The sequence below is a fragment of the Heterodontus francisci genome, unplaced genomic scaffold, assembly GCF_036365525.1.
Source record: "Heterodontus francisci isolate sHetFra1 unplaced genomic scaffold, sHetFra1.hap1 HAP1_SCAFFOLD_58, whole genome shotgun sequence".
NCBI lineage: Eukaryota > Metazoa > Chordata > Chondrichthyes > Heterodontiformes > Heterodontidae > Heterodontus > Heterodontus francisci.
In genome coordinates, this window is record NW_027142006.1 from 10,018,921 (window position 1) to 10,091,009 (window position 72,089).

General features: G+C 45.7%; 3 protein-coding genes and 1 pseudogene across 3 annotated transcripts; 3 read left to right on the top strand and 1 right to left on the bottom strand.

The window, feature by feature from the left end:
- The first annotated feature begins 24,240 nt into the window (after positions 1 to 24,240).
- On the top strand, positions 24,241 to 24,375 carry LOC137365912 (U2 spliceosomal RNA; annotated as a pseudogene).
- Positions 24,376 to 37,829: 13,454 nt separating this feature from the next.
- Positions 37,830 to 38,207, top strand: LOC137365883 (histone H2B 1/2-like). The gene has a single exon (XM_068028127.1). It carries the CDS (start codon positions 37,830 to 37,832, stop codon positions 38,205 to 38,207), a length of 378 nt encoding a protein of 125 aa, XP_067884228.1.
- An 861-nt stretch (positions 38,208 to 39,068) lies between these two features.
- LOC137365893 (histone H2A-like) lies at positions 39,069 to 39,458 on the top strand. The gene has a single exon (XM_068028137.1). It carries the CDS (start codon positions 39,069 to 39,071, stop codon positions 39,456 to 39,458), a length of 390 nt encoding a protein of 129 aa, XP_067884238.1.
- Positions 39,459 to 63,154: 23,696 nt separating this feature from the next.
- Positions 63,155 to 63,529, bottom strand: LOC137365902 (histone H2B-like). The gene has a single exon (XM_068028146.1). It carries the CDS (start codon positions 63,527 to 63,529, stop codon positions 63,155 to 63,157), a length of 375 nt encoding a protein of 124 aa, XP_067884247.1.
- Positions 63,530 to 72,089: the final 8,560 nt, after the last annotated feature.

Sequence of the window (72,089 nt, forward strand, 5' to 3'; positions counted from 1 at the left end):
CCACTGAGTCTGTGCTGACCATCAACTACCCATTTATACTAATCCTATATTCCTACCACATCCCCACACCTATACTAGGGGCAATTTATAATGGCCAATTTACCTATCAACCTGCAAGTCTTTGGCTGTGGGAGGAAACCGGAGCACCCGGTAGAAACCCACGCGGTCACAGGGAGAACTTGCAAACTCCGTACAGGCAGTACCCAGAATCGAACCGGGGTCGCTGCAGCTGTAAGGCTGCAGTGCTAACCACTGCACCACTGTGCCGCTATAATATATTGATATAAGCATTCTACATTATTATGAGAAGAACCAGTTATTAAAGGTCCCATTTCTTACAGAATGGAACTTTGCATAAGAAGTCGGATGAGGCCACTCGGCCCTTCGAAATAGCTCTGCCATTCGATAAGATCAGGGCTGATTTCCTACCTCAACTCCATCTCACTACACAAGCACAGATCCCTTGATCACCTAAGTGTCCAAAAACCTATTAATCTCTCTCTTGAATATACGCAATGATTGAGCATCCACAGCTCTCTGGGGAAGAGAATTCCAAAGATTAACAACCATTAGAGTGAAAAAAAAACTCTTCTCAGTCCTGAATGACTGAGCCCTTCACACTGAGACTATGAGCCTTTGTTCTAGGTTTGCCAGCCAGAGGAAACAGCCTCCCAGTATCTATTGTGTCAAACCACTTAAGATTTTTATTTGTCAGTACGATTACTTGTCATTCTTCTACATTCTGGGGAATTCTAGCATAGTCTACTCGAGCTTTTCTCATCCATGGATGACGTTGCCGTCTTCTGCTCAGTACGCAAACACCAAGTGTCATTATGTGCTGTGGTTCTTTCTGTACCCGATGGTGAGAAGGATGGACCTGGTCACATTGCCGCGGAACGCTCCATCCAGTTGGACCGTGCCGTACCACCTATCCTTCGTGGGAAGGTTTCTGCGGAAAACACCTTTGACCACCAATTCATCAGACAGTGGTTTGCACGGAATGTCCTCAAGGCCCTACGGGAAAAGTAGATGGTGGATCCGGTCGGATGGTTCCCCGAGCAGACTGCCAAAGTCATTTGGCAGAATGCCTCATCACCAGAACTTTTAAACAAGCACCAAGATGCAGTTCCGAAGAAGGGTCACTGACCCGAAACGTTAACTCTGCTTCTCTTTCCACAGATGCTGCCAGACCTGCTGAGTGAATCCAGCATTTCTTGTTTTTATTGTGACCAAGATGTAGCTTGGCTGGTGGTGAGAAGAGCCCTCCCCGTCAGATCCTTCCTGCACGCCTGAAGTCTCACCCCCTCCGCACAATGCCCTCGAGGTGGCTGTGGTGGGGAAGAGACGGTTGCCCATCTCTTTCTGGAAGGTGTGGAAAGAGATGCAGTGGTTTTTGTCGAGGTTCATCCCAAGCAGCTCTGTAGCACAGGAATCTGTGCTCTACGGGCTGTTCCCAGCGACACACACCGAGATAAACATCAACTGCTGCTGGAGGATTATCAATTCGGTGAAAGACGCCCTTTGGTCTGCCCGAAACTTGCTGGTCTTCCAGCACAAAGTGTTGTCCATGACTGAATGTTGCAGACTGGCACATTCCATGGTCCAGGACTACGTGCTGAGGGACGCACTAAAGCTTGGGGCAGCCACAGCAAAGGCTCAATGGGGAAAGACCACTGTGTAAGTTCCCCACATCAAGCTGAACGGAGGGGCTGGATCCATGGAAAACCCCTCGAACTTTATCGGGAAAATTTTGTGTGCTGTAAAATGTAAAAATGGATCTGGCATGACAAATGAAATGGAAGGGTTGTGAGGCAACTCACTCCTTTATTGAAGGAAACTGACCTCCTTTGCACTGTTTGTATTTTTTGACTTGATGCTGTTTGAAAATGTTTGGTAATGTATTTTTTTTTACAGATTTTCATGAATAAAGTATATTTTGGAAATAAAAAAAAGTCTGGAAGAGGAAAGAGCGGTGGGAAAGCTCGGTCCAAGGCCAAGTCTTGCTCCTCCTGGGCTGGACTGCTGTTCCCGGTGGGCCGTGTTCACAGGCTCCTGAGAAAGGGCAACTATGCTGAGCATGTGGGTGCCGGAGCCCCAGTCTATCTGGCTGCTGTGCTCGAGTATCTGACCGCTGATATCCTCGAGCTGGGCGGTAATGTGGCCCGGGACAACAAGAAGACCCGCATCATCCCCAGACACCTGCAGCTGGCGGTCCGCAATGATGAGGAGCTCAACAAGCAGCTGGGAGGAGTGACCATCGCTCAGGGCAGGGTGCTGCCTAATATTCAGGCCGTGCAGCTGCCCACGAAAACCAGCACTCAGAGCTCCCAGAAAAAGTAAAGCAGCCAAAATGTCATCCAATAACCCAAAGGCTCTTTTCAGAGCCACCCACAGTCTCTGTGAAAGGGCTGGTTACTGTCAGGAGGGAGTCAGTGATGGAGTTATTGTAACAGTGGATTGACCTGTTTCACATCTGGGGTGGCGCAGTGGTTAGCACCGCAGCCTCTCAGCTCCAGTGACCCGGGTTTCAATTCTGGGTACTGCCTGTGTGGAGTTTGCAAGTTCTCCCTGTGTCTGCGTGGGTTTCCTCCCACGTGCCAAAGACTTGCAGGTTGATAGGTAAATTGGCCATTATAAATTGTCCCTAGTATCGGTAGGTGGTAGGGAAATATAGGGACAGGTGGGGATGTGGTAGGAATATGGAATTAGTGTAGGATTAGTATAAATGGGTGGTTGATGGTCGGCACAGGCTCGGTGGGCCGAAGGGCCTGTTTCAGTGCTGTATCTCTAAACTAAAACTAAAGATGTGTTTTCCGTTCCCTCTCTGGATTGCGCTCTGTTTCTCTGCTCACACATTCCCCTGCACCCACCCACCCCCAGTTCAATGAAGAACTGAGCTACAGGGTGTCAATCAACAATTTCATAAATGCCGCCACCTTCAATTTCATAAATTCGGAGATCCTCCTGGTGCATTAATAATAAGTGGTTTGGCGCTGATGAATTAATTTAATAATGACAGTATCTGGGTCAATTCTGGTCTGTTTTTCATTTAGACAGTTTGAATTCTGTTTTTTTTTTCCTCCGGTGATCTGAGCGCCGCTTCTCAATGAGAATCTGCTCATGGAACAGAGTGAGTGCAGAGTTATAGAAGGAACTTGAAACAATCACTATCGCTAGAAAAAATGTATGAGGAAAACTAATGGGACTAAAGGCTGTCAGATCCCCTGGACCTGATGGCCTGCATCCTAGAGTTTAAAAGAAATGGCTACAGTGGATGCATTGGTTGTAATTTTAAATTCCCGAGATTCTGAAACAGTCCCAGTGGATATTAAACCGCAAATGTGAAACCCCTATTCAAAAAGCAGGTAATGATAGGCCTGCTAGCCTAATGTCTGTCATTGGGAAAATGCTGAAATCCATGATTAAGTAAGTGGTAGCAGAACATTCAGAAAATTAATGTACAATCATGCAGAGTCAACATGGATTTATGAAAAAGAAATCATATTTGACAAAATTATTTTTGAGGATGTAACAAGCAGGGTATATGAAGGGGAACCAGTAGATGTAGTGATCTGCTCTGATGATGCTACCTTCCATGACAGCACTTCTGATATGTCTTCCTTTTTCCTCAACAGAGGATTCCCCCCACCGTGGTTGACAGGGCCCTCAACCGTGTCGGGCCCATTTCCCGCACCTCTACCCTCACCCCTTCCCCTTCCTCCCAGAACCGTGACAGGGTTCCCCCTGCCCTCACTTTCCACCCCATCAGCCTCCATATCCAAAGGATCATCCTCCGCCATTTCCGCCACCTCCAGCATGATGCCACTACCAAACGCATCTTCCCCTCCCTTCCCCTGTCAGCATTCTGAAGGGATCTTTCCCTCCACCACACCCTGGTCCACTCCTCCATTACCCCCACCACCTCGTCCACATCCCATGGCACCTTCCCCTGCAATCGCAGGAGCTGTAATACCTGCCCATTTACCTCCTCTCTCCTCACTATCCCAGGCCCCAAACACACCTTTCAGGTTAAGCAGCAACTTATTTGTACTTCTTTCAATGTAGTATACTGTATTTGCTGCTCACAATGTGGTCTCTTCTACATTGGGGAGACCAAACGCAGACAGGGTGACCGCTTTGCGGAACACCACCGCTCAATCCGCAAGCAGGACCCTGAGCTTCCGGTTGCTTGCCATTTCAACACTCCCCCCTGCTCTCATGCTCACATCTCTGTCCTGGGATTGCTGCAGTGTTCCAGTGAACATCAACGAAACTCGAGGAACAGCATCTCATTTACCAATTAGGCACACTACAGCCTGCCGGACTGAACATTGAGTTCAATAATTTCAGAGCATGACAGCCCCCCATTTTACTTTCATTTTTAGTTATTTTTTCTTTTTACATTTTTTTGTATGTTTATTTTATTTCATCTTAGTCTGTTCAATTGGCTTACCCACTGTTTATTTTCAGGTTTGTACTTGCTGCTATTCAATTTTCAGTCCGTTAACACCCAATCTGTACTAATGCTTTGTCTTTCAACACATCATTAACATATTGTTTGCCTTTGCTCCATGACCTTCTGGTCAGTTATTCTCTGTGACCTTGTCCTATCTACACCTTCTCCTTTCTTATCTCTTGCCCCACCCCCGCTTTACTTGCTTATAACCTTTGACATTTCTAATATTTGCCAGTTCCGAAGAAGCGTCACTGACCCGAAACGTTAACTCTGCTTCTCTTTCCACAGATGCTGCCAGACCTGCTGAGTATTTCCAGCATTTCCTGTTTTTATATCAGTAGATGTTGTTTATTTGGAGTTTAAAAGGCGTTCGATAAAGTGCCATGTAAAAGGTACACAAGATAAGAGTTCATGGTGTTCAGGTGTAATATATTAGCATGGATAGAGGATTGACTAACTAACAAGAAACAGGGAATTGGGTTCAATGGGTCATTTTTCAGTTTGGCAAACTAACTAATGGTGTGCCACAGGGATCGGTGTTGGGGCCTCAACTACCTACAAGCTATAATTACTGGCTTAGATGAAGGGATCGAGTGTATTGTAACCAAATTTGCTGGTGATACAAAGATAGGTGGGAAAGCAAGTTGTGAGGAGGACACAAAGAGTTTGCAAAGGGATAAAGACAGGTTAAGTGTGTGGACAAAAATTTGGCAATGAAGTATAATGTAGGAAAATGTGAGGTTATCCACTTTGGTATGATGTAAAGAAAAGCAGAATATTATTTAAATTGAGAGAGACTGCAGAATGCTGTGGTACAGAGAATCAGGGGGTCCTTGTATATGAATCACAAAATGTTAGCATGAAAGTACAGCAAGTAATTAGGAAGGAAAATGGAATGTTGGCCTTTATTCCAATGGGGAAATGTGCAAGTTGTTGGTTCGACCACACCTTGAGTGTTGCATGCAGTTTTGGTCTCCTTATTTATGGAGAGATATATTTGCATTGGAGGTAGCTCAGGCAATTACCACTAGGTTGATTTCTGGGATGAAGGTGTTGTGTTATGTGGAAAGGTTGACCTGGTTGTGGTGCACTCATTGGAGTTTAGAAGAATGAGAGTCAATCTTATTGAAATATATAAGATTCTGAGGGGGCTTGACAGGGTATTTACTGAAATGATGTTTCCCCTCATGAGGGAATCAAGAACTCGGGGGAACAGTTTCAAAATAAGGGGTCTCATTTTCGATGTAGGTGAGGAGGAATATCTTCTCTCAAAGGGCTGCTATTCTTTGGAATTCTCCACCCATTGAATATATTTAAGGCTGAGTTAGACTGACTTTTGATATACAAGGGAGTGAAGGGTTATAGGGGTAGGCAGGACAGTGGAGTTGAGGCCATGATTCGATCTGCCATGATCTGATTGAATGGTGGAGCAGGCTCAATTGGTGGAATGGCCTAATCCTGCTCCTAGTTATTATGTTCTTATGTTATAATGCCAGATGGAAATAAAATCCTGACTTATGCATACATCCCTGCTGCAGCAGGTATTCCCATTCATGGAGCAGTGCAGATGTTGGGTTGTTCCTGGATGTCACTAATTTGTTGTAAAACTACCAAAGAAAACCTGATTAGCAGAAGCTGAGTGCTGCAGTGGAATCAGACACTGACGCTCTTTGTATTACTGATCATCCTTTGTGGTTGGTCATAATGATTATTAATTGAAATATTACATTCGTGTTATGCCGAAAACCACACCTGCCAAAAACGAGACATATTAATTTGTCATATGGAACATTATTTTTTGAACTGTTATGGACTTGAAATACCTTGTTTAAAAAGACCACAACAATGGCTGAAAATATGGCTGCACATTTGCATTCTAAAAGACTAAACAAGACAGTGGGAGTGCTCCCTGATTCAATTAGCCAGATGGGGTTGTCAATAGAGATGATCAAGAGACATTGAATGTGTAAGATACTGCATTACGCTCCCCCCTCCCCACGCAACCCTCCCCCCACGCACCACCACACTCCACTCTCCCAGCAGACAATCAAACAATGCAGGAGAGGCAGAAGTTGTTTCCAATTCACCCCAACTCAGTACTGCTGAAAGGTAGGTCCATCAATCTTAGTTCAAAATCACATGCACTATCAGATTGAAAGGCACCGGATCAATCTCACAAAAGTGCAGCCGAAGCTACAAATTAAATATGCGGCAGAGCAGCTGATGGAAAGGTACAGAATGAATCCTAAGAATGTAGACCAGAGTGCAGACTGAGAGACAGATTGCAATGTAGTACAAACATCTCATACAGTATCAAAAGGAAAGTTACAGTATTATGCCAATTAGTGCAGACTGCACTACACATTACATACCCATCCAATAATCTCTGTAAGAGCTGTAATGAAAGATAGAGTATCAATTCAATGATTCTGATTAGACTGAGCACACCATTTGTGAGTTTGAAATATATGTCATCATTCACAAATGTGTTCAGAGTTACAGACTAAATACTAGTCCAAAACAAACAGAGATGAGGAGAAATTTCTTTACTCAGAGGGTTGTTAAACATTAGGAATTCTCCACCCCAGAGAACTGTGGAAGCTCAGTCATTGAGTATGTTTAAAGCAGAGATTGACAGATTTGTAAATACAAATGACATAAGGGGATATGAGGATAGTGTGGGAAAAAGGCATTGAAGTGGATGATCAGTCCTGATCCTATTGAATGGCAGAGCATGCTGGGTGTCCTGCTCCTATGTTCCATAAACTCTCACACCACAACTCAATAAAACACACAGTTAAAATGAGGCAAATTGTGATACATTATGGCGTTAAACTAATAGTTCTCAATACCATCCCTGAGATACATATTAAGTACCGATACAGAGGAATCCTGCACCAGAGTCTCATAGATACAGAATGTGCCACACTTGTAGACAATACCAGTAGCTGAGAGATACAAAATTAATTCCACTTTAACTGACTGTCCCAGAAACAACACATAAAAAGTGAATTGCAACACACATTAATTACCAGAGACTGCCAAATGCAGAATGAGCACTGGATGTGCACATGCAGACTGTACCAGAAATTGACTAATACTGAATGGGACCCACACTCATACGTTGTACCAGAGACTAACAGCTAAAGAATATATCCAACATTCACTTCCAGTACCAGAAAATAATATATGCATAACAGATATCACTCACATACACGAGCAGAGATTGACAGACAACAGAATGAATCCCACAATCTCATTCAGTACCAGATACTAACAGGTACAGAATTACTCCCATACACACTGTACTAGGCACTGAAAGACATAGGAGGAATTGTACATTCACATACAATAGCAGACACTGACAGATACTGTAGGAGTCACATGCTCACAGTGAGTACCAGATACTGTTGAAAAGAGAATTAATCCCACACTTGCATTCATTGCAAGAGTCTGACAGATACATAAATGATATCAATACTCACATCGGAGACTGACATGCAGAACTTGAACCACACCCATACATAGTACCAAAACCTGAAAGGTATTAAATCAATAAAACAATCAGTATCTTACACATTCAATAAAACAGTGTCAAAGACTGACAGAGGTCACTTGCATAGAATAGCAGAGATTTTCATGGACAGAATGCATCTTATTTCACATTCAGTCTGGATATTGACCAATACACAATGAATCCTACGATCATACTCAATACCAAGTTCAGACAGACACCATATATATCCCCCACTTATTCACAGTATCATAGATTGACAGACACAGAGTGAGTCACAAAATCAATGAATTTCAGAGACCAGCAGATAGAGAATTCATCTCACTCTCACAGAAAGAACCAGAGACTGACAAATATAGAATGAGACCCAAGCTCACATAAAGTGACAGACACTTAATTAAAACCACACACATACATAATACCTTAGACTTACACATAGAGAATGAATCAAACAATCACATTCTGACTGTAAGACTGGTGCATACAGAATGAATCTCACACTTAAATTTAGTTCCAGACACTGACAGATACAGAATGATATCCACATTCACCCACAGTAGCAGATAAATACAGAAGCTGCCACACATTCACATACAATACTCATGATTGACATACAGAATGAATCACACAATCACATTTAGTTCCATAGACTGACACTCAAATAATCTCACACTCAGATACAGGACAACAGAGATAGATTTAGAATTAAATTTGCTGTCATATAATGTACCAGAAAGTGTGACAAAATTAATCTCATACAGTACAAAAGATTGATGGAATTTGTCCCACACTCAATGCAATAGGTTTTAAGTAAGTGAAGTGGGGATGGCGGAGGGGTGGGGAGGATAGGTGGAGGTGGGGAAGAGAACAAAAGGGAAGGTGTGTGTTCAGGCAGGAGACAGTTGCCCACCTCCTCCTGGAATGTGTCTTTGCAAAGCAGGTGTGGAAAGAGATGCAGTGGATTTTGTTGAGATTCATCCCAAGCAGCTCTGTAACGCAAGAGTCTGTGCTCTACGGGCTGTTCCCAGAGACGCGCACCGAGACAAACATCAACTGCTGCTGGAAGACTATCAATTTGGTGAAAGACGCCCTTTGGTCTGCACAAAACTTGCTGGTCTTCCAGCGCAAAGAGTTGTCCACCACCGAATGTTGCAGACTGGCACATTCCAAGGTCCAGTACGACGTGCTGAGGAACGCACTAAAGCTTGGGGCAGCCGCAGCAAAGGCTCAATGGGGAAAGACCAATGTGTAAGGTCCCCCCAACAAGATGAACGGAGGGGCTGGATCCATGGAAAACCCCTTGAACTGAATCTGGAAAATTTTTGTTTGCGAAAAAATGTAAAATGAAATGGAAGGGTGGTGAGGCAACTCACTCCAGTATTGAAGGAAACTGATCTCCTTTGCATTGTTTCTATTTTTGTAATGTATTTTTTACAGATTTTTATGAATAAAATATATTTTGGAATTTTAAAAAAAGTGTTAGGGCAGGAGAGAATTACTGACAAGCAGGTCATGCGGCAAAGACAAAGGGAGAGTGCTAATGGTGCAGTGAAGGACAAAACATTAGTGTACAGACAGTGTTAATGACAGAATAATGAACAGCTCGCTCCAAAAGCACAAACTTGAAAAACCAAGATTAAGGCAGGAACATGGTAACAAAAAATTATCAATCAAAATAAAATAAAATAATAAAAAAGATCCAGCCATGCTCTGAAATTATTTTACTCAATGTTCAGTCCGGAAGGCTGTTGAGTGTCTAATCAGAAAATGAGGTTCTGTTCCTGGAGCTTGCTTTACTGGAACACTGCAGCAGGCCGAGGACAGAAATGTGGGCATGAGAACAGTGTGGTGAAGTGAAGTGGCAAGCAACCGGAAGCTTGGGTTCATGCTTGCAGATTGTCCGGAGATGTTCCGCAAAGCAGTCACCCAATCTACGTTTGGTCTCCCCAATGTAGAGGTGCCGCATTGTGAGCAGCGAATACAGAAGACTAAATTGAAAGAAGTACAAGTAAATCGCTGCTTCACCTGGAAGGAGTGCTTGGGGCCTTGGATGGTGAGGAGAGAGGAGGTAAAAGGGCAGGATCTATGCCTCCTGCGATTATATGTGAAGAGGCCATGGGAAGGGGAATGCTGACAGGGCAGTGGAGGGGAAGATGTGTTTCGTAATGGCATCATGCTGGAGGTGGCAGAAATAGTGGAGGATGATCCTTTGGATGTGCAGGCAGGTCGGGTGGAATTTGGTTGCAGTTCTGGGAGGGAGGGGATGGGATGAGGGCAGAAGTGCAGGAAATAGGTCAGACACGGTTGAGGGCCCTGTCAACCACAGTGTGGGGGAATCCTCGGTTGAGGAAAAAGGAAGACATATCAGAACTGCTGTTGTCGAAGGTTGCATCATCAGAAATGATGTGTCAGAGATGGAGAAACTGGGAGAATGGAATGGAGTCCTTACAGGAAGCAGGGTGTGAGAAAGTGTAGTCAAGGTAACTGTGGGAGTCAAAGAACAAGAACAAAGAACAAAGATAATTACAGCACAGGAACAGGCCCTTCGGCCCTCCAAGCCTGCGCCGATCCAGATCCTCTCTCTAAACATGTCGCCTATTTTCTAAGGTTCTGTATCTCTTTTCTTCCTGCCCATTCATGTATCTGTCTAGATACATCTTAAAAGACTCCATCGTGCCCGCATCTACCACCTCCGCTGGCAATGCGTTCCAGGTGCCCACCACCCTCTGCGTAAAGAACTTTCCACGCATATCCCCCCTAAACTTTTCCCCTTTCACTTTGAACTCGTGTCCTCTAGTAATTGAAACCCCCACTCTGGGAAAAAGCCTCTTGCTATCCACCCTGTCTATACCTCTCATGATTTTGTACACCTCAATCAGGTCCCCCCTCAACCTCCGTCTTTCTAATGAAAATAATCCTAATCTGCTCAACCTCTCGTCATAGCTAGCGCCCTCCATACCAGGCAACATCCTGGTGAACCTCCTCTGCACCCTCTCCAAAGCATCCACATCCTTTTGATAATGTGGCGACCAGAAGTGTACGCAGTATTCCAAATGTGGCCGAACCAAAGTCCTATACAACTGTAACATGACCTGCCAACTCTTGTACTCAATGCCCCGTCCGATGAAGGAAAGCATGCCGTATGCCTTCTTGACCACTCTATTTACCTGCGTTGCCACCTTCAGGGAACAGTGGACCTGAACACCCAAATCTCTCTGGACATCAATTTTCCCCAGGAATTTTCCATTTACTGTATAGTTCACTCTTGAATTGGATCTTCCACAATGCATCACCTCGCATTTGCCCTGATTGAACTCCATCTGCCATTTCTCTGCCCAACTCTCCAATCTATCTATATTCTGCTGTATTCTCTGACAGTCCACTTCACTATCTGCTACTCCACCAATCTTAGTGTCGTCTGCAAATTTGCTAATCAGTCCACCTATACTTTCCTCCAAATCATTAATGTATATCACAAACAACAGTGGTCCCAGCACGGATCCCTGCGGAACACCACTGGTCACACGTCTCCATTTTGAGAAACTCCCTTCTACTGCTACTCTCTGTCTCCTGTTGCCCAGCCAGTTCTTTATCCATCTAGCTAGTACACCTTGGACCCCAAGCGCCTTCACTTTCTCCATCAGCCTGCCATGGGGAACCTTATCAAACGCCTTACTGAAGTCCATGTATATGACATCGACAGCCCTTCCCTCATCAATCAACTTTGTCACTTCCTCAAAGAATTCTATTAAGTTGGTAAGACATGACCTTCCCTGCACAAAACCATGTTGCCTATCACTGATGAGCCCATTTTCTTCCCAATGGGAATAGATCCTATCCCTCAGTATCTTCTCCAGCAGCTTCCCTACCACTGACGTCAGGCTCACCGGTCTATAATTACCTGGATTATCCCTGCTACCCTTCTTAAACAAGGGGACAACATTAGCAATTTTCCAGTCCTCCGGGACCTCACCCGTGTTTAAGGATGCTGCAAAGATATCTGTTAAGGCCCCAGCTATTTCCTCTCTCGCTTCCCTCAGTAACCTGGGATAGATCCCATCCGGACCTGGGGACTTGTCCACCTAATGCCCTTTAGAATACCCAACACTTCCTCCCTCCTTATGCCGACTTGACCTAGAGTAATCAAACATCTGTTCCTAACCTCAACATCCGTCATGTCCCTCTCCTCGGTGAATACCGATGCAAAGTACTCGTTTAGAATCTCACCCATTTTCTCTGACTCCACGCATAACATTCCTCCTTTGTCCTTTAGTGGGCCAATCCTTTCTCTTGTTACCCTCTTTCTCCTTATATATGAATAAAAGGCTTTGGGATTTTCCTTAACCCTGTTTGCTAAAGATATTTCATGACCCCTTTTAGCCCTCTTAATTCCTCGTTTCAGATTGGTCCTACATTCCCGATATTCTTTCAAAGCTTCGTCTTTCATCAGCCGCCGAGACCTTATGTATGCTTCCTTTTTCCTCTTAGCTAGTCTCACAATTTCACCTGTCATCCATGGTTCCCTAATCTTGCCATTTCTATCCCTCATTTTCACAGGAACATGTCTCTCCTGCACGCTAATCAACCTCTCTTTAAAAGCCTCCCACATATCACATGTGGATTTACCTTCAAACAGCTGCTCCCAATCTACATTTCCCAGCTCCTGCCGAATTTTGGTGTAGTTGGCCTTCCCCCAATTTAGCACTCTCCCTTTTGGACCACTCTCGTCTTTGTCCATGAGTATTTTAAAGCTTACGGAATTGTGATCACTATTCCCAAAGTAGTCCCCTACTGAAACTTCAACAACCTGGCCGGGCTCATTCCCCAACACCAGGTCCAGTATAGCCCCTTCCCGAGTTGGACTATTTACATACTGCTCTAGAAAACCCTCCTGGATGCTCCTTACAAATTCTGCTCCATCTGGACCTCTAACACTAAGCGAATCTCAGTCAATGTTGGGAAAATTAAAATCTCCTATCACCACCACCCTGTTGCTCCTACATCTTTCCATAATCTGTTTACATATTTGTACCTCTATTTCACGCTCGCTGTTGGGAGGCCTGTAGTACAGCCCCAACATTGTTACCGCACCCTTCCTATTTCTGAGTTCTGTCCATATTGCCTCACTGCTCGAGTCCTCCATAGTGCCCTCCTTCAGCACAGCTGTGATATCCTCTTTGACCAGTAATGCAACTCCTCCACCCCTTTTACCTCCCTCTCTATCCCGCCTGAAGCATCGATATCCTGGGATATTTAGTTGCCAATCGTGCCCTTCCCTCAACCAAGTCTCAGTAATAGCAATAACATCATACTCCCAGGTACTAATCCAAGCCCTAAGTTCATCTGCCTTACCTACTACACTTCTTGCATTAAAACAAATGCACCTCAGACCACCAGTCCCTTTATATTCATCATCTGCTCCCTGCATGCTCTTCCCCTTAGTCACACTGACTTCATTATCTAGTTCCTTACAGGCTTTTGTTACTACCTCCTTACTGTCAACTGACCTCAATTGGTTCCCATCCCCCTGCCACATTAGTTTAAACCCTCCCCAACAGCGTTAGCAAAAGCACCTCCAAGGACATTGATTCCAGTCCGGCCCAGGTGTAGACCGTCCAATTTGTAATAGTCCCACCTCCCCCAGAACCGGTCCCAATGTCCCAAAAATCTGAACCCCTCCTTCCTGCACCATCTCTCAAGCCACGCATTCATCCTGACTATTCTTTCATTTTTACTCTGACTATCACGTGGCACTGGTAGTGATCCTGAGATTACTACCTTTGAGGTCCTACTTTTTAACTTGGCTCCGAACTCCCTAAACTCTGCATGTAGGACCTCATCCCGTTTTTTACCTATATCATTAGTGCCTATGTGCACAATGACAACTGGCTGTTCACCCTCCCCCTTTAGAATGTTCTGCAGCCGATCTGAGACGTCCCTGACCCGTGCACCTGGGAGGCAACATACCATTCGGGAGCCTCGTTTTCGACCACAGAACCGCCTATCTACTCCCCTTACAATCGAATCCCCTACGACTATAGCCCTTCCACTCTTTTTCCCGCCCTTCGGAACAGCAGAGCCAGCCACGGTACCATGGACCTGGCTACTGCTGCCTTCCCCTGGTGAGCCATCTCTCTCAACAGTATCCAAAACGGTATACTTGTTTTGGAGGGAGATGACCGCAGGGGACTCCTGCGCTGCCTTCCTGCTCTTTCTCTGCCTTTTGGTCACCCATTCCCTTTCTCCCTCAGCAATCCTAATCTGCGGTGTGACCAATTCACTAAACGTGCTATCCACGACCTCCTCAGCATCGCGCATGCTCCAAAGTGAGTCCATCCGCAGCTCGAGAGCCGTCATGCGGTCTAACAAGAGCTGCAGCTGGACACACTTACTGCACGTGAAGGAGTCAGGGTCATCAGCCATGTCCCTGAGCTCCCACATTGAGCAAGAGGAGCATGATACGGGTCTGAGATCTCCTGCCATTTTTAATCTTAAGTTTAAACTTAGTCGGTGGGCTTAGAAAGAATATTAGCGGACAGCCTTAAATTCAGAGATGGAGACAGAGAAGTCACAAAGGGAAGGGAAGTGTCGGAGATAGATCATGTGAAGGTGAGGGAAGGGTGGAAATTGGAAGCAAAGTTGATGAAGTTTTCCAGTTCCGGGCGGGAGCAGGAAATGACACTGACACAGTCATCATTCTACCGGAAAAAGAGCTGGGGTGTGGGGCCCTGAGTAGGACTGGAAAAAGGAATGTTTGACATACACCACAAAAAGACAGGCATAACTGGGACCCATGTGGGTAACCATGGCAACACCTTTTATGTTATTCTCTGAGGAACACACCTCCTGATTCACCAAACCGTGTCCACCATCTACAAGGCACAAGTGAGGTGTGTAATGGAATACTCTCCACTTGCCTAGCTGAGTTCAGCTCTAACTTCACTCTGGAAGCTCGACCCCATCCAGGACAAAGTAGCTCACTTGATCAACACCCCGTCCACCACCTTAAATATTCACTCCTTCCACCACTGGTGCACAGTGGCAGCAGTGTTTACAATCCTCGACAGCACCTTCCAAACACGTGAACTCTACCACCATTTTTAAAAATTCATTCATGGGATGTGGGTGTTGCTGGCTAGGCCAGCATTTATTGCCCATCCCTAATTGCCCTGGAGAAGGTGGTGGTGAGCTGCCTTCTTGAACCGCTGCTGTGCATGTGAGGTAGGTACACTCACAGTGCCGTTAGGAAGGGAGTTCCAGGGCTTTGACCCAGTGACAGTGAAGGAACGACGATATAGTTCCACATCAGGATAGTGTGTGACTTGGAGGGGAACTTGCTGGTGGTGGTGTTCCCATGCATTTGCTGCCCTTGTACTTCTAGTTGGTATAGGTTGTGGATTTGGAAAGTGCTGTCTAAGGATCCTCGGTGCGTTGCTGCAGTGCATCTTGTAGATGGTGCACACTGCTGCCACTGTGCGCGTTGGTGGAGGGAGTGAATGTTTGTGGATGGGGTGCCAATCAAGTGGGCTGCTTTGTCCTGCATGGTATCAAGATTCTTGCATGTTCTTGGAGCTGCATCCATCCAGGCAAGTGGAGAGTGTTCCATCACGTTCCTGACTTGTGCCTTGTAGATGGTCGACAGGCTTTGGGGAGTCAGGAGGAGACTTACTCGTTGCAGGATTACTAGCCTGTGACCTGCTCTTGTAGCCACAGTATTTTGTGGCTACTCCAGTTCAATTTCTGGTCAATGGCAGCCCCTAGGATGTTGATAGTGGGGGATTCGGCAATGGTAATGCCATTGAATGTCAAGGGAGATGCTTAGATTCTCTCTTGTTGAAAGTGGTCATTGGATAAGTCCTGGATACTGTCGAGCACTTGTTGCATTTCTACACAGACTGCTTCAGTATCTGAGGAGTCACGAATGGTGCTGAACACTGTGCAATTATCAGCCAAAATCCCCACTTCTGACCTTATGATTGAAGAAGGTTATTGATGAAGCAGCTGAAGATGGTTGGGCCTAGGACACTACCCTGAGGAACTCCTGCAGTGATCTCCTGGAGCTCAGATGATTGACGTCCAACAACCACAACCATCTTCCTTTTTGCTAGGTATGTCTCTAACCAGCGGAGAGATATCCCCCTGATTCCTTAGAAGGACAAGAGCAGCAGACACATGGGAATACTACAATCAGCAACCTCCCCTCCAATCCAAATCCTGACTTGGAACTAGTTTGCCGTGCCTTCCCTGGGGCATATCAAAATCCTGGAACTCCCTCCCTAATAGCACTGTGTGTGTACCTATAACATATGGACTGCAGTGGTTCAAGTAGGCAGCTCACCAAAACCAGGGCAATTAGGGATGGGCAATAAATGATGGTCTTGCCAGCGATGCTTACATCCCATGAAAAAAAATAACAAAAATAAAATGGAGTTAAAATCTCTATGAAAGAAATCTTTATAAAATTCTGCAATCAGTCCATGTGACCAGGGGATCCCCACCCCCTTCATTCCAGTTTTTACTTGCATTGATTCCACTTCATTGTCACACACGATTCTCTCATCCTCCTTTCAACCTTCTTCAATAAAACCACTCACTTTCCATCAAGAATTTGCAAATGGATTCAGTTATGATGCTGGAACATTCCTCACACAGAAATTATTCAACTCAGTAAAAACATTCTTACAGCTGATAACTTTGCTACCAATTGAAGGACTGTCTAATGTGGTTATCAAGTCAGAGTGAAAAGTTTATTAAACTTGGTTCCATTCAATCCAGCTGTCATAAACTTTGAACCTTTATTCATTTTATAAACAGTATTTGAAGGGTCTCAGTAACAATGTTCAGTGTTGATGAGATTGGGGTCTGGGTGAGAAGCTGCTGAGTGTGACAGGGTCAGGACTGAATGCAGGAAGTTCTCTAACAGTCTCTCTCTCTCTTTCTCCCTCTCTATTGCTGAAGGGATTGAGTTGATTGACAACTGGCGGCTGCTGGTATTTGAATAAATGAAGTTCCTTCCAACCATTTTTTGATTGACAGCTACACAGAACTTTTTTGTCCCAGGACACAAAAATGAACAGAAGTGGATCAGTGTAGGATGATTCTCGGTCTGTATAAAAGGGGTGTGATTTCAGCTGCCATGGTCCAGTGGTTAAAGTTTTCAACATTGAAATCCACTGGACTTATCCGAGTTTGGTTTGAGTCCTGCTCACAGAGGATCTATTCAGTGATTTTAATTATTTTTAATCTTTAATCCTCTATTTCCACAAAACGCAGGCACTGAAATAACTCATACTCCTCACCATTGCTATCCATTATACAGGTAGTGGCTGCATGGTCCAATGGAGACACACTCGGAGGGCTCTGGGAGAGGTTTCTTCTCGGGTTTTAGGACTCTTTTGGTCTACCAACAGCAACCGGATGTCTGCAGAGGAACTCGGAGTGCCAGGCCGCTCAGAGGACAGACTTCCTAGGATCAATTTTAATCAGGGGACAAAATATCAGTGGAACAGAACATCAAAGTTCCGAGGATTGAGGCTGAAATTCCCGATGTTTTGGAAGAAACCTGCAGATGTGGGACGTTAATATTTGCTCGGTGCAGATTCACTTTAGTCCGTTATTGTGTCCTGCGACAAACAAATGGCTGGCAGCTATCAATCCAAAAAATAAAAATCAGAAGATTCTGGCAATTTCCACCCTTACAGCTCTCAGCAGTCTTGGTTCCATCCCATCCAGTCCTAATGACTTATCAACATGAAGTACAGCCAGCCGTTCCAGTATCTCCTATTTATTAGAACGCGCTGACTGAGCTGTGTCTTCATCACTTCTGGGCAATCAGACAGTTCACCCTTCATTCTGCTCTGATTCACTTTCCCAAAGCGGATCTCCAGATTCTCAAATATGGGGACAAGGATTTCTTATTTGCTTCCTTTCAGTTTTTATCATTCTCAACTGATAATATAATCCAAAACTCGGACAAATCCTCCACCTTGCATCGTGTCCCAGGCTCAGTAGAAAGCAGCACATAGTGACATGAACACACTGACAGATACAATCCGTCACACTCTGATTCAGTGAGAGTAATGTCAAGAGTGGTTTCCAGATCAAATGCAATGATGAACAAATTTCTCTCAAAGGAGGTGTGGTTGACTGAGGTACCTTTATAGTATTTGCAGTGAATTTCTGTGCAAGAAGGGACAATCGTCAAACATCCATTCCGAAATCCTTCGCTCAGCAAAGACAGATAGAGTCCTGTTTTAAATAAAAACAGAAAGTGCTGGAAATATTCAGCAGGTCTGGTAGCATCTGTGCAGAGAGGAGCAGAGTTAACATTTCAGCAGTTCTGATAAAATGTCACAGACCTGAAAGGTTAACTCTGCGTCTCTGTCCACAGATGCCACCAGACTCGCTGAGTATTTCCAGTACTTTCTGTTTTCATTTCAGATTTCCAGCATCTGCAGTATTTTGCTTTTGTTACTGTCCTGTCTTATTGTGCTGCTCAATAAAGTAGTTGGAAAACCAAGTTACAGTAAGGCTTTAAGGGGATTTGAATCCAGGATTGATCTGTCCATTAAAGAGGTGCTTCGACCAACTAAATCAAAGGGTCAAAATACAGTGTTTGAGTTTTTTGAGCTACAGATTAGTGCAGATCTTTCTAGCTGTGCTGAACATTGATTTCCATCTCCGGGTTCTTTCTGAGTCTGTGAGTTTGCAGTTCTTTGCGAGTGAGTGGGAGACATGAAGATATGTTTAGACGATTTCTCGTAAGTCATTTGCATCTCCATATTTTTCTGAAATTTGTACAAACACATTAAATGAGGGAATCACATAAGTCACGGCGTGAAATTTCTCCACAAAACACTGAAAGGTGACAGTGTTTATTGTGAGGGGTTTCCACTTATTCAGACACATATCTAGTAAAAGTGATCAGGACGTGATTCACATATGTAGTGTATTTGTATATTATGCTAATAATGTAATGACGTGATGATGTAATGGCGTGAATAAACACTTATTTGAACTGGCCATATTCTGTGTCCATTTCCTCTGCTGGACCCACCTGAAAATATTAGAGAAAATGGCAACTAGGGGAAGATAAAGTCTGTAAATATAGGCAGAAAACAGCAGCTGGGACTGCAGTAAACAAGATCAGCCTGGTGACTTAGTTGCTCGGATAGTGGAGAATTAAGCTGGGTTGTGGGCAGCCTGAGCCTCAGACTGTCTCCTAAGTTGAATAGGATACCGCAGGGTCTTAGTGCTCATTGAGGAAATTTGGCTGTACCCATGTGATACAGCTGAAAGCTGGCAACGAATGAGAGGCTTTGAGCAACATTCCGTTCCTGTATTGAAAGAATGGGCATGTTCTTAGAGTTAAGAATATTTTGGGACTGGTAGGTGAGGCGGTCAAGACTCAGAATAAGGCAATTCCTGAGCAAAGGAAAACAATTTTGCTTGTGGAAATTGGCCTGGAAGTGTCTGGCATGCTGACAAAGCTTCCTGCTCTGAACAAAGCAAAATATGTGCCAGTCAAAACAAAATCACCAAGTTGGAGGAACATTTCAATCCTAAGCCACTAGAGATAGCAGAATGCTATAAATTTGGAACCAGAAATCAGAAAAGTAGTGAAGCAATTGGTGAGTATATTGTGGCACTGAAGAATTTTTATTCCGTTGCAACTTTGGCACATTCTTAGACCATGCATTTTGAGACATATTTGTGTGTGGATTTGTGAACAAAAGAATCCAATCAAAGTTACTAAACACACAAAATCTTACATTTGAGATCGTGTGTAAGATTGCTGTTTCCATGGAGATGGCATCAAAGAATGTTAGGGAATTTTATCCCATGCTGGTAACTAGTACAGGCTTCTGTCCACTGTTAAAGTGCTTCAGCCACGTCTAAAGTGGACAGACATAGCCAGAAGAGTGCCAATGATAGCAGTTTAGTGTTGTTATCACCATAAGGGCAACCACACAGCACAATCATGTCAGTACAGAAACGCAAAATGTTTTAATTGTCAAGCAGAGGCCAAAGAAGGAAAGGGAACTAATTCCAGTGGTAATGGAAAACAGTGATGTTATAAGGGTGGAGTTCACAATCTTGAAGTGAATCCAGAGTGCCTAACCAAAGAGGAGCAAGGGCTTTACAGCATTTATGCCACTAGCAATCACTCAAATGATGGAGACTTTTGTACAATGTTGTTGGTAAATAAACAGCAAATTGCTACGACCATGGATTGCTCCATCATGAATAGAGAAATGTATGGGAGCAAAGTCAGTGATGTACCTCTAACTGAGAGCACAGCTCAATTGAAAACCTACTCTGGTGAGGTGTTAGCAATGTGTTGGCAAATGGAGTGTAATGTGCAACATAAGGGCAGGCCCCTCAAGATACCTGTTTTTTATTCATTATTTCATGGGAGGCGGGCATCACTGGCAAGGCCAGCATTTATTGCCCATTCCTAATTGCCCTTGACAACTGAATTGCTTGCTAGGTCATTTCAGAGGACAGGTGAGAGTAAACCACATTGTTGTGGGCCAGCATCACATACAGGCCAGACCAGGTAAGCACAGCAGATTGCCTTCTGTAAAGGGTATGAGTGAACCAGATGGGTTTTAATGAAAATCAATTATAGTTGCATGGCACCACTACTCAGATTTTATATTATTCATTAATGAATTGAATCTGAATTCCACCAGCTGCCATGGTGGGATTTAAACCCATATCCCCAGGGCATTAGTCTGAGTCGTGAGATTATCAGTTCAGTGACATTACTGCTATGCCAGCCTCTCCCCTACAAGGTAGTGAGATATGTCAACAAACCAATAATAATGGGGAAAGACTGGCTTTGAAAGCTGAAGTTAGACTGGAAGCATGTTTTTTCATGTGGTGTACCTTGGCCTGAAAATCAATGAAAAGAACTCCAGCCAGTGAAAGAGAAGATAGAGGCTATGGTCAAAGCCCCAAAGACAAAAAGATGTGTCTGAGCTTAGATCTTTTCTCGGCATGGTCCAATACTACTCACAATTTCTGCCTGAGCATGCAATGGTGTTAGCTCCACTACATAAGTTGTTGAAGAAAGATGTGAAATGGAAATGGTCTGAAACACAAGATGCTAATGATGCATGTAAGAGAAGCTCGATCAGTGACACACTACACATTCATTACCACACAAATGGTGAACTGAAGCTAGCTTCAAAATATGGAGTTGCAGCAGTAATCAGTCATGTTGTGGATCATGGCCGCTGCAAAGGCTCAATGGGGAAAGAACACTGTGTAAGGTCTTCCCACCAGAGTGAACTAAAGGGCTGGACCCATGGGAAACCCCTCTGGCTGTCTACACCAACATGGGTCTGCTGTAAAATGTACATGGCATGTAAAATGAAATGGAAGGGTTGTGAGGCAACTCACTCCTGTATCGAAGAAAACTGATTTCCTTTGCGCTTTTGGAATGTCAACTTGGTGCTGTTTTGGACTGTTTTGTAAAGCTTTTTTTAAACAGATTTTTATGAATGGAGTATACTTTTGGGAAAAAGTGTCTGGCAGAGGTGAAGGATGCAAGGGACCTGGCAAAGGCAGAGCAAAGCGGCACCGCACAGTGCTTCGTGATAATATCCAGGGCATCACCAAACCAGCAATCCTCCGCCTGGCTCGCCGTGGCAGGGTCAAGCGGATCTCGGGTTTGATCTATGAGGAGACTCGCGGGGTGTTGAAAGGTTTCCTGGAGAATGTGATCAGGGATGCGGTCACCTACACTGAGCACGCCAAGCGCAAGACGGTCACTGCCATGGATGTGGTGTACGCTCTGAAACGGCAGGGCCGCACTCTCTGCGGATTCGGCGGCTGAGAAACCAGCCCCTTTCCCACAAACACACAACAAAGGCTCTTCGAAGAGCCACCCACCGTCTCACAGAGAGAGCAGTGACCTGGAAACGGGAGATGGGATAGGCTGTTCAGAACTGACTGGAATAAATCTGTGCTGTGTTCGGGTATAAAACTGGAATCCCCGAGTTTGACATTTCATTTGCAGCAAGGATGTGCAGTGGATTTGATTTTCAAAACGGGCTGTGTAAACAGTGCCCGAGGATCCACACTTAGTTATTTCCCCAGTCGACACATGCCCTCAGTGAAAAGCCACATCACTCCTCCAGAATCACTCATTGTTTTCAAAGAATTTCAAAATGATTTCGCTGCAATGAGGGAATCCGGGAGTTTTGCAGCAGCCGTTAAATCGGTCACTGGAACCAGACCCACTTGTGATGTTATTTCCCCCGAGACGGTGTTTCCTGCACTGAAACTGACAGGGTTTGTGAAACTGACCAATTTCCAAAATATACTTTATTCATAAAAATCTGTAAAAATTACATTGCCAAACAGTTTCAAACAGCACCAAAAAATACAAACATTGCAAGGGAGATCAGTTTCCTTCAACACAATCATGAGTTGCTTCACAACCCTTCCATTTCACATTTGTCATGCCAATTACAGTTTTACATTTACAGCAAATGAACATTTTCCCGATACAGTTCGAGGGGTTTCCCATGGATCCAGCCCCTCAGTTCAGCCTGGTGGGGGGACCTTACACAGTGGTCTTTCCTCATTGAGCCTTTGCTGCGGCTACCCCAAGCTTTCGTGCATCCCTCAGCACGTAGTCCTGGTCCTTGGAATGTGCCAGTCTGCAACATTCGGTGGTGGACAACTCCTTGCGCTGGAAGACAGCAAGTTTCGGGCAGACCAAAGGGCGTCTTTCACCGAATTGATAGTCCTCCAACAGCAGTTGATGTCTGTCTCGGTGTGTGTCCCTGGGAACAGCCCGTAGAGCACAGACTCCTGTGTTACAGAGCTGCTTGGGATAAACCTCGACATAAACCAATGCATCTCTTTCCACACCTGCTTTGCAAAGACATATTCCAGGAGGAGGTGGGCAACCGTCTCTTCCCCACCACAGCCACCGTGGGGGCATTGCGCGGAGGGGGCGAGTCTTCGGGCGTGCAGGAAGGATCTGACGGGGAAGGCTCTTCTCACCACCAGCCAAACTACATCTTGGTGCTTGTTTGAAAGTTCTGGTGATGAGGCATTCTGCCAAATGACTTTGGTGGTCTGCTCGGGGAACCATCCGACAGGATACCCCATCTCCTTTTCCCGTAGGGCGTTGAGAACATTCCGTGCAGACCACTGCCTGATGGATCAGTGGTCAAAGGTGTTTTCCCGCAGAAACTGCTCCACGAAGGATAGGTGGTACAGCACGGTCCAACTACATGGAGCGTTCCGCGGCAATGTGACCAGGCCCATCCTTCGCAACACTGGGAACAGATAGAACCTCAGCACGTAGTGACACTTGCAGTTTGCATACTGGAGGTCTACACACAGCTTGATGCAGCCGCACACGAAGGTGGTCATCAGGATGAGGGCAACGTTGGGTACATTTTTCCCGCCCTTGACCAGAGATTTGAACATCGTGTCCCTCTGGACCCAGTCCATTGTTGATCCCCAGATGAAGCGGAAAATGGCTCGGGTGACCACCACACTTGAGTGCCTCTGCTGCCTGGGATTTTCACCCCCTCTCATGCTCGCATCCTTCCTAATAGACTCAGCAAAGGGTTCAACACAGCAATCAAACAAGACAGGGGAGAGAGGACAGCCCTGTCTGACTCCAGATTGGATCAGGAAACTTTCCGATTCCCACCCATTGATTGAGACTGCGCTACTGATGTTTGTGTAGAGCAGTTTGATCCAATTGCAGATTCCATCCCTAAACCCCATTTTGGAAAGAACGTCCATCATGTAGGTGTGCGATTTCCTGTCAAAAGCCTTCTCCTGGTCCAGGCTGATGAGGCAGGTGTCCACCCTCCTGTCCCGTACATAGGCGATCGTATCCCTGAGTAGCACGAGACTATCAGAGATCTTCCTGACGGGTACAGTACAGGTCTGGTCAGGGTGAATCACCAACTCCAGAGCAGACTTGACTCGACTGGCTATGACTTTGGACAGAGTTTCAGCTCAGTCATTCAGGGACCTGGAATTCACACAGTTTGAGCCCATGCTTACCCGAACCCACTTCTGATTGGTCACCCTCTTCTTATTCACATGTCTTAACCAATCGCAGAGCCTTGAATTAGAAAATGCAGCCAAGCATTGGCTTAAATTGTCGACCTGACAGAATATTTTAAATCGAAAAAGCCTCCAATTTCAGTGCAGTAAAGAAGCGAATTCCTGGAAAATCTATGTCCAGTAGCTTGGGGTCCAGGCAACTGAAGGCAGGACCGCCAGTGGTGGAGCTTCTCAGCCTTTTGGCTAAGATCAAGTGTAGTATCTGTTCTTATCAGTACTTACTTGGCAGAGGAGAAACCATGATCAGTGGCTTTTGATCCTGGGTAGGCTTTGAGTAAAATGGCTATAACCAATCTTTGAGCTTCAGACCAGGGAGTGCGGAACACCATTCGGGTGGTGGTGAAGGACAAGGAAGGAGATGCACTGGTCGATCGCACCTTCTTCATCAAGAAAATCCTCATCGATTGCTGTGGATTTCAAGCTAGGCACATCTTCTGCCTGCAGGATTTCCCCAGCAGTGGGTATATCGACATGACATTCAAGAATGTGGCGGGGTGCATCAAGTTCCTGAAGGCGTTCAAGGAGAAAGGGGACCGGGCGCCGCTGTCGATCCTCCCAGTGGAGCCGCTCTTCACGCTTCCGTCACAACATGACCGGGTGGTGACAATTCACCTCTCCAACCCCCATGTTCCTGTGGTGGATGTACTCACCTTTCTCGCCAGGTACGTCGAGGTGGCCAGCACTGATGTCAAAGACCCCTTTGGGATTTGGACCAATAAGCGGCAAGTCAAGGTGACCTTGACGGTCGATGCCAATGGAGCCATCATCCACCCTCCCTCCAGCTTCGCTATCAGGGGAAGTCGAGGCTTCTTGGTCTACGCTGGGCAGCCCAAAGTTTGTAGCACCTGTGGCAAATCTGGTCACGTGGCAGCTAACTGCAGCACGGTTGTCTGCAAGAACTGCAAGAAGGAAGGCCATCAGACCAAGGACTGTAAGCAGAGTAAGTGTTGCAACCTGTGCGGTGCGGCAGGCCATCTCTACAAAACCTGCCCCAAACGCTGCCTCAGTTATGCTCAGGCGGCAAGGTCCAAGGAAAGGCCGGGAGAAGGTTCGACGAAGGCGTCCGGTGTTGGAAAGGAGACAAGCAACCTTCTCTGCAGTGAGGAACTTCTACCTGAGAAGGAGAAGAAAGGGAAGGCAACTGAAACCAGCAACCCGGCACCTACCCTGCACCCGGAAACCCCTCCTCCACAGACAGAATCAAAGGAGGAGGAGGCAGCAGATGGACAAACAGGTCAGTGGCAGTTTGTCCAAAGGAAAACCACAAAGAAAAGACCTCCAAAAGCGGAACAGGCCACCACCCAAACCAGTGGCAAGAGGAGGCTACCGTCTGAGACAGACTACAGCAGCTCCTCTTCACTGGATGAGGAAGTGCCGGAGCGACAGCACCTTCAAAAGAAGCGGCAGAACTCAAAAGGAGCTGGAAGATAAAGCCCCCCAGCCCCCGGGCACTGGAAGCTGTGATGGGCCTGTCAAGCCGCAAACCTAAAGCGCCACACCTAGCGACATTGCCAACACATCCCAGCTCTGGGACACTGAGAGCAAAGACACATCTGGCGCACTTCAGCTCTGGGAAGCCGGCAGCAGTGATGTTTTCGAGGAGGAACAGAGGGGAACAGCAGAGAACAGCCCAATCCCTGCTGCCAACAAGACCCCCGCCCCCCCACCGATGTCACCTCAGTGGAAGAAACCCTGCATGAAAAACCAGGAGGGGTTTCTGAGCCCAACGAGTGTGAAACAGCTTGTGTACACTATGGGTATACAGGAACATCCTGAAGGACTGGGACTAGCAAGGACAAATGGTATGGGAAGCAACAACTAACTTTAAAAAAATGGGTATAAGGATTGCTTCAATTAATGTGCGTAGCATTAAATCCACTATGCGATGGATTACCTCGCCAAGGTCAAAGCCGACCCCCTGTTTCTACAGGAGTGTGGAATACCACATCTCAGCACCGACAGGCAGTGGTCGCAATGGTGGTCCCACGGGCCATCGATCTGGTCAGGGGGTAATGATTGCCATTCCTCCGGCCTGGGTCTTCTGCTGCGTGGAGGTAACTTCACCATCTCCGAAGTTAAGGAGGTGGTGGGCAGTCGCCTCCTCATCGCAGATGTAATGTACAACAATGCTTCGCTCTGGTTGATCAGCATGTACGCCCCGTTTCAATGCAGCGAACGGTTGACCGTCTTTAGAATTAGAATTAGAATTAGAACTAGAACATTACAGCGCAGTACAGGCCCTTCGGCCCTCGATGTTGCGCCGACCATCTGACCTACACTATTCCATTTTCATCCATATGTCTATCCAATGACCACTTAAATGCCCTTAAAGTTGGCGAGTCTACTACTGTTGCAGACAGGGCGTTCCACGCCCCTTCTACTCTCTGCGTAAAGAAACTACCTCTGACATCTGTCCTATATCTTTCACCCCTCAACTTAAAGCTATGTCCCCTCGTGTTTGCCATCATCATCCGAGGAAAAAGACTTTCAATATCCACCCTATCTAACCCTCTGATTATCTTGGATGTCTCTATTAAGTCACCTCTCCTCCTCCTTCTCTCTAACGAAAACAACCCCAAGTCCCTCAGCCTTTCCTCGTAAGACCTTCCTTCCATACCAGGCAACATCCTAGTAAATCTCCTCTGCACCCTTTCCAAAGCTTCCACATCCTTCCGATAATGCGGTGACCAGAACTGCACGCAATGCTCAAGGTGCGGCCTCACCAGAATTTTGTACAGCTGCATCATGACCTCGTGGCTCCGAAACTCGATCCCCCTACTAATAAAAGCGAACACACCATATGCCTTCTTAACAGCCCTATTAACATGGATAGCAACCTTCAGGGATTTATGTACCTGGACACCAAGATCTCTCTGTACATCTACACTACCAAGAATCTTCCCATTAGCCCAGTACTCTGCATTGCTGTTACTTCTTCCAAAGTGAATCACCTCACACTTCTCCGCATTAAACTCCATTTGCCATCTCTCAGCCCAGCTCTGCAGCCTATCTATGTCCCTCTGTACCCTACAACACCCTTCGACACTATCCACAACTCCACCGACCTTCGTGTCATCCGCAAATGTACTAACCCACCCTTCTACACCCTCATCCAGGTCATTTATAAAAATGACAAACAGCAGTGGCCCCAAAACAGAACCTTGCAGTACACCACTAGTAACTCAACTCCAGGATGAACATTTGCCATCAACCATTGCTGCTGGCAACGTGCAGGCCAGTCATCCTAGGCGGTGACTTCAACTGCATCATCGATGCAGCTGGGCGATCTGGCAGAGACGACAGCAAACTGGACGCTATGTCCAGATTCCTAATAGAAACAGTAAAAGATGCAAAACTGCACGACGTATTCAGCAAACCTGCAGACGGAGTGCAGCGTAGATAGACATGGTCAAGATTGGACGGGTCTGCCCATTCCAGGATTGACTTCCTGTTTGTGGCCCATGCCGTCACGGTCAGATCCATTGACGTCAAGCCGGTGTTCTTGTCGAACCACTGCCTCGTAATGGCCGACTGTCACTTATAGGACGACTAGCGGGTTGGCAGAGGGATGTGGAAGCTCAATGCTACACTGCTAAACCCAGAGAACGTTCAGGAACTTAAAAGGGATTACAAAGGTTGGAGAACCGTGAAACCCCTCCTGAGTCTCCAGTTCACAGGTGGGACGCGATCAGGGAGAACATCAAGAGGTTCTTTCTCCTCAAAAGGTGTTCAGAGGGCGAGAGAGAGACAGAGGGAAATGTCCTGACTCCAGAAAAGTATGCAAAATCTGCTCCGGCTACCGTCGATGGGGGTTGAGGTCAAGGAGGACCTCCAAGAGGTGAAGAGAAAGCAGGCCTCGCTCTTTGCCACGGAGACCTCCAATATCATCTTCCGGTCCAGAGTCCACCCCATTGAGCAGGATGAGATGTGCCTGCATTACTTCTTCCAAAAGGTACACAGAGAGAGCTCTGTTATCAGCAGCCAGAAGGAAGAAGATGGCTCGGTAACATCTTCGCAGTCCGACATACTAAGGATCAGCAAATCCTTTTATGCTGGGCTGTATGACGCGAAGCCCACAGACAGAAGAGCCTCCCAGTCCTTCCTGTCATCTATCACAGAGGTCTTAGATGACAGCAGGAGGGAGAGACTGTACAAGCCGCTAACTCGGGATGAGCTAACAAAGGCCGTCAAGTCCTTCGAGACGAATAAAACTCCCGGAAGCGATGGCTTACCGGTTGAGCTGTATTGTGTCCTGTGGGACTGGGTTTGCCTGGACCAGCTGGAAGTATACGAGAGTATGCTCCTGGCCGGCAGCATATCAGAATCCATGAGGAAAGGCATCATCACCCTCATTGACAAGCGGAACGGGGAGAGGGCAGAAATTGGAAATTGGCAGCCCATCTCACTGCTTAATGTTGACGACAAGATTCTGTCCAAAGTCATAGCCAGTCGAGTCAAGTCTGCTCTGGAGTTGGTGATCCACCCTGATCAGACCTGTACTGCACCTGGCAGGAAGATCTCCGATAGTCTCGCACTACTCAGGGATACAATCGCCTATGTACGGGACAGGAGGGTGGACACCTGCCTCATCAGCCTGGACCAGGAGAAGGTTTTTGACAGAATATCACACACATACATGATGGACGTGTTTCCAAAATGGCGTTTGCGGAGGGAATCTGCAATTGGATCAAACTGCCCTACACAAACATCAGTAGCGCAGTCTCAATCAATGGGTGGGAATCGGAAAGTTTCCCGATCCAATCTGGAGTCAGACAGGGCTATCCTCTCTCCCCTGTCTTGTTTGTTTGCTGTATTGAACCATTTGCTGAGTCTATTAGGAAGAATGTGAGCAGAAGAGGGGTGACAATTCCAGGCAGAGGAGGCACTCAGGTTAAAACCTCCCTCTACATGGATGACGTCGCGGTCTTCTGCTCGGACCCGCTGTCTGTGTGCAGACTGATGAGCATCTGCGACCAGTTGAAACTGACCTCGGGAGCCAAAGTTAACCACGGCAAGAGAGAGGCCATGTTCTTTGGGAACAGGGCTTACCGATCCTTTGTCCCCTTCACCGTCAGCTCAGACTACCTGAAGGTGCTGGGAATATGGTTCAGAAGGGCCGGGGTGTGCACCAAAATCTGGGAAGAGCGAGCAGCCAAGGTACAACACAAGCTGAGCATGTGGGAGAAGCGATCTCTCTCCAATGTGGGTAAGAACCTGGTCATCAGGTGCAAGGCGCTCACGTTGTTGCTGTTCATGGCGCAGGTCTGGCCCATACCCCACTCCGGCGCTGTGGCGGTCACCCGAGCCATTTTCCGCTTCATCTGGGGATCCAAAATGGACCGGGTCCGGAGGGACACGATGCTCAAACCTCTGGATAAGGGTGGGAAAAATGTACCCAACATCACCCTCATCCTGATGACTACCTTCGTGTGTGGCTGCATCAAGCTGTGTGTAGACGCAAACTCCAAGTGTCACCACGTGCTGAGGTTCTATCTGTCCCCGGTGTTGCGAAGCCTTGTCACATTGCCGCGGAATGCTCCATCCAGTTGGACTGTGTCGTTCCACCTATCCTTCGTCGAGCGGTTTCTGCGGAAAAACACCTTTGACCACCGGTCCATCAGCCAGTGGTCTGCACAGAATGTCCTCACGGCCCTACAGGAAAAGGAGATGGCGGATCCTCTTCCCCAAGCAGACCACCGAAGTCATTTGGCGGAATGCCTCATCACCAGAACCTTCAAACAAGCACCAAGATGAAGCTTGGCTGGTGGTGAGAAGAGCCCTCCCCGTCAGATCCTTCCTGCACACCCGAAGTCTCACCCCCTCTGCACAACACCCTCGAGGTGACTGTGGTGGGGAAGAGATGGTTGCCCACCTCCTTCTGGAATTTGTCTTTGCAAAGCAGGTGTGGAAAGAGATGCAGTGGTTTTTGTCAAACTTCATCTCAAGCAGCTCTGTAACACAGGAGTCTGTGCTCTACGGGCTGTTCCCAGGGACGCACACTGAGATAAACATCAACTGCTGCTGGAGGACTATCAATTCGGTGAAAGACACCCGTTGTTCTGCCCGAAACTTGCTGGTCTTCCAGCACAAAGAGTTGTCCACGACCGAATGTTGCAGACTGTAACATTCCAAGGTCCAGGACTATGTGCTGAGGGACGCACTAAAGCTTGGGGCAGCCGCAGCAAATGTTCAATGGGAAAAGACCACTGTGTAAGGTCCCCCCACCAAGTTGAACGGATGGGCTGGGTCGATGGAAAACCCCTCGAAATGTATCAGGAAAATTTTCGTTTGCTGTAAAATGTATATGGCATGGAAAATGAAATGGAAGGGTTGTGAGGCAGCTCACTCCTGCAATGAAGGAAACTGACCTCCTTTGCACTGTTTGTAATTTTCGACTTGGTGCTGTTTAGAACTGTTTAGTCATGTACATTTTACAGATTTTTATGAATAATGCATATTTTGGAAATAATAAAAAAAAGTCCAGTAACAAGTTAAAAACCTGTTTCCATATTCCACTTTTACTGTCACAAATTCCGGGCGCTATTTCACAAGCAGATTTAATTTGTCAATTGTTGTCAACTGTTCGAACTGGCGGTAAACAACTCTGTTCAGCAATCTATAATGGGACAAGTAACTCAAACTCCGTGTGGAACAAAGAACGAAGAACAAAGAAAATTACAGAACAGGAACAGGCCCTTCGGCCCTCCAAGCCTGCGCCGATCCAGATCCTCTTTCTTAACATGTCGCCTATATTCGAAGGGTCTGTATCTCTTTGCTTCCTGCCCATTCATGTATCTGTCTAGATACATCTTAAAAGACGCTATCGTGCCCGCGTCTACCACCTGCGCTGGCAACGCGTTCCAGGCACCCACCACCCTCTGCGTAAAGAACTTTCCACGCATATCCCCCCTAAACCTTTCCCCTCTCACTTTGAACTCGTGACCCCGAGTAATTGAATCCCCCACTCTGGGAAAAAGCTTCTTGCTATCCACCCTGTCTATACCTGTCACGATTTTGTACACCTCAATCAGGTCCCCCCTCAACCTCCGTCTTTCGAATGAAAATAATCCTAATCTACTCAACCTCTCTTCATAGCTAGCGCCCTCCATACCAGGCAACATCCTGGTGAACCTCCTCTGCACCCTCTCCAAAGCACCTACATCCTTTGGAAGTAATAAATTATGGACAATTAGTAATTCCCCTTCACACAGGCTTCAGGGAGACAGTGAGAAGTCACTGAAATAGTTGCTTAAACATTTTAAATAGTTGCCATTCCTGTTACAAATGTTTTGGAATTAGACGGTAATCAGCCCTTTCACAGAGACTGTGGGTGGCTCAGAAAAGAGCCTTTGGCTTATTAGATGACATTTTGGCCGCTTTACTTTTTCTGGGAGCTCTGAGCGCTGGTTTTTTTGGGCAGCAGCACGGCCTGGATATTAGCCAGCACCCCGCCCTGTGCAATGGTCACCCCTCCCAGCAGCTTGTTGAGCTCCGCGTTGTCGCGGACGGCCAGTTGCAGGTGTCGGGGATGATGCAGATCTTCTTGTTGTCCCGGGCCGCGTTACCGGCCAGCTCGAGGATTTCAGTGGTTAGATACTCGAGCACAGCAGCCAGCACCCACAGGCTCAGCATAGTTGCCCTTTCTCAGGAGCCTGTGTACACGGTCCACTGGGAACTCCAGTCCAGCCCGGGAGGAGTGAGACTTGGCCTTGGACTGAGCTTTCCCGCTGGTCTTTCCTCTTCCTGACTTTTTTTATTTCCAAAATATACTTTATTCATAAAAATCTGTAAGAAAAAACAATACAGAACAGTTCCAAACATCATCGAGTCAGACAATACAAAGAGTGCAAAGGAGATCAGTTTCCTTCAATACAGGAGTGAATTGCCTCACAACCCTTCCATTTCATTTTACGTACCATGTACATTTTACAGCAAACAAATATTTTCCCGATAACGTTCGAGGGGTTTTCTATGGATCCAGCCCCGCAGTTCAGCTTGGTGGGGGGACCTGACACAGTGGTGTTTCCCCATTGAGCCTTTGCTGCGGCTGCCCCAAGCTTTAGTACGTCCCTCAGCACGTAGTCTTGGACCTTGGAATGTGCCAGTCTGCAACATTCGGTCGTGGACAACTCTTTGTGCTGGAAGACCAGCAAGTTTCGTGGGGCAGACCAAATTGATAGTCCTCCAGCAGCAGTTGATGTTTATCTCTGTGTATGTCCCTGGGAACAGCCAATACAGCACAGACTCCTGTGTTACAGAGCTGCTTGGGATGAACCTCGACAAAAACCACTGCATCTCTTTTCACACCTGCTTTGCAAAGACACATTCCAGAAGGAGGTGGGCAACCGTCTCTTCCCCACCGCAGCCACCTCAAGGGCATTGTGCGAAGGGTGTGAGACTTCGGGCGTGCAGGAAGGATCTGACGGGGAGGGCTCTTCTCACCACCAGCCAAGCTACACCTTGGTGCTTGTTTGAAAATTCTGGTGATGAGGCATTCTGTCTAATGACTTTGGCAGTCTGCTTGGGGAACCATCCAACAGGATCCACCATCTCCTTTTCCCGTAGGGCCTTGTGGACATTCCATGCAGACCACTGCCTGATGGGTTGGTGGTCAAAGGTGTTTTTCTGCAGAAATTTTCCCACGAAGGATAGGTGGTACGGCACGGCCCAACTGGATGGAGCGTTCCGCGGCAATGTGACGAAGTCCATCCTTCTCAACATCGGGTACAGAGAGAACCTCAGCACATAGTGACACTTGGTGTTTGCGTACTGGGGATCTACACACAGCTCGATGCCGCCGCACACGATGGTAGTCATCAGGATGAGGGCAATGTTGGGTACATTTTTCCCGCCCTTATCCAGAGGTTTGAACATCGTGTCCCTCCGGACCCGGTCCATTTTGCATCCCCAGATGAAGTGGAAAATGACTTGGGTGACCACCAGAGCGCAGGAGTGGGGTATGGGCTAGACCAGCGCCACATACAGCAACAACGTGAGCACCTCGCATCTGATGACCAGGTTCTTACCCATATTGGAGAGAGATCGCTGCTCCCACATGCTCAGCTTATGTTGTACCCTGGCTACTCACTCCTCCCAGGTTTTGGTGCACGCCCCGGCCCTTCCGAACCATATCCCCAGCATCTTCAGGTACTGTGACCTAATGGTGAAGGGGACAAAGAATTGGTCAGCCCAGTTACCAAAGAACATGGCCTCGCTCTTGCCCTGGTTAACTCTGGCCCCTGAGGCCAGTTCGAACTGGTTGCAGATGCACACAGACAGCGGGTCCAAGCAGAAGACGACGACGTCATCCATGTACAGGGAGGTTTTAACCTGAGTGGCTCTGCTGCCTGGGATTGTCACCCCTCTTATGTTCACATCCTTCCTAATATACTCAGCAAAGGGTTCAAACAGCAAACAAACAAGACCGGGGAGAGAGGACAGCCCTGTCTGACTCCAGATTGGATCGGAAAACTTTCTGATTCCCACCCATTGATTGAGACAGCGCTACTGATATTTGTGAAGTGCAGTTTGATCCAATTGCAGATTCCCTCCCCAAACCCCATTTTGGAAAGCACATCCATCATGAAGGTGTGCGATATCCTGTCACAAGCCTTCTCCTGGTCCAGGCTGATGAGGCAGGTGTACACCCTCCTGTCCCGTACATAGGCGATCGTATCCCTGAGTTACGCGAGACTATCAGAGATCTTCCTGCCGGGTACAGTACAGGTCTGATCAGGGTGAATCACCAACTCCAGAGCAGACTTGACTCGACTGGCTATGACTTTGGACAGCATCTTGTAGTCAAAATTAAGTAGTGAGATGGGCTGCCAATTTCTGATTCCTGCCCTCTCCCCCTTCCGCTTGGAGATGAGGGTGATGATGCCTTTCCTCATGGATTCTGACATGCTGCCGGCCAGGAGCATACTCTCGTATCCTTCCAGCAGGTCTGGGCCGATCCAGTCCCACAGGGCCGAATACAACTCAACCAGTAAGGCATCGCTTCCGGGAGTTTCACTCGTCTCAAAGGACTTGACGGCCTTTGTCAGCTTGTCCAGAGTTAGCGGCATGTCCAGTCTCTCCCTCATGCTATCATCTAAGACAGCTGTGATAGATCACAGGAAGCTCTGCTGTCTGTGCGCTTCACGTCAGACAGCCCGGCATAAAAGGATTTGCTAATTCTTAGTATGTCGGACTGTGAAGATGTTACCGAGCCATCCTCTTCCTTCAGGCTTCTGATGAAGCTGTGTGAAGCTTTTGGAAGAGGAAGTGCAAACACATCTCATCCTGTTCGATGGAGTGGACTCTGGACCGGAAGATGATTTTGGAGGCCTCTGTGGCAAAGAGTGAGGCCTCCTGACTCTTCACCTCAGGGAGGTCCTCCTTGACCTCGACCTCTATCGTCTGAAACACATGCTAAGTGCCAGATGCTGAAAGGTTTTTTTTTTAGATTAGAGATACAGCACTGAAACAGGCCCTTCGGCCCACCGAGTCTGTGCCGAACATCAACCACCCATTTATACTAATCCTACACTAATCCCATATTCCTACCAAACATCCCCACCTGTCCCTATATTTCCCTACCACCTACCTATACTAGTGACAATTTATAACGGCCAATTTACCTACCAACCTGCAAGTCTTTTGGCAGGAAACCAGAGCACCCGGAGAAAACCCACGCAGACACAGGGAGAACTTGCAAACTCCACACAGGAAGTACCCGGAATCGAACCCGGGTCCCTGGAGCTGTGAGGCTGCGGTGCTAACCACTGCGCCACTGTATAGGTTGATTACTATACTCACAGTATCTCAGCCTGAGTCATCTAAAGGAACCTAACACACAAATAGTAGCACTGAGAGATTGTGAAAGAGTCCAAAACTCAGAGTACCAGACACTGAAAGACACAATCTGAAAACTACACACACATGGATATAGAATTGGCTAACTCACAGGAAACAGAGAGTGGGGATAAATGGGGCATTTTCAGATTGGCAAACTGTAACTAATGGAGTGTCACAGGGATCAGTGCTGGTGCCTCAACTATTTATGGCCTATATTAATAATTGCATGAAGGCACTGAGTGTTTTGTTGCCAAATTTATGGACGGTACAAAGATAGGTAGGAAAGCAAGTTGTGAGGAGGCCACAAAATGTCTGCAAAGAGATATAGATGGGTTAAGTCAGTGGGCAAAAATTTGGCAGATTGGGTATAATACGGGAAAATGTGAGATTGTCTACTTTGGCAGGAAGAATAGAAAAGCAGAATATTACTTGCATCAGAGAGACTGCAGATTGCTGCTGTACCGAGGGATCTGGGTGTCCAGGTACATGAATTACAAAAACGTTAGCATGCAGCTAAGGCAAGTAATTCGGAAGGCAAATGGAATGTTGGCATTTTTAGCAAGGGGAATGGAGTATAAAAGTGGGGAAGTTTTGCTATAACTGTACAGGGCATTAGTGACATCCCAACTAAAGGACTCCACACAGTTTTGGTCTCCTTATTTAAGGAGGGGTGCACATGCATTTGAATCAGTTCAGAGAAAGTTCACTAGGCTGATTCCTGGGATGTTGGATTGTCTTTAGTTTAGAGATACAGCACTAAAACAGGCCCTTCGGCCCACCGAGTCTGTGCCAACCATCAACCACCCATTTATTCTAATCCTGCACTAATTCCACATTTCTACCACATCCCCACATTTCCCTACCACCTACCTCTACTCGGGGCAATTTTTATGATGGCCAATTTACCTATCAACCTGCAAGTCTTTGGCATGTGGGAGGAAACCGGAGCACCTGGAGGAAACCCACGCAGACACAGGGAGAACTTGCAAACCCCACACAGGCAGTACCCAGAATTGAACCCGGGTCGCTGGAGCTGTGAGGCTGCTGTGCTAACCACTGCGCCACTGTGCTGCCCTATTGTCGATGGCTGCCCTTGATGAGACAATGCTCGCTAGGGATGAGCAGTGATCACATCGTCCAGTGGTTCGCCATGGATCTTGATATAGAGGGGCAGTGTCGGGGAGCAGGCTGGCAGAGGACCTTTGTCTTCCAGACATTTAGCTTAAGGCCAATTCTTTCATATGCCTCACTGAATGCATCGATCAGGGTTTGAAGCTTGGTCACTGGGTGTGCGCACCCGCAGGCGTTGTCAGCGTATTGCAGCTAGATGACAGATGTTGGAATGGCCTTGCTTCTGGACTGGAGGCAAAGTCAGTTCAATAGTTTCCAACTCGTACTATAGAGTAGATCGACTGACACAACAGCTGGTGGGCTGAAAGAACGCTGGAACTACAAAAACTTGCTGAAAGCCACGACATATGTGGCTTCTTCGGCACTGTCAAGATCATTCACGGCCCAAGTATCAAAGGACCTACCCCACTGAGAGCAAAGAATGGAGTGACACTGATCAAGGACAGAGAGGCAGTCAGCACTCATTGGAAGGAGCACTTTGAATATCTCCTCAATTGCGATGCCGTCTTTGATGTGAGTGCCCTTGACTACATTCCACAGCATGCTACCCACCATGACGTCAGCACAATCCCAGACTGACAGAGATTGACAGCTAAAAAAAAAATAAGGCCACCGGCATAGATGGAATTCCCACCAAAATTCGAAAATACAGCAGAGAAGCACTCTTGACACAAATACATCGTCTCACGTCTCTCATGTGGAAGGAAGAGAGCATGTCAGGGATTTCCGAGATGCCGTAATTGTGACCATCTTCAAAAAAGGTGACAACCCCGACTGTAGTAACTACAGAGGGGCAGCCCTGCTGTCCGTCACAGGGAAGGTCATCACAAGAGTCCTTCTCAACCGCCTCCTCCCCATGGCTGAAGAGCTCCTACTGGAATCACAATGTGGATTCTGTCAATCAAGAGGCACAGTGAACGTAATCTTCACAGCAAGACATTCCCAAGAAAAATGTAGGGAGCAGCAGCAACCTTTCTACATGGCCTTCTCTGACCTGACAAAGGCCTTCAACTCTCCAAACTGGGAGGGATTATGGAACATCTTCTTCAAATTTGGCTGCCCGGAGAAATTCGGCACCATCGTCTGCCGACTGCATGACATGTAATCATTGGCAACGGACCTACCACTGACCTAATCCCAATGCAAACTGGGCTCAAGCAAGGCTGTGTCATCGCACCAACGCTCTTTTCCATCTTCCTCCCTGCAACATTCCACCTCATCTCCTCACACTCAAACACAGTACCAGAGACTGACAGATACAGAATGGATGTCACACTCACAGTACCAGAGTCTGTAATATACAGAATGAATCCCGACTGCACCAGAGACTGAGAGCTACCGAATTACACAACACGCTCAAACACAGGATCAGAGAAAAAAGAAATGAAATTAATTGCACGCTCACATGCAATAGCAGAGACACAAGGACACAGAATCAGCCAATATGTGTCTTCCCAACAACAGCCAGGACATTTCCAGGGAGCTTTACATAAGAAGCGGCTCTTTCAACAGAAACTGGGGTTGGAGACAGTCTTTGGGAAATATACTTCCTGATTGCAGGAAGGGTGTTTGTGATTGGTTGCAAATGTTTAATCTGATTGGATGGCGAAAGAGACCAATTAGAGAATTACAATATGAAACCTTTGTGACATCACTGCCAGTCACCCAATCACAATCTTTATTTTCCCCCATCCCTCATTTGCATAGAGCTGTGGGATTGTCTATTTAATCCGCACTCGGAAGAGGTTTGGTTTATTTCTGTGTCTGAAATTGAGACTGAAGATGGTTGAAGAGAAGAAGAAAGCAGCTCCTAAGAAGGGCGCCAAGAAAACCTTAAATAAACCGTCAGCAAAGGGCGGCAAGAAGCGGAGAAAGTCGAGGAAGGAGAGTTACTCCATCTACATCTACAAAGTGATGAAGCAGGTTCACCCCGACACCGGCATCTCCTCCAAGGCCATGAGCATCATGAACTCGTTTGTGAACGATATTTTCGAGCGCATCGCGGGTGAGGCTTCCCGCCTGGCCCATTACAACAAGCGCAGCACCATCAGCTCCCGGGAGATCCAGACCGCCGTGCGCCTGCTGCTGCCCGGGGAGCTGGCCAAGCACGCCGTGTCGGAAGGGACAAAGGCGGTGACCAAGTACACCAGCTCCAAGTAAAACTGCACAATGGACTGAAAAACATCCCAAACACAACGGCTCTTTGAAGAGCCACCCACAATCTCTCTGAAAAAGCTGCATCCGAACATCTCTATTAAATCACTTTAAGATAATGTATAATATACTGTGTTTGTGTCTCCTGTCCCATGAACCCATAATGCGCTCATTCGCCTTTCCTTTTTTGCTTAAAGCTGTTATTTTTTTTGCACAGCCCCTGCATGACAGCTTTAACACCTGCTTTCATCGGGAAGAGTCAGACCTCCGTTCCTTCACTCTATTCCTGAAATGTGAACTGATTCATCATTTTATTAACAGTAACTCTCAGCAGTGTAACAGCCCGGAATGGGATCATTATAGAGCAGATTAAGGGCAGTTTGAGGATTCGATCCGGCTCCCTCTTTTCAGAGAAGGACACTGGGCTCTGATTGAAGATAAACTGAATGTTTCGCTTCAGGGAAATGCTGTGAACAGGGATTTAGTACCTCCCGGGACAGTTTGAAAGCGATTGTGGGAAGATCCACAATTTAAACAACATTTAAAACCCGGGTCTCTGATTGGTGACGAAAGGAGTTGAATGAAAGAAAATAAAGAGAAGGGATTTAAAATCTTTGACGAAGGATGACATTTATTTTAATCCGCTCCTTTCCGAAAATGAAATTGGCGGGCTTTTTGAAATTGACAAATTCTGTTTCTGAGGTTGTGGTGGGTAAATCCCGCCCTCTTCTGTTGTCAGTGACCTGATTGGTGATGAATATAGGCAAATAAGGTGAATTAAGTACCGACCAATGAGGAGAGTTTTTAGTCTGTAAGTACAGTAAATGCAGTGGAAAATATCCATTCTTCGTGAAAGAATTTGTGAAAATGTCTGGAAGAGGAAAGACCGGCGGCAAAGCTCGGGCCAAGGCCAAGTCTCGCTCCTCCCGGGCTGGACTGCAGTTCCCGGTGGGCCGTGTTCACAGGCTCCTGAGAAAGGGCAACTATGCTGAGCGTGTGGGTGCTGGAGCCCCGGTCTATCTGGCTGCTGTGCTCGAGTATCTGACTGCTGAAATCCTCGAACTCGCCGGTAACGCGGCCCGGGACAACAAGAAGACCCGCATCATCCCCAAGCACCTGCAGCTGGCCGTCCGCAACGACGAGGAGCTCAACATGCTGCTGGGAGGGGTGACCATCGCTCAGGGCGGGGTGCTGCCTAATATCCAGGCCGTGCTGTTGCCCAAGAAAACCGGCGCTCAGAGCTCCCAGAAAAAGTAAAGCGGCCAAAATATCATCGAATAAACCAAAGGCTCTTTTCAGAGCCACCGACAGTCTCTGGGAAAGGGCTGATTACTGTCTGATTCCAGAATGTCAGTAACAGGACCGAATCAGATTTATTAACAATGTTCAAGCAACTATTTCAGTGACTTCTCACTGTCCCCCGAAACCCTGTCCAATTTATTACTTCCACACCGAATTTGAGTTATTTGTCCCGTTACATTTTGCCGGCAGTTACAGATGAGTAACCAATAATATTACAGATTAAAGCTGTTCGTAAAATATGGACATAACCATCCAAAATCTTGTTTTTTATTCCGCTTTTATCAGCACAATTTCCTGGCGCTATTTTACGAACAGCTTTAAAATGGTGCCAGGAATTTGCTGATAAAAGCGGAATATAAATGTTTTTTAATGGTCATACATGTATATATATATATATATATATAAAACGATCAGCTTTGGATAGATTTTCCAGTAATCGCTTCTTTCCGATACTGAAATTGGCGGCTTTTTCGAATTCAAACTTTGTCAGGTCGACAATTTGAGCCAATGATTTGCTGCATTTTCCAATTCGAAGCTCTGCGATTGGTTAAGACATACGAATGGGAAGAGGGTGACCAATCAGAAGTGGGCTCGGGCTCAAACTGCGGGAATTCCAGGTCCCTGAATGATTGAGCTGAAACTGATCAGTTTCACAAACCCTGTCAGTTTCAGTGCAGGAAACACCGTCTCGGGAGAAATAACATCACAAGTGGGTCTGGTTCCAGTGACCGATTCAACGGCTGCTGCAAAACTCCCGGATTCTCTCATTGCATCGAAATCATTTTGAAATTCTATGAAAACAATGAGTGATTCTGGAGGAGTGATGTGGCTTTTCACTGAGGGCATGTGTCGACTGGGGAAATAACTAACTGGAGAGTCTCGGGCACTGTTTACACAGCACGTTTACAAAATCAAATCCACTGCACATCCTTGCTACAACTGAAATATCAAACTCGGGGATTCCAGTTTTGTATCCAGAACACAGCAGATTGATTGAACTGTTCTGAACAGCCAATCCCAGCTCCCATTTCCAGGTCACTGCTTTCTCTGTGAGGTGGTGGGTGGCTCTTCGAAGAGCCTTTGTTGTGCGTTTGCTGGAAAGGGTCAAGTTGTTCAACCACCGAATCCGTAGAGAGTGCGGCCCTGCCGTTTCAGAGCGTACACCACATCCATGGCAGTGACCGTCTTGCGCTTGGCGTGCTCAGTGTAGGTGACCGCATCCCTGATCACATTCTCCAGGAAAACCTTCAACATCCCGCGAGTCTCCTCACAGATCAAACCCGAGATTCGCTTGACCCCGCCACGGCGAGCCAGGCGGCGGATTGCTGGTTTGGTGATGCCCTGGATATTATCACGAAGCACTTTGCGGTGCCGCTTTGCTCCGCCTTTGCCCAGTCCTTTGCCTCCTTTACCTCTGCCAGACATGATGATTCTTCACTCAGATCACTGCAGTACATGAGTAACAGAATCCTTCAGGATCCTTTGCATACAGACCCCCTGGACCTGGCTGAGAAAGGCAGAGTGAGAGCAGGGAGTGGAGGAGACAGAGTGAGGATTAAACAGAGAGCGAGAGGGAGGAGACACGCAGAGTGACAAGACAGAGAGAGAACGGCCCCTCATCTTTCAGATCCACCTCCAGTTTCCTCCGGGCTGCCAATTTCAAACCCTTTATTAACAGTAGAACCGAAACCCAGCTCTCCACACAAACCCTTCCAGACTCGGCATTCGTAGTCAAAGCCTTCCAGAAAGCCGGAGCTTTTAAATATGGTCCCGCTACAATTAACACTCAGTAATGTTCCCACCGAAACGCAATCCATTCGATACTATGAAACCTCCTCAGTAACATCACCATGTCCACACACATCCGCTTCCAGCAGTTTACAAACACCTTATTACAGCTGTTTGGGGAATCTCCTGTGTTAAGATTGGAGTTGGAAAGCGGCCTTTTCCCGGCAGTGTTATCGGCTCACAGTGAACCTGCCGACTGGTCGACTCAGCCATGGCCACAATTTCTATTATGAAGATTGCACCTTCACAGTCTACATCTAAATCTTCATGCAGTAAATGTGACAGTGCGTCAGCGATAGCATTCTCCTTTGAACTACGATATTCAATGTTACAGTCAAACAGTGAGAGAAGTACAGCCCACTGCAGCATCCTTGATACTGCCATTGTCAGTATTGTAGACTTTGGTCCCAGAATAGCTATTAGTGGTTTATGATCTGTTACTAGCGTAAAGTTTCCACCCAACAAAATCTGGTGAAACTTTTTGTTTCCAAAGATGATTCCAAACACTTCCTTTCCTATCTGTGTGTAGTTCCAGTCACTCTTGGTCAGGGTACGTGACACAAATGCTCTGGGCTTCTCCTGACCATGATCCACAACATGACTGATTACTGCTCCAACTCCATATTTTGAAGCTAGCTTCAGTTCACCATTTGTGTGGTAATGAATGTGTAGTGTGTCACTGGTCAAGCTTCTCTTACATGCATCATAAGCATCTTGTTGTGCTTTAGACCATTTCCATTTCACATCTTTCTTCAGCAACTCATGTAGTGGAGCTAACACCATTGCATGCTCAGGCAGAAATTGCAAGTAGCATTGGACCATGCGTAGAAAAGATCTAAGCTCAGACACATCTTTTTGTCTTCGGGGCTTTGACCATAGCCTCTATCTTCTCTTTCACTGGCTGTAGTACTTTTCATTGATTATCAGGCCAAGGTACACCACCTCAGATTGTACAAAGGCACACTTGTTCTTTTTCAACTGACACATTGTGATCATTGGGCCTTTTTAACACTTCATCCAACACTTGAAAATTCTCTTCATTTGTTACAGTCATGATCAACACATCATCCTGATTGCACAAGCAATGTAGCACTCCTTGTAAAATCTTACCCATTGTAACTTGGAAGAAGTTTGGAGAAGGCTTCACACCGTACGGCAGCTTTATGTAGGAGTATAACCCCATGTGTGTGTTTATCGTGAGATACTGCAGATTCACTTGATTCACATTGAGCTGTGCATAAGCATGGAATAAATCCAACTTTGTGAATAGCTTGGATCCTGCTAAATCCGCATACAAATCTCGAGATCAGTAGTGGATACTTCTCATAATCCACTGCCTGGTTCATTGTGACATTGTCGTCCCCACATAGACTGATGGTTTTGTCTGACTTGGGCACAATGACAATTGGGTTTGCCCAATCACAGTGATCAGTTTTCACCAGCACACCATATCTCTCCAGATTCTTTTGCTCCTCTTCAACCTGGGTTTTGGAAGCATAAGGAAGCAGCCAAACTTTGCAATATACTGGTTTGGTATCAGGCCTGATTCAGATGTGAGCTTTCACACTGATTATGCCTTCATAGCTGTCCTCGAAAGTGTTCCTGTAACAATTCAATGCCTGATCAAGCTCCTTGGTTGTTTCAACTTGAAAAAACATGCTTCCAGTCTAACTTCAGCTTTCAAAGCCAGTCTTTCCCCATTATTATTGGTTTGTTGACATATCTCACTACCTTGTAGGGGAGAGGCTGGCATAGCAGTAATGTCACTGAACTAATAATCTCACGACTCAGACTAATGCCCTGGGGATATGAGTTTAAATCCCACCATGGCAGCTGGTGGAATTCAGATTCAATTCATTAATGAATAATATAAAATCTGAGCAGTGGTGCCATGCAACTATAATTGATTTTCATTAAAAACCATCTGGTTCACTCATACCCTTCACAGAAGGCAATCTGCTGTGCTTACCTGGTCTGGCCTGTATGTGATGCTGGCCCACAACAATTTGGTTTACTCTCACCTGTCCTCTGAAATGACCTAGCAAGCAATTCAGTTGTCAAGGGCAATTAGGAATGGGCAATAAATGCTGGCCTTGCCAGTGATGCCTACTTCCACTGACCTAATTTTTTAAACAATGGGTAACTTGAGGGGCCTGCCCTTATGTTGGATATTGCACTCCATTTGCCCACACATTTCTCACACCTCACCAGAGTAGGTTTTCAATTGACTGGTGCTCTCAGTTTGACGGACATCACTGACTTTGCTCCCATACATTTCTCTACTCATGATGGAGCAATCCATGGTCGTAGCAATGGACTGTTTATTTACCAACAACATTATACAAAAGTCTCCATCATTTGAGTGATTGCTAGTGGCATAAATGCTGTCCAGCCCTTGCTCCTCTTTGGTTAGGCACTCTGGATTCACTTCAAGATTGTGAACTCCACCCTTATAACATCACTGTTTTCCATTACCACTGGAATTAGTTCCCTTTCCTTCTTTGGCCTCTGCTTGACAATTGAAACATTTTGCATTTCTGTACTGACATGATTGGGCTGTGTGGTTGCCCTGATGGTGATAACGACACTAAACTGCTGTCATTGGCACTCTTCTGGCTATGTCTGTCCACTTTAGACTTGGCTGAAGCACTTTAACAGTGGACAGAAGCCTGTACTAGTTACCTGCATAGGACAAAATTCCCTAACATTCTTTGATGCCATCTCCATGGAAACAGCAATCTTACACACGATCTCAAATGTAAGATTTTGTGTGTTTAGTAGCTTCGATTGGATTCTTTTGTTCACAAATCCACACACAAATATGTCTCATAATGCATGGTCTAAGAATGTGCCAAAGTTGCAACGTAATAAAAATTCTTCAGTGCCACAATATACTCACCAACTGCTTCACTACTTTTCTGATTTCTGGTTCCAAATGTATAGCATTCTGCTATCTCTAGTGGCTTAGGATTGAAATGTTCCTCCAACTTGGTGATTTTGTTTTGACTGGCACATATTTTGCTTTGTTCAGAGCAGGAAGCTTTGTCAGCATGCCAGACACTTCCAGGCCAATTTCCACAAGCAAAATTGTTTTCCTTTGCTCAGGAATTGCCTTATTCTGAGTCTTGACCGCCTCACCTACCAGTCCCAAAATATTCTTAACTCTAAGAACATGCCCATTCTTTCAATACAGGAACAGAATGTTGCTCAAACCCTCTCATTCGTTGCCATCTTTCAGCTGTATCCCATGAGTACAGCCAAATTTCCTCAATGAGCACGAAGACCGTGCGGTATCCTATTCAACTCAGGAGACAGTCTGAGGCTCAGGCTGTCCACAACCCATCTAAATTCTTCACTATCCGAGCAACGAAGTCACCAGGAACTGGCTGATCTTGTTTACTGCAGTCCCTGCTGCTGTTTTCTGCCTATATTTACAGACTTTATCTTCCCCTTGTTGCCATTTTCTCTATAATATTCAGGTGGGTCGAGCAGAAAAAATGGATACCAAATATGGCCAGTTCAAGGAAGTGTTTCTTCACGCCATTACGTCATCACGTCATGTGTGAATCACGTTCTGATCACTCCTTCCAAATGTATGTCTGAATAAGTGAAAAAACCCCCTCACAATTAACAATGTCACCTTTCAGTGTTTTGTGGAGAAATTTCACGGCGTGACGTATGTCATTAATGTGTTCGTACAAATTTCAGAAAAATATGGAGTTGCAAATGATTTGCCAGGAAATCGTCTCAACATATCTCCATGTGTCCCACTCACTCGCAAAGAACTGCAAACTCACAGATTCAGAAAGAACCCGGAGATGGAAATCAATGTTCAGCACAGCTAGAAAGATCTGCACTAATCTGTAGCTCAAAAAACTCAAACACTGTATTTTGACCCTTTGACTTAGTTGGTCGAAGTACCTCTTTAATGAACAGATCAATCCTGGATTCAAATCCCCTTTCAGCCTGACTGTAACTTGGTTTTCCAACTACTTTATTGAGCAGCACAACAAGACAGGACAGTAACAAAAGCAAAATACTGCAGATGCTGGAAATCTGAAATGAAAACAGAAAGTGCTGGACATACTCAGCGGGTCTGGTGGCATCTGTGGACAGAGAAGCAGAGTTAACCTTTCAGGTCTGTGACATTTTATCAGAACTGCTGAAATGTTAACTCTGCTCCTCTCTGCACAGATGCTACCAGACCTGCTGAATATTTCCAGCACTTTCTGTTTTTATTTAAAACAGGACTCGATCTGTCTTTGCTGAGCGAAGGATTTCGGAATGGATGTTTGACGATTGTCCCTTCTTGTACAGAAATTCACTGCAAATACTATAAAGGTACCTCAGTCAACCACACCTCCTTTGAGAGAAATTTGTTCATCATTGCATTTGATCTGGAAACAACTCTTGACATTAATCTCACTGAATCAGAGGGTGACGGATTGTATCTGTCAGTGTGTTCACGTCACTATGTGCTGCTTTCTACTGAGTCTGGGACACGATGCAAGGTGGAGGATTTGTCCGAGTTTTGGATTATATTGTCAGTTGAGAATGATAAAAACTGAAAAGAAGCAAATAAGAAATCCTTGTCCCCAGATTTGAGAATCTGGAGATCCACTTTGGGAAAGTGAATCAGAACAGAATGAAGGATGAACTGTCTGATTGCCCAGAAGTGATGAAGACACAGCTCAGTCAGCACGTTCCCCTGGTTTATGATGCTGGAACATTCCTCACACAGAAATTATTCAACTCAGTAAAAACATTCTTACAGCTGATAACTTTGCTACCAATTGAAGGACTGTCTAATGTGGTTATCAAGTCAGAGTGAAAAGTTTATTAAACTTGGTTCCATTCAATCCAGCTGTCATAAACTTTGAACCTTTATTCATTTTATAAACAGTATTTGAAGGGTCTCAGTAACAATGTTCAGTGTTGATGAGAGTAGGGTCTGGGTGAGAAACTGCTGAGTGTGACAGGGTCAGGACTGAATGCAGGAAGTTCTCTAACAGTCTCTCTCTCTCTTTCTCCCAGTCTATTGCTGAAGGGATTGAGTTCATTGACAACTGGCGGCTGCTGGTATTTGAATAAATGAAGTTCCTTCCAACCATTTTTTGATTGACAGCTACGAAGAACTTTTTTGTCCCAGGACACAAAAATGAACAGAAGTGGATCAGTGTAGGATGATTCTCGGTCTGTATAAAAGGGGTGTGATTTCAGCTGCCATGGTCCAGTGGTTAAAGATTTCAACATTGAAATCCACTGGACTTATCCCAGTTTGGTTGAAGTCCTGCTCACAGAAGATCTATTCAGTGATTTTAATTATTTTTAATCTTTAATCCTCTATTTCCACAAAACGCAGACACTGAAATAACTCATACTCCTCACCATTGCTATCCATCATACAGGTAGTGGTTGCATGGTCTAATGGAGACGCACTCGGAGGGGTTTGGGAGACGTTTCTTCTCGGGTTTTCGGGATCTTTTGGTCCACCAACAGCAACCGGATGTCTGCAGAGGAACTCGGAGTGCCAGGCCGCTCAGAGGACAGACTTCCCAGGATCAATTTTAATCAGGGGACAAAATATCAATGGAACAGAACATAAAAGGTCCGAGGATTGAAACTGAAATTCCTGATGTTTTGGAAGAAACCTGCAGATGTGGGACGTTAATATTTGCTCGGTGCAGATTCATTTTAGTTCGTTATTGTGTCCTGGGACAAACAAATGGCTGGCAGCTGTCAATCCAAAAAATAAAATTCAGAAGATTCTGGCAATTTCCACCCTGACAGCTCTCAGCAGTCTTGGTTCCATCCCATCCAGTCCTCATGACTTATCAACATGAAGTACAGCCAGCCGTTCCAGTATCTCCTATTTATTAGGAGTTATGTGCAAATGAATCCGTTTGCAAATTATTGAAAGTGAGTGGTTTTATTGAAGAGGGTTTAAAGGAGGATGAGAGAATCGTGTGTGACAATGAAGTGGAATCAATGCAAGTAAACTTAGCAGGAACTGGAATGAAGGGGGTGGGGATCTCCTGGTCACATGGACTGATTGCAGAATTTTATAAAGATTTCTTTCATAGAGATTTTAACTCCATTTCATTTTTGTTATTTTTTTCATGGGATGTAAGCATCGCTGGCAAGACCATCATTTATTGCCCATCCCTAATTGCCCTGGTTTTGGTGAGCTGCCTACTTGAACCACTGCAGTCCACATGTTATAGGTACACACACAGTGCTATTAGGGAGGGAGTTCCGGGATTTTGATATGCCCTCGGCAAAATAGATCCAAGTCACGATGTTGTGTGGCTTGGAGGGGAGGTTGCTGGTTGCAGTGTTCCCATGTATCTGCTGCTATTGTCCTTCCAGGGAATCAGGGGGAAATCTCTCCGCTGGTTGGTGTCATACCTAGCACAAAGGAAGATGGTTGTGGTTGTTGGAGGTCAATCATCTGAGCTGCAGGACATCACTGCAGGAGTTCCTCTGGGTAGTGTCCAAGGCCCAACCATCTTCAGCTGCTTCATCAATGACCTTCCTTCAATCAGAAGGTCAGAAGTGGGGATTTTCGCTGATAATTGCACAATGTTCAGCAGCATTCATGACTGCTCAGACACTGAAGCAGTCTGTGTAGAAATGCAGCAAGACCTGGACAATATCTAGGCTTGGGCTGATAAGTGGCAAGTAACATTCATGCCACACAAGTGCCAGCAATAACCATCTCCAACAAGAGAGAATCTAACCATCTCCCCTTGACATTCAATGGCATTACCATCGCCGAATCCCCCACTATCATCATCCCAGGGGCTACCATTGACCAGAAATTGAACTGGAGTCGCCAAAAAAATAATGTGGCTACAAGAGCAGGTCAGAGGCTAGGAATCCTGCGGCAATTAACTCACCTCCTGACTCCACAAAGCATGTCCACCATCGACAAGTCACAAGTCAGGAGTGTGATGGAATACTGTCCACTTGCTGGATAGGTGCAGCTCCAACAACACTCAAGAAGCTCGATAACATCCAGGCCAAAACAGCCCACTTGATTGGCACCCTATCCACAAACATTCACTCCCTCCGCCACTGATGTACAGTGGCAGCAGTGTGCACCTTTTTAAAATTCATTCATGGGATGTGGGCGTCGCTGGCTCGGCCAGCATTTATTGCCCATCTCTAACTGCCCTTGAGAAGGTGATGGTAAGCTGCTGTCTTGAACCACTGCAGTCCATGTGAGGTAGGTACACTCACAGTGCTGTTCGGAGGGGAGTTCCAGGATTTTGACCCAGTGACAGTGAAGGAACTGCGATATAGTTCCAAGTCAGGATAGTGTGTGACTTGGGGGGAACTTGCAGTTGGTGGCGTTTCCATGCATTTGCTGCCCTTGTCTTCTAGTTGGTAGAGGTTGCGGGTTTGGAAGGTGCTGTCGAAGGACCCTTGGTGCGTTGCTGCAGTGCATCTTGTAAAAAAAATGGTGGTAGAGGTCGGGTGTTTGGAAGGTGATGTCTCGGATGTTAAACGCTGCTGCCACTGTCCACCAGTGGTGGAGGGAGTGAATATTTAAGGTGGTGGACGGGGTGTCGATCAAGTGAACTACTTTGTCCTGGATGGAGTCGAGCTTCCAGAGTGTTGTTGGAGCTGCATTCATCCAGGCAAGTGGAGAGTATTCCATTACACACCTAACTTGTGCCTTGTAGATGATGGACAGGGTTTGGTGAGTCAGAAGGTATGTTACTCAGAGAATAACATAAAAGGCTTTGCTATGGATACCCGCATAGGTCCTAGTTATGCCTGTCTTTTTGTGGTGTATGTCAAACATTCCTTTCTCCAGTCCTACTCAGGGCCCCACCCCCCAGCTCTTTTTCTGGTAGAATGATGACTGTGTCAGTGTCATTTCCTGCTCCTGCCCCGAACTGGAAAAATTCATCAACTTTGTTTCCAATTTCCACCATTCCCTCACCTTCACATGATCTATCTCCGACACTTCCCTTCCCTTTGTGACTTCTCTGTCTCCATCTCTGAGGATAAGGCTGTCCACTAATATTCATTCTAAGCCCACTGACTCCCACAGTTACCTTGACTACACTTCCTCACACCCTTCCTCTTGTAAGGACTCCATTCCATTCTCCCAGTTTTTCCATCTCAGACACATCATTTCTGATGATGCAACCTTCGACAACAGCACTTCTGATGTGTTTTCATTTTTCCTCAACCGAGGATTTCCCCCCAGCTGTGGTTGACAGGGCCCTCAACCGTGTCTGACAAATTTCCTGCACTTGTACCCTCATCCCTTCTCCTCCCTTCCAGAACTGCAATCAAGTTCCACCCGACCTGCCTGCACATCCAAAGGATCATTATCCACCATTTCTGCCACCTCCAGCGTGATGCCATTACCAAACCCATCTTCCCCTCCCCTGTCAGCAATCCAAAGGACTGTTCCCTCCGTGATACCCTTGTCCACTCCTGCATTACCCCTGACACCTTGTCCCCTTCCCATGACATCTTTGCATGTAATTGCAGGAGGCATAGATCCTGTCCTTTTACCTCCCCTCTCTTCACCATCCAAGGCCCCAAACACTCCTTCCAGGTGAAACAGTGATTTACTTGTACTTCTTTCAATTTAATACATTGTATTCGCTGCTCACAATGCAGCCACCTCTACATTGGGGAGATCAAACATAGATTGGGTGACTGCTTTGCGGAACATCTCTGCTCAGTCCGCAAGCATAAACCCAAGCTTCCGGTTGCTTGCCATTTCAGTTCACCACCCTGCTCTCATGCCCACATTTCTGTCCTCGGCCTGCTGCAGTGTTCCAGTGAAGCAAGCTCCAGGAACAGAACCTCATTTTCTGATTAGACACTCAACAGCCTTCCGGACTGAACATTGAGTACAATAATTTCAGAGCATGACTGGCTCTTTTAGATTATTTTATTTTATTTTATCATTTTTTGTCACCATGTGTCTGCCTTAATCTTGATTTTTCAAGTTTGTGCTTTTGGACAGAACTGTTCATTATTCTGTCATTAACACTCTCTCTATACTAATGTTTTGCCTTTCACTGCACCCTTAGCACTCTCCCTTTACCGCATGACCTATTTGTCAGTTAATCTCTCCTGCCCTCTGCCCTAACACATACCTTCCATTTTGTTCTCTTCCCCACCTCCACCCCCATCCCTCCGACAACCCCACTTCACTTACTTAAAACCTATTACATTGAGTGTGGGACAAATTCCATCCATCCTTTGTACTGTATGAGATTAATTTTGCCACACTTTCTGGTACATTATATGACAGTGAATTTAATTCTAAATATATCTCTGTGGTACTGTGTCTGAGTGTGAGATTATTTGAGTGTCAGTCTATGGAACTAAATGTGATTGTTTGATTCATTCTGTATGTCATTCATGAGTGTTGTATGGGAATGTGGGGCAGCTTCTGTATCTATCTGCTACTGTGGCTGAATGTGGATATCATTCTGTATCTGTCAATGTCTGGAACTAAATGTGAGTGTGAGCTTCATTGTGTATGCATCAATCTTATTGTCAGAATGTGTTTGATTCATTCTCAATGTGTCAATCTAAGGTACTATGTATGTGCGTGGTTTTAATTATGTGTGTCACTTTATGTGATCTTGGGTCTCATTGTATATCTGTCACTCTCTGGTTCTTTCCGTGACAGTGAGATTAATTCTCTATCTGCTGGTCTCTGAAATTAATTGATTTTGTGATTCACTCTGTGTCTGTCAGTCTATGAGACTGTGAATAATTGGGGGATATATATGGTGTTTGTCTGAACTTGGTATTGAGTATGATTGTAGTGATTCATTGTGTATCTGTCAGTATCCAGACTGAATGTGAAACAAGATGCATTCTGCACATGTAAATAACTGGTATTCTATGGAAGTGAACTCTATAATATGGCTGTCAGTCTTTGACACTGTATCTGATTGTGGTATTGACTCAATATCTTTCAGGTTTTGGTACTATATATGGGTGTGGATCAAGTTCTGCATGTCAGTCTCTGTTACTCTATGTGAGTGTGGGAAAACCTTTATGTAACTGTCAGTCTCTTGCAATGAATGCAAGTGTGGGATTAATTCTCTTTTCAACAGTATCTGGTACTGACTGTGAGCATGTGACTCCTACAATATCTGTCAATGTTTGCTCTTGTATGTGAATGTGCAATGCTTCCTATGTCTTTCAGTGCCTAGTACAGTGTGTACGGGTGGGGTTAATTCTGTACCTGTCAGTATCTGGCACTGAATGAGATTGTGGGATTCATTCTTAGAATTAGAATTAGAACATTACAGCGCAGTACAGGCCCTTCGGCCCTCGATGTTGCGCTGACCTGTGAAACCATCTGACCTACACTATTCCATTTTCATCCATATGTCTATCCAATGACCACTTAAATGCCCTTAAAGTTGGCGAGTCCACTACTGTTGCTGGCAGGGCATTCCACGCCCCTACTACTCTGAGTAAAGAAACTACCTCTGACATCTGTCCTATATCTATCACTCCTCAACTTAAAGCTATGTCATCTCGTGTTTGCCATCACCATCCGAGGAAAAAAAACTCTCACTATCCACCCTATCCAACCCTCTGATTATCTTATATGTCTCTATTAAGTCACCTCTCCTCCTCCTTCTCTCCAACGAAAACAACCTCAAGTCCCTCAGCCTTTCCTCGTAAGACCTTCCCTCCATACCAGGCAACATCCTAGTAAATCTCCTCTGCACCCATTCCATAGCTTCCACATCCTTCCTATAATGCGGTGACCAGAACTGCATGCAATACTCCAGGTGCGGTCTCACCAGAGTTTTGTACAGCTGCAGCATGACCTCGTGGCTCCGAAACTCGATCCCCCTACTAATAAAAGCTAACACACCATATGCCTTCTTAACAGCCCTATTAACCTGGGTAGCAACGTTCAGGGATTTATGTACCTGGACACCAAGATCTCTCTGTTCATCTACACTACCAAGAATCTTCCCATTAGCCCAGTACTCTGCATTCCTGTTACTCCTTCCAAAGTGAATCACCTCACACTTTTCTGCATTAAACTCCATTTTCCATCTCTCAGCCCAGCTCTGCAGCCTATCTATGTCCCTCTGAACCCTACAACATCCTTCGGCACTATCCACAACTCCACCGACCTTCGTGTCATCCACAAATTTACTAACCCACCCTTCTGCACCCTCTTCCAGGTCACTTATAAAAATGACAAACAGCAGTGGCCCCAAAACAGATCCTTTGGGTACACCACTAGTAACTAAATTCCAGGATGAACATTTGCCATCAAACACCACCCTCTGTCTTCTTTCAGCTGGCCAATTTCTGATCCAAAGCTCTAAATCACATTCAACCCCATACTTCCGTATTTTCTGCAATAGCCTACCTTGGGGAACCTTATCAAACGCCTTACTGAAATCCATATACACCACATCCACTGCTTTACCCTCATCCACCTGTTTGGTCACCTTGTCTAAAAACTCAATAAGGTTTGTGAGGCACGACCTACCCTTCACAAAACCGTGCTGACTATCGCTAATGAACTTATTGTTTTCAAGATGATTATAAATCCTGTCTTTTATAACCTTTTCCAACATTTTACCCACAACCGAAGTAAGGCTCACAGGTCTATAATTACCAGAGCTGTCTCTACTCCCCTTCTTGAACAAGGGGACAACATTTGCTATTCTCCAGTCTTCCGGCACTATTCCTGTCGACAATGACGATAAAGATCAAGGCCAAAGGCTCTGCAATCTCCTCCCTAGCTTCCCAGTGAATCCTCGGATAAATCCCATCTGGCCCAGGGGACTTATCTATTTTCAGACTCTCCAAAATTGATAATACCTCCTCCTTGTGAACCTCAATCCCATCTCGCCTAGTAGCCTGATTCTCAGTATTCTCCTCGGCAACATTTTCTTTCTCTACTGTAAATACTGACGAAAAATATTCATTTAACGCTTCCCCTATCTCCTCTGATTCCGCACACAACTTCCCACTACTATCCTTGATTGGCCCTGTTCTAACTCTTATCATTCGTTTATTCCTGATATACCTATAGAAAGCCTTAGGGTTTTCTTTGATCCTATCCGCCAATGACTTCTCGTGTCCTCTCCTTGCTCTTCTTAGCTCTCCCTTTCGATCCTTCCTAGCTAGCTTGTAACTCTCAAGCGCCCTAACTGAGCCTTCACGTCTCATCCTAACATAAGCCTTCTTCTTCCTCTTGACATGCGCTTCAACTTCTTTAGTAAACCACGGCTCCCTCGCTCGACAACTTCCTCCCTGCCTGACAGGTACATACTTATCAAGGACACGCAGTAGCTGCTCCTTGAATAAGCTCCACATTTCGATTGTTCACATCCCCTGCAGTTTCCTTCCCCATCCTACACATCCTAAATCTTGCCGAATCGCATCATAATTTCCTTTCCCCCAGCTATAATTTTTGCCCTGCAGTATATACCTGTCCCTGCCCATCGCTAAGATAAACCTAACCGAATTGTGATCACTATCACCAAAGTGCTCACCTACATCTAAATCTAACACCTGGCCGGGTTCATTACCCAGTACCAAATCCAATGTGGCATCCTGGTTGGTCTGTCTACATACTGTGTCAGAAAACCCTCCTGCACACACTGGACAAAAACTGACCCATCTAAAGTACTCGAACTATAGTATTTCCAGTCGATATTTGGAAAGTTAAAGTCCCCCATAACAACTACCCTGTTACTCTCGCCCCTGTCGAGAATCATCTTCGCTATCCTTTCCTCTACATCTCTGGAACTATTTGGCGGTCTATAAAAGACTCCCAACAGGGTGACCTCACCTCTCCTGTTTCAAACCTCGGCCCATACTACCTCAGTAGACGAGTCCTCAAACGTCCTTTCTGGCGCTGTCATACTCTCCTTGATTAACAATGCCACACCCTCCCCCCCCCTCTTTTACCCTCTTCTCTGTTCTTACTGAAACATCTAAATCCCGGAAACTGCAACATCCATTCCTGCCCCTGCTCTCCCCATGTCTCCGAAATGGCCACTACATCGAGATCCCAGGTACCAACCCATGCTGCAAGCTCACCCACCTTGTACCGGATGCTCCTGGCGTTGAAGTAGACACACTTTAAACCAGTTTCTTGCTTGCCAGTGCCCTCTTGCGTCCTTGTTGCCTTATCCCTGACCTCACTACTCCACATCCTGTACACTGGCACTACATTTTAGGTTCCCATTCCCCTGCTGAATTAGGTTAAACCCCCCCGAAAAGCACTAGCAAATCTCCCCCCCAGGATATTGGTACCCCTCTGGTTCAGGTGAAGACCATCCTGTTTGTAGAGGTCCCACCTACCCAGAAAGAGCCCCAATTATCCAGGAAACCAAAACCCTCCCTCCTACACCATCCCTGCAGCCACATGTTCAACTCATCTCTCTCCCTATTCCTCGCTTCGCTATCAAGTGGCACGGGCAACAACCCAGAGATAACAACTCTGTTTGTTCTCGCCCTAAGCTTCCACCCTAGCTCCCTGAATTTCTGTCTTAAATCCCCATCTCTCTTCCTACCTATGTCGTTGGTGCCTATGTGGACCACAACTTGGGGCTGCTCCCCCTCCCCCTTAAGGATCCCAAAAACACGATCCGAGACATCACGAACCCTGGCACCTGGGAGGCAACATACCAACCGTGCGTCTCTCTCGTTCCCGCAGAACCTCCTATCTGTTCCCCTAACTATGGAGTCCCCAATGACTAAAGCTCTGCTCCTCTTCCCCTTCCCTTCTGAGCAACAGGGACAGACTCTGTGCCAGATACCTGTACCCCATTGCTTACCCCTGGTAAGTCGTCCCCCGCAACAGTATCCAAAACGGTATACCTGTTGTTGAGGGAAAGGGCCAGAGGGGATCCCTGCACTGCCTGCTGGTTCCCTCTCCTTCCCCTGACGGTAACCCATCTACCTACTTTTACCTGAGGTGTGACTACCTCCCCATAACTCCTCTCAATAACCCCCTCCGCCTCCCGAATGATCCGAAGTTCATCCAGCTCCAGCTCCTGTTCCCGAACGCGGTTCTCGAGGAGCTGGAGTTGGATGCACTTCCCGCAGATGCAGTCAGCAGGGACACTCTTGGCGACCCTGACCTCCCACATTCCGCAGGAGGAACATACAACTGCCTTCACTTCCATTCCCTCTATTCTAAATTCCCAACAAATCTACTGAAAAACCAAAACACTGTCAAAACTTGTTAGGTTAGCAAGCCAACGGACAGAACTTCTTAAATAAAAAGCTTACCTTATCAACACAACAGAGTCCTTTTTTTTTGTTAGAGGAGGAGGGTGGGTGGGAGACACTACACGTGTAGTGTCTCGGGTACAGCCACCACACAAATATATAGTTTTTACTTGCCCAGCAGTCCCCTGGCCCTCCGAAAACAAAAGGGAATTAACTTTTAAACTCCCACTGAAATTGACTTCCCAGCTGCAAGCTCACTCTCGCACCTTCGCTACTGTCAAGCTGCAGTCACCAAAACTAAAAGAAAGAGATTATAAACCACCCAAATATATAGTTTTTACATACCCAGCAGTCCCCTGGTCCTCCGAAAACAAAAGGGAATTAACTTTTAAACTCCCACTGAAATTGACTTCCCAGCTGTAAGCTCGCTCTCGCACCTTCGCTACTGTCAAGCTGCAGTCACCAAAACTAAAAGAAAGAGATTATAAACCACCCAAATATATAGTTTTTACTTACCCAACAGTCCCCTGGTCCTCCGAAAACAAAAGGGAATTAACTTTTAAACTTCCACTGAAATTGACTTCCCAGCTGTAAGCTCGCTCTCGCACCTTCCCGACTGTCAAACTGCATTCTGTTGTTTGTCAATCTCTGCTACTGTACATGACTGATATCTGTTATGCATATATTATTTTCTGGTACTGGAAGTGAATGTTGGTTTTATTCTTCAGCTGTTAGTCTCTGGTACTGCATATGAGTCTGGGTCTCATTCAGTATCAGTCAATTTCTGGTACACTCTGCATGTGCACATCCAGGGCTCATTCTGCATTTGGCAGTCTCTGGTACTGAATGTGTGTTACAATTCATTTTTTATGTGTCTGTTTCTCAGACAGTCAGTTACAGTGGGATTAATTTTGTATCTCTCAGCTACTGCCATTGTCTGCAAATGTGATACATTGTGTATCTATGAAATTCTGGTAGAGGATTCCTCTGTACCTGCACTTAATATGTATCTCAGTGATGGTATTGAGAACTATTTGTTTAATGCCATAATGTGTCACGATTTGCTTGCCTCATTTGTATTTCAAAATATGGATCACATTTTAACTGTGTGTTTTATTGAGTTGTGGTGTGAGAATTTTAGGAACATAGGATCATAGGAGCAGGACATTCAGCCGATTGAGCATGCTCTGCCATTCAATATGATCATTGCTGATCATCCACTTCAATGCCTTTTTCACACACTATCCTCATTTCCCCTTATGTCATTTGTATTTAGAAATCTGTCACTCTCTGCTTTAAACATACTCAATGACTGAGCTTCCACAGCCCTCTGGGGTACAGAATTCCAAATGTTTAACAACGCTCTGAGTAAAGAGGTTTTTCCTCATTGCTATCTGTTTTGGACTAATATTTAGTCTTTAACTGAACACATTTGTGAATGATGGCATATATGTCAAACTCACAAATGGTGTGCTCAGTACAATTAGAATCATTGAATTGATACTCTATCTTTCGTTACAGCTCTTACGGAGATTATTGGACTGGTATGAAATGAGTAGTGCAGTGTGCACTAATTGACATAATACTATAACTTTATTTTTGATACTGTATGAGATGTTTGTACTACATTGTAATCTGTCACTGAGTATGCAGTCTGGGCTACATGCTAAGGATTCATTCTGTACCTTTCCATCAGCTGCTCTACCTGATATTTAATTTGTAGTTTAGGCTGCACTTTTGTGGGATTAATCCGGTGCCTTTCAATCTGATGGTGGGTGTGATTTTGAACTGAGATTGATAGACCTACCTTTCAGCAGTACTGATTTGGGGTGAATTGGAAACAACTTCTGCCACTCCTGCATTGTTTGATTGTCTGCTGGATTGAAAATGTGTCTCTGGAACTTGGGATCTGTGCGAGTCTGACTACTTCTGCTCTCTGTGCCTGTGGAACTCATGGCCTGTCTGTGTCTCTGTGCTCTGGGTGTGATAATGTACCTACTCTGTGTTAGAAGGAGTGGACTGCACTTTTCCTTGTGCTGGGGAATCACCACCTTCCTTCAGGTTCCTTCAAGCTTTTGCCTACAGGGAGAAAGAAAAATATCTCTGTAACTCAAGATCAATTGAGGTAGAAGCTAGAAAAGTCATTGTTACGACCAGGTGAGAAAGGCTCCCCCTCTCAGCCTCTTCCTTACCTGTAACAGAGTTTAACTTTTTAAAACACCATGTTTTAGCTTCACTACTCCCTAATTCTAATGGCAAAGAAATCAACCAGGCATGTTTTCTCAGATTTAAAAAAGAACAGTGTAAGTTTATTAACCTTAAAAATCTAATTCAGTTAAAATGAATAAAGATACGCAGCACAACCACGCTAGCGTGCATATGTGATAAACAGACACACAAATAGAAACGGAAAAGGGGAAAAGATTTGAAGCAATAGCTGGAGTTCAGTTGCTGGCTTTGGGTTTGATGGAAAGTCTTTGATTGCTGTTATGGCTTGCAGTTCTTGTTGGGGACCAGTGCACACTTTCAAACTTGTTTCGCTGGTCTTCTGTCTTGAGGGTTGAGCTACTCCCATGGGTCTCTGGGACTCTGCATGTGTGTGTGAGAGAGAGAGAGAGACCTGCCTTCTGTTGTCTTCAGATTGCAGACTCTGTCAGATTTTTATTTCCATCTGGCATTATAGCATAAGAACATAATAACTAAGAGCAGGATTAGGCTATTCTGCCACTCGAGCCTGTTCCACCATTCAATAAGATCATGGCAGATCTAATCATGGCCTCAACTCCACTATCCTGCCTGCCCCTATAACCAATTATTCCCTTGTAGATCAAAAGTCAGTCTAACTCAACCTTGAATATATTCAATGACTAACCGCCACCATCCTCTTGGGTAGATAATTCCAAAGAATAGCAGCCCTTTGTGAGAAGACATTCCTCCTCGACTCCATCTAAAATGAGAGACTCCTTATTTTGAAACTGTTCCCCCATAGTTCTCGATTCCCTCATGAGGGGAAACATCATTTCAGCAAATACCTTGTCAAGCCCCCTCAGAATCTTATGTATTTCAATAAGATTGACTCTCATTCTTCTAAACTCCAATGAGTGCACCACAACCAGGTCAACCTTTCCACATAACACAACACCTTTATCCCAGAAATCAACCTAGTGGTACTTACCTGAACTACCTCCAATGCAAATATATCTCTCCTTAAATAAGGAGACCAAAACTGCATGCAACACTCAAGGTGTGGTCGAGCCAACAACCTGCACATTTATACCCCATCCCCCTTGCAATAAACACCAACATTCCATTTGCCTTCCTAATTACTTGCTGTGTTTTCATGCTAACATATTGTGATTCATATATGAGGACACCCAGATCCCTCTGTACCACAGTATTCTGCATTCTCTCTCGAATTAAATAATATTCTGCTTTTCTATACGTCATACCAAAGTGGATAACCTCACATTTTCCCACATTATACTTCATTGCCAAATTTTTGTCCACACACTTAACCTGTCTTTATCCCTTTGCAAACTCATTGTGTCCTCCTCACAACTTGCTTTCCCACCTATCTTTGTATCCCCAGCAAATTTGATTACAATACACTCGATCCCTTCATCCAAGTTATTAATATAGATTGTAAGTAGTTGAGGCCCCAACACCAATCCCTGTGGCACCCCACTAGTTAGTTTGCCAACCTGAAAAATGACCCATTTAACCCAATTCTCTGTTTCTTGTTAGTTAGCCAATCCTCTATCCGTGCTAACATATTACACCTGAACACCATGAGCTCTTATCTTGTGTTGTAACTTTTTACATGGCACTTTATCGAACGCTTTTAAAATCCAAATACACTACATCTACTGGTTCCCCTTCATATACCCTGCTTGTTACATCCTCAAAGAACTCTAATAATTTTGTCAAACATGGTTTCCCTTTCATAAATCCATGTTGACTCTGCATGATTGTACTTTAATTTTCTGAATGTTCTGCTACCACTTACTTAATCATGGATTCCAGCATTTTCCCAATGACAGACATTAGGCTAGCAGGCCTATCATTACCTGCTTTTTGAATAGGGGTTTTACATTTGTGGTTTTAATATCCACTGGCACTGTTCCAGAATCTCGTGAATTGACGAAGATTACAACCAACGCATCCACTATGGCTGGAGCCATTTCTTTTAAACTCTGGGATGCAGGCCATCAGGTCTAGGGGATCTGTCAGATTTTAGTCCCATTAGTTTTATTCATACATTTTTTCCAGCGACAATGATCGTTTCAAGTTCCTTCCCTCCTTTTCCCCTTGATTTTATACTATTCTTTGGATGCTTTTAGTGTTTTCTACCATGAAGACTGAGTCAAAATACTTGTTCAAAGTCTCTGCCATTTCCTTGTTTCTCATTGGACCAACAATTCAACCGAAATCGACAGCCGCTGTTTAAAGTATTTCCTTGATACTTCTCACCGAGTGACAGCAATAGTTGTTGTTCGCATAACTGCCCACATCCCTACTGCCCGGCTCTATTTCCTCTATTCACTGTTCAAGAACAACAAACAGTGTGAAACTAAAGCCAAACCAGGAACGTGCATTACAGGTTTGAGGACAGAAAACAACAATGATGTTCAATAGCAGATTCTTCCCGTTCTGTCTCCCTTACCTTGTCCACACACAGCCCGAGAATGGCCTCTTCCTTCCTGCACTTGCTCTGTTCCGGGAGCAGATTCTCATTGATCACCGGAGAGAGAAAAAAGAATTCAAACTGTCTCAATGAAAAACAGACCAGAATTGACCCAGATACTTCCATTATTAAATTAATTCATCAGCACCAAACCACTTATCATTAATGCACCGGGAGGGTCTCCAAATTTATGAAATTGAAGGTGGCGGCATTTATTAAATTGTTGATTGACATCATGTAGTTCAGTTCTTCATTTAATTGGGGGTGGGGGGAAGGGTGCAGGGGGATGTGTGAGCAGAGGAGCAGAGCGAAATCCAGAGAGGGAACGGAAAACACACCTGGACAGATGTGAAACTGGTCAATGCACCATTACAATAACTCCATCTCTGACTCCCTCCTGACAGTAACCAACCCTTTCACAGAGACTGTGGGTGGCTCTGAAAAGAGTCTTTGGTTTATTAGATGACATTTTGGCCGCTTTACTTTTTCTGGGAGCTCTGAGCGCTGGTTTTCTTGGGTAGCAGCACGGCCTGGATATTAGGCAGCACACCGCCCTGAGCGATGGCCTCCCTTCCCAGCAGCTTGTTGAGCTCCTCGTCGTTGCGGACGGCCAGTTGCAGGTGCCTGGGGATGATGCGGCTCTTCTTGTTGTCCCGGGCCGCGTTACCGGCCAGCTCGATGATTTCAGTGGTCAGATACTCGAGCACAGCAGCCAGATAGACCGGGGCTCCGGCACCCACACGCTCAGCATAGTTGCCCTTTCTCAGGAGCCTGTGAACACGGCCCACCGGGAACTGCAGTCCAGCCCGGGAGGAGTGAGACTTGGCCTTGGCCCTGGCCCGAGCTTTCCCGCTGGTGTTTTCTTCTTCCTCTTTTCCCCCAAAATATACTTTATTCATAAAAATCTGTAAAGAAATACAGTACAAAACAGTTCAAAATAACACCAAGTTGACATCCCAAAAAGTGCAAAGGAAATCAGTTTTCTTTGATGCAGGAGTGAGTTTCCTCACAACCCTTCCATTTTACAGCAAACCCATATTCAGTGTATACAGCCCGAGGGGTTTCCCATGGGTCCAGCCCCTCAGTTCACTTTGGTGGGAGAACCTTACACAGTGTTTATACCTCATTGAGACTTTGCAGTGGCTGCCCCTCTTCCAGACACTTTTTTTAAATTTCCAAAGTATACTTTATTCATAAAAAACTATTAAAAAAATAGATTACCAGACAGTTCCAAAAAGCACAAAGTCGAAAAATACAAGGAGTGCAAATGAGATTAGTTTCTTTCAATACAGGAGTGAGTTGCCTCACAACCCTTCCATTTCATTTTACATGCTATGTACATTTTACAGCAAACCAAATATTTTCTAGATACAGTTGAGGGGTTTCCCATTGGTCCAGCCCCTCCGTTCACTTTGCTGGGGAGACCTTACACTGTGATCTTTCCACATTGAGCCTTTGCTGCGGCTGCCCCAATCTTTAGTGCGTCCCTCAGCACGTAGTCCTGGACCTTGGAATGTGCCAGTCCGCAACATTCGGTCCTGGACAACTCTTTGCGCTGGAAGACCAGCAAGTTTTGTGCAGACCAAAGGGCGTCTTTCACCAAATTGATAGTCTTCCAGCAGCAGTTGATGTTTATCTCGGTGTGCGTCCCTGGGAACAGCCCGTGGAGCACAGACCCCTGTGCTACAGAGCTGCTTGGGATGAACCTCGACAAAAACCATTGCATCTCTTTCCACACCTGCTTTGCAAAGACACATTCCAGGAGGAGGTGGGCAACCATCTCTTCCCCACCACAGCCACCTCGAGGGCATTGTGTGGAGGGGGTGAGACTTCGGGCATGCAGGAAGGATCTGACGGGGAGGGCTCTTCTCACCACCAGCCAAGCTACATCTTGGTGCTTGTTTGAAAGTTCTGGTGATGAGGTATTCTGCCAAATGACTTTGGCAGTCTGCTCAGGCCACAATCTCACAAATACTTTCACAAAGAATGCTGAAATCTGCTGACATTGGTCCCTCTGGGCTGGGATGTTAGTGGTGGAGGCTGCTGATTGGTCACTCTGTTACTGCATCTCATGATGTGGTTCATGTTTCCAATCCCAGAGCTGCTTAATTCACCAATCCGGAGATTCCACGCTGAATAACGGCGGAAAATAACGGCGCTAAATTGTCAGACTCCAACCGATTTTTTAAATTTGAAAAGCCCGCTAATATATCTGTAAAACAAGGAGCAGCTTTAATATAGAATATCGCATTAACAGGCAATTTCATTTTACAGCAAAAAAATTTAAAATCTTTCTCCTCTTGTATTATTCTACACTTTGTCACAAGTTCCAGATACACTTTTACAATCCGGTATCTATTCGGGTTTATTCTCAGTCCTTTTTGAAACAGTCTGTAAGCGGAGGCAGAAAGTCTCATTCACAGCATTCTGCAAGCTGACACAATTCAGATCAATCTTTGTCAAGATACCGCATCACTGATTCTAGATTGAACCTATTTGTGGGAGACAAAAGCGGAGAGAAGATTTTTACTGTCAGGTGTTGAAATGTGAGACTGAGGGTTCCTACAACAGCGGGGTTTCCAGATAATGTACTTATTAATTATTGAGGCCGAGCTTGAACAAGGGAAGCAAGTGACTGAGAACTGATCTGTCAGCTTTTATTAACGAGATACAGGAAAGGGGTCGAATATGAACGCGTCCGAGATCCAAGCGCACTTGGGGTCAGTGATCAGTAATTAATTTACACGGCATTAATAAGTAGAGACACAAAGATCTCAACAGTGAAAGTGAATCACCCAGAATCCATGGGGTTAAAACAGAGATCTGAAAGGCAATTAGAAAGTTCCAGACTCTTCATAAAAAAAACCAAATCGATACCATTGAGATGATGTAGCTTTTTCAGAGAGATTGTGGGTGGCTCTTAAAAGAGCCGTTGTGTTTGGGATGTTTTTCAGTCCATTGTGCAGTTTTACTTGGAGCTGGTGTACTTGGTCACCGCCTTTGTCCCTTCCGACATGGCGTGCTTGGCCAGCTCCCCGGGCAGCAGCAGGCGCACGGTGGTCTGGATCTCCCGGGAGCTGATGGTGCTGCGCTTGTTGTAATGGGCCAGGCGGGAAGCCTCACCCGCGATGCGCTCGAAAATATCGTTCACAAACGAGTTCATGATGCTCATGGCCTTGGAGGAGATGCCGGTGTCGGGGTGAACCTGCTTCATCACTTTGTAGATGTAGATGGAGTAACTCTCCTTCCTCGACTTTCTCCGCTTCTTGCCGCCCTTTGCTGACGGTTTATTTAAGGCTTTCTTGGCGCCCTTCTTAGCAGCTGTTTTCTTCTCTTCAGGCATTTTCAGATTCAATTTCAGACACAGAAATAAACCAAACCCCTTCCGAGTGCGGATTAAATAGACAATCCCACAGCTCTTTGCAAATGAGGGATGGGGGAAAGTTAAGATTGTGATTGGGCGATTGGCAATGATGTCACAACGGTTTTATATTGTAATACTACAATTGGTCTCTTCAGCCATCCAATCAGATTTAACATCTACAAACCAATCACTAACTCTTTCACTCCATTCAGGAATTCCATTTCCCAAAGACTCTCTCCAGTCGCAGTTTCCATTGGAAAATCCACCGGGAAATGTGTCCTGGCTGCGAGGGTCCCTTATTCTCAGCAGTTTCTCACATTCCGGCCTCTCTAAGTTGAGCCACTTTTTTGGGTGCTCGGGAGGGAAAGAGTCGCCTTCAGATTGACACTTTGGTTGGCTCAAGAAGACTGAGGACACCAACACCTCACCTGCCTCATCGTCGGGGAGACTGTCAACACTGTTCTTCCCCACTGTATGATCCGGGACCGGTCATCCATTCAATCTGTTACGGGTCGTTTGTCTTTTCTGTCTGTTTGGCTTATGCATTACCATAATTAAACTGTTCATATATAAACTGTTACTTCTTAATATTATATTTAAACTGTTGCTTCTTAATAAACTATTATGAGCTCGACATTATGAGCTCGACCCGCTTCTTTGTGTATCTGTGAACACAGAACCTAAATCTTACAATTCCTTCCCAGGGAATATTTTATTCAAAAAGAGACTTTTTGCACACACTGGAAATCTGGATAATAACAGAAGATTCTGGAAACACTCAGCACTTCCCGCAGCATCTGTGGAGAGAGGAAGGTAGGAGCAACGTTTCAGGTTTATTGAAGGGTCGCAGAACTGGACCATTAACCCGAGCTTCACTTCTCCACAGTTGTTTCCGGACTGGCTGAGTGTTTTCAGTATTTTAGCTTTTATCTTTCTGTATTTCATCGCTTTCTATTTTAACTGTTTGCTGTGAAATTTTCAGCATTCTGCTCAGTTCTTTGTGTAGTTTTGTATTCTTTATTTGAAGTAATGTAAATACTATCCTGAAAAAACAGACAGAAATACTGGTCAATGGTAAATACTGGTAAAATATAACAGGGCACATTTACAATCATCGGATCAACGAAGACAACCTTTATTACGAATCAATTATCTTTATTTTCAATATAAATATATGAAGCAATATCAGTGTAGCACTTACAGACAAAAATCTATTACCTCACATTACCTGCTTCTTTAACACTGACAGACCATGTCAATTTCTGCCCCGATGTTGCATTTCTCACTTTTAGCTAGAAAACGTCAGCAATTTGTGATATAGTGCAGTTTACAGATCAGACAGTCAGACACAACCTGCAATAATTGTTCAGCTTTTGTTGGACAGATGGGATTTAGAAATACTAAGAAACAAGACGAGCTGTTATTGCATTTAGTTAGCTCAAACATTAGTGATGACCCTGTGCCAAATAAGTGAGCCTGTTGTCCCGTACCTTAGAGTAAGAATCATTCTTTATCTGTGGCGATCTGTCAGTTTCCGTTACTGAAAGAGAATGTGGAATTCATGCTGCCGTCAGTCAGTCTCTAATTCTGTTTGTGAGCTTAGGATTCAGACACTGCCAATAAGTCTCTGTTGCAGTATGTAACTGTGTGATTCATTCTGTATCAGTCAGCCTCTGGTACTGTGTGTGAGAGTAGGATTGCTGTTGTACCTCTCTGCCACTGTAAACCTTTGAATCTGGGCTCATTTAACATCCGTCAGTCTCTGGTACTGCCTATGAGTGTGGGTTTTATTCAGTATGTGCCAGTTTCTGGTACTGCCTATGAGTGTGGGTTTTATTCAGAATCTGTCAGTTTCTGGTACTGCCTATGAGTGTGAGTTTTGTTCAGTGTCTGTCAGTCTCTGGTACTCTATGTGTGGGATGCATTCAGAAATCATTAATCTCTGGGATAGTTTGTATTTCAGAATACATCCTACACACAATTACATAGAATTTACAACACAGAGACAAGCTATTCTGCCCAAGTGCTGCTGGTTCCACATGAGCCTCCTCCCACCTTACCTCCTCTAATTGTATCTGCAAATCCCTCAAATCTTTTCTGCCTCATATTTAATTTATCAATCATTTAATTTGATGTTAAATGTAACAATTCTCATCAACCCAAGTGCTGCATGTTCCAGATTCTAACCAGGTCCAAAGCAGGGTAAAGAAGTTTCTCCTGAATTAATTATTTGATTTATTCCTGACTATTTCATATTTACAGCTTTTGACTCCACCACAAATGGGAAATATCTCTACCTCTACCCTATCAAATCCTTTCATATAATTCAGTGCTTCTATTCGGTGATCATTCAGCTTCCTCTTTTCCAAACAAAAGAGACCAGACTTGTTCAGTATTTAGAACTTCTGCGAAACAAGTAGCTCAGTTTGCAGTAATGGAATAAATACTGTATCTCAGTCTGAAACTGTATGCGATTTTAGATAGTGATGTCTCGGATCATGTTTTTGGGATCCTTAGGGGGGAGGGGGAGCAGCCCCAAGTCGTGGTCCACATAGGCACCAACGACATAGGTAGGAAGAGAGATGGAGATTTAAGGCAGAAATTCAGGGAGCTAGGGTGGAAGCTTAGAGCGAGAACAAACAGAGTTGTTATCTCTGGGTTGTTGCCCGTGCCACGTGATAGCGAAGCGAGGAATAGGGAGAGAGAGGAGTTGAACAAGTGGCTGCAGGGATGGTGCAGGAGGGAGTGTTTTGGTTTCCTGGATAATTGGGGCTCTTTCTGGGGTAGGTGGGACCTCTACAAACAGGATGGTCTTCACCTGAACCAGAGGGGTACCAATATCCTGGGGGGGGGGGGGGGGGAGATTTGCTAGTGCTCTTCGGGGGGGGGGGGTTAAACTAATTCAGCAGGGGAATGGGAACCTAAATTGTAGTTTCAGTGTACAGGATGTTGAGAGTAGTGAGGTCAGGGATAAGGTTACAAGGACGCAAGAGGGCACTGGCAAGCAAGAACCTGGTTTAAAGTGTGTCTACTTCAACGCCAGGAGCATCTGGAATAAGGTGGGTGAGCTTGCAGCATGGGTTGGTACCTGGGATCTCGATGTAGTGGCCATTTCGGAGACATGGGGAGAGCAGGGGCAGGAATGGATGTTGCAGGTTCCGGGATTTAGATGTTTCAGTAAGAACAGAGAAGATGGTAAAAGGGGGGGGGGGGGGGGTGTGGCATTGTTAATCAAGCAGAGTATTACAGCGACAGAAAGGACGTTTCAGGACTCGTCTACTGAGGTAGTATGGGCCGAGGTTAGAAACAGGAGAGGTGAGGTCACCCTGTTGGGAGTCTTTTATAGACCTCCGAATAGTTCCAGAGATGTAGAGGAAAGGATAGCGAAGATGATTCTCGACAGGGGCGAGAGTAACAGGGTAGTTGTTATGGGGGACTTTAACTTTCCAAATATTGACTGGAAATACTATAGTTCGAGTACTTTAGATGGGTCAGTTTTTGTCCAGTGTGTGCAGGAGGGTTTTCTGACACAGTATGTAGACAGGCCAACCAGGGGCGATGCCACATTGGATTTGGTACTAGGTAATGAACCCGGCCAGGTGTTAGATTTAGATGTAGGTGAGCACTTTGGTGATAGTGATCACAATTCGGTTAGGTTTACCTTAGTGATGGGCAGGGACAGGTATATACCGCAGGGCAAGAATTATAGAACATAGAACATAGAACATAGAAAATACAGCACAGAACAGGCCCTTCGGCCCACGATGTTGTGCCGATCCTTTGTCCTCTGTCAAGGACAATTTAATCTATACCCCATCATTCTCCTTTATCCATATACCTATCTAAAAGCCGTTTGAAAGTCCCTAAAGTTTCTGACTCAACAACTTCCCCAGGCAAGGCATTCCATGCCCCGACCACTCTCTGGGTAAAGAACCTTCCCCTGACATCCCCCCTATATCTCCCACCCTTCACCTTAAATTTATGACCCCTAGTAACGCTTTGCTCCACCCGGGGAAAAAGTTTCTGACTGTCTACCCTATCTATTCCCCTGATCATCTTATAAACCTCTATCATGTCACCCCTCATCCTTCTCCGTTCTAACGAGAAGAGGCCTAGAATGTTCAGCCTTTCCTCGTAAGACTTATTCTCCATTCCAGGCAACATCCTGGTAAATCTCCTCTGCACCCTCTCCAAGGCTTCCACATCCTTCCTAAAATGAGGCGACCAGAACTGCACACAGTACTCCAAATGAGGCCTTACCAAGGTCCTGTACAGCTGCATCATCACCTCACGGCTCTTAAATTCAATCCCTCTGCCAATGAACGCTAACACCCCATATGCCTTCTTCACAGCCCTATCCACTTGAGTTGCAACTTTCAACGATCTATGCACATAGACCCCAAGGTCTCTCTGCTCCTCCACATGCCCAAGAACCCTACCGTTAACCCAGTATTTTGTATTCGTGTTTGTCCTTCCAAAATGGACGACCTCACACTTTTCAGGGTTAAACTCCATCTGCCACTTTTCAGCCCAGCACTGCAACCTATCCAAGTCCCTTTGCAGACGACAATAGCCCTCCTCGGTATCCACAACTCCACCAACCTTTGTATCATCTGCAAATTTACTGACCCACCCTTCGACTTCCTCATCCAAGTCGTTAATAAAAATCACAAACAGGAGAGGACCCAGAACTGATCCCTGTGGCACGCCACTGGTAACTGGGCTCCAGGCTGAGTATTTACCATCTAAGACCACTCTCTGCCTTCTATCAGTTAGCCAATTCTTAATCCAACTGGCCACATTCCCCACTATCCCATGCCTCCTGACTTTCTCCATAAGTCTACCATGGGGGACCTTATCAAATGCCTTACTAAAATCCATGTACACCACATCCACTGGTTTACCCTCATCCACTTGCTTGGTCACCTGCTCAAAGAATTCAATCAGGCTTGTGAGGCAAGACCTACCCCTCACAAAACCGTGCTGACTGTCCCGAATCAAGCAGTGTCTTTCCAGATGCTCAGAAATCCTATCCCTCAGCACCTTTTCCATCAACTTGCCTACCACCGAAGTAAGACTAACTGGCCTGTAATTCCCAGGGTTGTTCCTATTCCCTTTCTTGAACAGGGGCACAACATTTGCCACCCTCCAATCACCTGGTACCACCCCCGTCAACAGAGAAGATGAAAAGATCATTGCCAGCGGCTCTGCAATTTCATCCCTTGCTTCCCATAACATCCTTGGATATACCCCGTCAGGCCCGGGAGACTTGTCTATCTTCAAGTTATTCAAAAACCCCAACACATCTTCCCTCCTAACGAGCACTTCCTCGAGCTTACCAGTCTGTTTCACACCGTCCTCTTCAGTAATACACCCCTTCTCATTCGTAAATACCGAAGAGAAGTACTCATTCAAAACCTCACTTATCTCTTCCGGCTCAACACACAGTCTCCCGCTATTGTCCTTGACCGGACCTACGGTCCCCCTAGTCATCCTCATATTTCTGACATACGCGTAAAAGGCCTTGGGGTTTTCTTTTATCCTACCCGCCAAGCATTTTTCATGCCCTCTCTTAGCTCTCCTAATCCCTTTCTTCAGATCCTTCCTGGCCATCTTGTATCCCTCCAGAGCTATGCCTGTGCCCTTTTTCCTCAACCTTATATACGCATCCTTCTTCTTCCTAACAAGACTCTCAACCTCTCTTGTCAACCACGGTTCCCTCACATGACCATCCCTTCCCTGTCTGACAGGGACATGCTTATCAATGGCCCCTACTATCTGCTCCTTGAAAAAGTTCCACATTTCGACCGTGCCCTTCCCTGCCAGCATATGCTCCCAACTTATGCTCCTCAGTTCCTGCCTGACAGCATCATATCTACCCTTCCCCAATTGTAAACCTTGCCCTGTTGCACATACCTATCCCTCTCCATTACCACAGTGAATGCTACAGAATTGTGATCACTATCTCCAAAGTGCTCGCCCACCAACAGCTCTATCACTTGCCCTGGTTCATTACCTAGTACCAAATCCAATATTGCCTCCCCTCTGGTCGGGCAGTCTACATACTGAGTCAGAAAAGCTTCCTGGACATACTGCACAAACACTACCCCATCCAAACTATTCGATCTAAAGAGTTGCCAATCAATATTTGGGAAGTTGAAATCCCCCATAATTACTACCCTGTGACTTCTGCTCCTTTCCAAAATCTGTTTCCCAATCTGCTCTTCCACCTCCCTGCTGCTATTGGGGGGCCGATAGAAAACTCCCATCAAGGTGACTGCTCCTTTCCTGTTCCTGACCTCAACCCACAGTGCCTCAGTCGGCAGATCCTCCTCGAAAATTCTTTCAGCAGTTGTTACACTATTTCTAACTAACAATGCCACCCCCCCACCTCTTTTACCACCATTCCTAATCTTATGAAAACATCTATAACCAGGTACCTCCAAGAACCATTCCTCCCCCTCACCTATCCACGTTTCAGTGATGGCCACAACATCGTAGTCCCAAGTGCCCATCCACGCCTTCAATTCACTCACCTTATTCCTGATGCTTCTTGCGTTGAAGTATACGCACTTTAACCCTTCTCCGTGCCCATCTGTCCTCTGCGACAGTGCTACCTTCCCCAATACCTCACTACACTCTTTGTCTTTCTGAGTGGACCCACTGGTCCCTGGACTACAAGTCCGGTTCCCATCCCCCTCCCAAACTAGTTTAAACCCTCCCGAACAGTACTAGCAAACCTCCCTCCCAGGATATTGGTGCCCCTCTGGTTCAGATGCAGCCCGTCCTGTTTGAACAGGTCCCATCTTCCCCAGAATGCAGTCCAATTATCCAAGAACTGGAAGCCCTCCCTCCTACACCATTCCTGCAGCCACGTGTTCAGCTGTGCTCTCTCCCTATTCCTAGCCTCACTATCACGTGGCTGGGGGAAAGGAAATTATGATGCGATTAGGCAAGATTTAGGATGCGTAGGATGGGGAAGGAAACTGCAGGGGATGGGAACAATCGAAATGTGGAGCTTATTCAAGGAGCAGCTACTGCGTGTCCTTGATAAGTATGTACCTGTCAGGCAGGGAGGAAGTTGTCGAGCGAGGGAGCCGTGGTTTACTAAAGAAGTTGAAGCGCTTGTCAAGAGGAAGAAGAAGGCTTATGTTAGGATGAGACGTGAAGGCTCAGTTAGGGTGCTTGAGAGTTACAAGCTAGCCAGGAAGGATCTAAAGGGAGAGCTAAGAAGAGCAAGGAGAGGACACGAGAAGTCATTGGCGGATAGGATCAGGGAAAACCCTAAGGCTTTCTATAGGTATATCAGGAATAAAAGAATGACTAGAGTTAGATTCGGGCCAATCAAGGATAGTAGTGGGAAGTTGTGTGTGGAATCAGAGGAGGTAGGGGAAGTGTTAAATGAATATTTTGCGTCAGTATTTACAGGAGAGAAAGAAAATGTTGTCAAGGAGAATACTGAGATTCAGGCTACTAGGCTAGATGGGATTGAGGTTCACAAGGAGAAGATGTTAGCAATTTTGGAGAGTGTGAAAATGGATAAGTCCCCTGGGCCAGATGGGATTTATCCTCGGATTCTCTGGGAAGCAAGGGAGGAGATTGCAGAGCCTTTGTCCTTGATCTTTATGTCGTCATTGTCGACAGGAATAGTGCCAGAAGACTGGAGGATAGCAAATGTTGTCCCCTTGTTCAAGAAGGGGAGTAGAGACAGCCCTGGTAATTATAGACCGGTGGGCCTTACCTCGGTTGTGGGTAAAATGTTGGAAAAGGTTATAAGAGACAGGATTTATAATCATCTTGAAAAGAATAAGTTCATTAGCGATAGTCAGCATGGTTTTGTGAAGGGTAGGTCGTGCCTCACAAACCTTATTGAGTTTTTCGAGAAGGTGACCAAACAGGTGGATGAGGGTAAAGCAGTGGATGTGGTGTATATGGATTTCAGTAAGGTGCTTGATAAGGTTCCCCACGGTAGGCTGTTGCAGAAAATACGGAAGTATGGGGTTTTTATTTATTTTATTAGAGATACAGCACTGAAACAGGCCCTTCGGCCCACCGAGTCTGTGCCGAACATCAACCACCCATTTATACTAATCCTACATTCCTACCAAACATCCCCACCTGTCCCTATATTTCCCGACCACGTACCTATACTAGTGACAATTTATAATGGCCAATTTACCTATCAACGTGCAAGTCTTTTGGCTTGTGGGAGGAAACCGGAGCACCCGGAGAAAACCCACGCAGACACAGGGAGAACTTGCAAACTCCACACAGGCAGTACCCAGAATTGAACCTGGGTCCCTGGAGTTGTGAGGCTGCGGTGCTAACCACTGCGCCACTGTGCTTTGGATCAGAAATTGGCTAGCTAAAAGAAGACAGAGGGTGGTGGTTGATGGCAAATGTTCATCCTGGAGTTTAGTTACTAGTGGTGTACCGCAAGGATCTGTTTTGGGGCCACTGCTGTGTGTCATTTTTATAAATGACCTGGAAGAGGGTGTAAAAGGGTGGGTTGGTAAACTTGCGGATGACACGAAGGTCG

Excerpts from the sequence above, each read along its gene's own strand:
- LOC137365883 (XM_068028127.1), top strand. The coding sequence starts at position 37,830 with ATGGTTGAAGAGAAGAAGAAAGCAGCTCCTAAGAAGGGCGCCAAGAAA.
- LOC137365893 (XM_068028137.1), top strand. The coding sequence starts at position 39,069 with ATGTCTGGAAGAGGAAAGACCGGCGGCAAAGCTCGGGCCAAGGCCAAG.
- LOC137365902 (XM_068028146.1), bottom strand. The coding sequence starts at position 63,529 with ATGCCTGAAGAGAAGAAAACAGCTGCTAAGAAGGGCGCCAAGAAAGCC.